The sequence below is a fragment of the Brachycentrus maculatus genome, unplaced genomic scaffold (genome assembly GCF_059751285.1).
Source record: "Brachycentrus maculatus isolate JH-2025_06_01 unplaced genomic scaffold, ASM5975128v1 h1tg000472l, whole genome shotgun sequence".
NCBI lineage: Eukaryota > Metazoa > Arthropoda > Insecta > Trichoptera > Brachycentridae > Brachycentrus > Brachycentrus maculatus.
Genome location: NW_028281219.1, coordinates 1 through 72,089, shown reverse-complemented (window position 1 = coordinate 72,089; position 72,089 = coordinate 1). Strand labels below are relative to the sequence as shown.

General features: G+C 29.5%; 2 protein-coding genes across 5 annotated transcripts in view; both read right to left on the bottom strand.

Moving 5' to 3' along the window:
* The window catches only part of LOC148302209 (angiotensin-converting enzyme-like), a 197,396-nt gene extending 177,490 nt beyond the window's left edge, over nt 1–19,906 (bottom strand). The window contains exons 1-2 of one of the 2 annotated variants that reach the window (XM_088271947.1): nt 19,781–19,906; nt 17,928–18,757 (exon numbers count right to left, since the gene is read on the bottom strand). In XM_088271947.1, the coding sequence (XP_088128073.1) occupies nt 17,928–18,632 (705 nt within the window). In that variant the 5' untranslated portion in view covers nt 18,633–18,757; nt 19,781–19,906. The remainder of the gene's footprint in view (nt 1–17,927; nt 18,758–19,780) is intronic. The other variant, XM_088271948.1, reaches the window with a different exon arrangement.
* Nucleotides 19,907–35,004: 15,098 nt separating this feature from the next.
* LOC148302208 (angiotensin-converting enzyme-like) lies at nt 35,005–71,287 on the bottom strand. 3 transcript variants are annotated; one of them, XM_088271951.1, is made up of 13 exons: nt 70,978–71,287; nt 48,355–48,576; nt 47,446–47,701; nt 47,213–47,356; nt 46,929–47,120; nt 46,685–46,782; nt 45,996–46,168; nt 45,143–45,267; nt 43,592–43,719; nt 42,614–42,828; nt 40,970–41,110; nt 39,420–39,595; nt 35,005–35,196 (listed from the first exon to the last, which is right to left on the bottom strand). In XM_088271951.1, the coding sequence occupies exons 1-13, from the start codon at nt 70,990–70,992 to the stop codon at nt 35,123–35,125; spliced, it is 1,959 nt and encodes a 652-aa protein (XP_088128077.1). In that variant the 5' UTR covers nt 70,993–71,287; the 3' UTR covers nt 35,005–35,122. The 3 variants fall into 3 exon arrangements, with proteins under 3 accessions (XP_088128077.1, XP_088128078.1, XP_088128079.1); XM_088271952.1 differs by lacking the exon at nt 45,143–45,267 and adding an exon at nt 44,969–45,093; XM_088271953.1 differs by lacking the exons at nt 45,143–45,267; nt 70,978–71,287 and adding exons at nt 44,969–45,093; nt 52,473–52,494.
* Between the last annotated feature and the right edge of the window lie 802 nt (nt 71,288–72,089).

Genomic DNA, 72,089 nt, shown 5'->3' with positions numbered 1-72,089 from the left:
TTGCCACTCAGAATTTTTACCATTGTCTGGTGAAATATACATATTTATGGATATTGCAATCAAACTATTGTAAGTATTATGCAAAGAAGAAATTCTTCAGGTAATTATTTTGTAGGTTACGTCCAACAACTTGGAAAAAGGTTTTTCATTTTGGTAATTTCGTAAAAGTGCGTTTCTAAACCTACGCCTCGCAACTCATGTATTTATATATAGATATATATATATATATATATATATATATATATATATATATATATATATATATATATATATATATATATATATATATATATATATATATATATATATATATATATATATATATATATATATATATATATATATATATATATATATATATATATATATATATATATATATATATATATATATATATATATATATATATATATATATATATATATATATATATATATATATATATATATATATATATATATATATATATATATATATATATATATATATATATATATATATATATATATATATATATATATAGGTACAATATACAAACTCTTTTTGCCCTTATTCCTCTTAATTTCTTCTTTAACTAGACCTTCAAAATGATGACCTAAAAATCAGTACCAATATTTTTTTTCTTCTTCATCGTCCATGTTTGCTTCCTAGGTGGAGCATACGGCTACTATAAGTCACCTTCTAGCCACCCCGTTATTAACTATAATATTTCATTAAATTAATTAGAATGAGCTTCACATACGGTGTTTGAAAATGATGTGGAATGCATCGAAAGATGTGACACGATAGATTTTAAAAAGAGTGGTATTTGTTAAGTAAAACAAAAATTAAAAATTAATTATTTCCTTTGCTTTATTCCAGGTTAGTTCGTTATATGAAGGTAATGTGATTAGTCTTACGCTTCAGGTACCAGTCTGAGTAGTATGAAATAAATATTTTAGTAAAAAACACTTATTTTGACACTTATTTTAACCCCCATGAGATTCGAACCCAGTACCTATAGCATGGTAGCCAAAAAAAGTAATCAACACATTTTGGAGGCAGAAAATTTGATTTGATAATATTGAGTTCACTTAACATAAAATAAAAGATTTCGTAAAATCCTCATCAGATCTATGTAAGTCAAATTTTAAGAAAAATTAGTACACGATATGTATAAGGAAATCCGAATTTATACCATTCGTTATTGAAATCTCGGAATAGCAACTATAAATTTCTATCTTGTACTTTTCTTCAGGGGTCATGCATTGTTATCAATCGTAACTAATAAATACACTCTCATGTATGACAAGTTAATGTTATAACAGGGCGTATAATTCACTTTCCATCAAATACACTTTCCTATCTTCTTTATCTTCATATTCGCACACGTTCGGTCGGAATGAAAAATTTGCTTTTAAATATATGAATTTGTGATTTTCCATCTTGGTAAATGAGTATGTACGTCATGAACAGCGTACACTTATATAACGTAAGTTGGTAGGTGGTGTTTGCGCGTGAGAAATGTACAATTTTATCTCCCACAACTATTATCAAGGTAGCCCATGACAATAGTAAAGTAAATACCATGATTAATACAGCACCATTATATTTTTCTGATGTAGATTTTTTTGATGAATTTAAAAGAGGCTTCTTTTGATTTGTCACCAGTTTAAAAATCATTACTAACACGTTCACTACATTCAACATATCGCAAACAATCGATGCTGACGGAATACTAATTCTCAAAACACTAAAACAATTTTTAAAATATGAAATCCTATGAAAATTTGTTTCATAGATACTTGTACATACTGTTCTTTTTGTGTATAGTATTCGCTCGGCTCATGTTTATACTCTCTTTGAGATAAACTAGTATAAGCATGAGTCGTCAAGGGGACTAAAGCTGAGTTTACACTAGTAAATTATACATTCATCCATGAAGTTTAAAATATTTTTTTATATGATTTTTATTTCAATTACGGGATGATACAATTTGACTCATTGCTATCTACCTAACGCGCCTAGCGCGTATTCTGCATCGAAATGTTAGATGTACTCACCTGTCTGGAATAATGCAGAATGCATCGAAACACGTGTCATGATAGATTATAAGAAATAGTGGTAATTACCGCATTTTTTTAATATTACCGTAAAAATGTGATAAATAAATATAAGAGGGCCGGTACTGATAGTTTACCTACAAATCATAATTGCATTTTAGCATTTGAATGCATTAGGGAAAGAGGTTTTTGCCGAAACTAGTTGTTTGTCAATAAAAATGTAAGTGGATCAAAAAACAATTTTTTTTCTCAAAATATTATATCAATATGATCCACAAAGTTTTTGCTTTCAACATTCAAAATATAATCTGTGTTTGATTTAAAAATTAATACAAAAATTAAAATTAAAAATGCCAAATCAATAAATAATAATGCTTTTTTTATATGGATAGAAGATTATATCTCCTACTCATGTTGAAAAACATATAAAAATAAGTTTAATCTTGTTGTTGAATTACATTTGTATGATTAGTACGTATTGGCGTTATTTAAAAAATAAATAAAACAACCATCACAATACACATATTCCAATCACAAATAAATTATTAATACGTCTATCTAAAGTTCTCCGAAGGTGCATACGTCCATATCACCTTGACACAAGTTTTTATAAGTTGCTAGAATATTCCATTACATGAATAAGAATGCTACAACATTCAGAGGGGACAAAACAATTGAAAACATTTCATAAACTGTGAGAATAATAATCATGCAAACTGTGGTATTGTTAAAGACGCATTAGCCAGTCCAACTAAACGAATTTTAAAAATTCAATTTACAGTATCGAACAGATTAATTAAACAAAAACTATTTTTTTAAGATTTTCGTAAAATGTTTAGTAAAATCTTTTGTTTATTAGTTATATCATAAATTAATATTGAATATGATCTCATTTCGGCTCAATCAAGAATTTTACTCTTCTTGGCATCTATTATATAAGGTTTTGGCACGTGGATGCCATTTTTTCGTCTCGAAACTATATTTGAATTATGGACAAAATGAGATTTTTCCACCGTAGTGCAATCAAATTTGGAGAGCCCATTTTTACAGATTGCCGATAGATTTTCAATTAACTTTATGTCTGGTAAAATTCTTGACCAGTTCAACACAATTCATTGTTTTTGTGTGAAAAATTCCTTATTTTTTTGGATTTGTGGCAGGGGGTTAAATCCTGCTGAAATATTCCATTGCCACTTCGTTTTGGTAGCTCTGGAAGTATCTTTTCCAGCAAAATTGGGTGATACTTCTCGCTATTCATCATCTCAGGCACTGAAAGAAGCAGCTCTGGTCCATAATACGAGAACACCCCTAAAATTTTTTTTCAGTGTAGAAAATACAAAAAAAAAGTTTTGTTTCAAATAATCTATTTGATACTGTATATAACTAGTGATGCCCCCCTTACTTAATTTATAAAACTCTCTGGGTACTCAAAATTGCGTATTTTAGTATTTAAAAAATCAATTATTTTACATGATTTTAAATAAATAAAAATTATTGAATTAGAGTTTATTTAGTACAACTACAATTCAGATATTTGTCCGCTTCCGTAATGTAATTGTTAGCATGTTTGGCTACCGCACTGGAGGTTCCGGGTTCGATTCCCAGGTGGGGTGAAAATATATATTAGTGATTTTATACCCTAATATTTATTTAATATTATCCTGGAATGGTCCCTGAAGCGCAGGAGTGATCGTCTAGCCTTCATAAAGGTAACTATCAAGATAAAACTGCGTCAATAAGATGCAGTGCCCTACTCACCATTGGGTGCGTATAAGGGTTAGAACGTTACTTAATAGTTGTGTCGGGTTGTGGTCCCGTGGTTAGTATCGCGGACTCTTGAGTCAGAGTTTCACGGTTTGAACCCACTCTACCACAAATTGATATCTATTTCTAATAATGAGCCGCTTAGGCTCACAGAAATAGTATCAAATTGAAGTATTTTTGAAAACAATAAAAACACAAATACATACTTCTTTTTTTCTATAAAAAAAGTAGAATAAACTATTTCTATCACCTTCTATTATGTGAGATATGTATCCTCTACAGTATTTGGTAATGACGAAGTTTGTTCAAAACGAGCTTCGAAAGCACTAAAATACATTAATAAACTTGAATTAGCATGTGAAAGGAATTCACCAGCATTGCAAATACAAAAGTTTTTTTTTTAAATGCATCATGGATGTTCAATAATGGGTAGGGTATTCTTTTTTGACATCTCATAAAGGACGAAGAAGAATATGAAAGGCTGACGACCATCATAGGCTGGTTTGAGTTTCCACTCAATAAAAAGCTTATTTTCATCTCACCAATAGATGACTCTAGTGAATTTCTATTGATACAGGAACAATATTTCAAAATTGTTTCATAAATCGCTCACTCCTTTCAAGAACTTCAAAAATCCTCAATTTTCAGTTTTGCATGTTTTCGGAATGCCCAGAAAATGTACTTTATCTTTATATTTACCCGCTATAGGGCAGAAAGTGTTGTTTTCGCATTTTGAAGAAAAGGTATTGTTTAAATTTTTTTTAAATACTAAATATTTTTCAAATGGAGAAAAAACCTTCAGGTTTTACCTAAAATATTTATTGCAGAGTAAAAAGTCCAATAAGTGGCTTGATAATTATTTTTAATACATTTTATTATATGTTTAAACTTTAAAAACGTTCCATGGAAAAAAAAGTTTTTTGATTTATGACGTTCTTGAAAGCAGTGAGCGATATGTATATATATGTATGAAAAAGAATTTGAGTAGTGTAGTTGTCAATAATGGGTAGAATTGGTGAATGTAACACGTGTGTAAAGTGATCACTTTAACCAGCATATGACGGTCGTCAGCCCCGTAAATGCCCGGACTTCCATATTTAAAAAAAAAATATGAAAAAAACTCCTATAATTGGAGATAATCCAGATTTGCGAACAATGAAAAAAAAAGAATTTTTGAATAGTGAAGTATTTGGACACATTCAAAATGTTGTAATGAGTAGAATGGTGAACCTTACAAAAGTGTTTAAAGTGATCACTTAAGCTAGCCAAATACCAGGTCATAACTCCTGGGATGCGCAGACTTTCATCTTCCTTTATAAAAACCATAGATGTTTCATCTCAAGTTAAGTGACTTTAATATTGATAAAAAAAAATATTAAATACTTGAATATACCACTTAATGAGTTTTATTTATATATACGACTAGTTTTGAAAACTTACAGATGTTTTCATCTTCTGATTAAAATTAAAACAATTATATTAATATTGATATGTCATCCGTAGGATAAATAATCCAGTCTCCGATAAAATAAAAAATAAAAAATTGATAATAATCTTGATACAACTTTGTTTTTAATTTAAAACAATTTACAGCAATATTGAGTATTAAAAAATACGTATTATTTACGTATTGTTTGAAGGATTAATATGCGTCATATTTTTGGCTGTCAACAAGTCATAAATGGCTTTTTTTCCTTGTGACCTTTCGAAGATCAAACGTGACAATTTTTAAGTATGGACCTTTGCACTAAATATGGTCATAAAGCCATTCTTACCACGTGACCTTCATTGCATACTCATTATTTTAGTATTGTATATCTTTGCACGCTTTTGGAAAAATAACACTGTAATTTAATTTGGTCTAAGCTAAAAAGGTAAAAAACTAATTCGACCTTACTTTGTACACTTAAGGAATATAAACATGAAAATTTTAGATTTTTCAGGTACAAAACACGAAAAAATGGAAGTAATTAGTTTTATTATGAGTTATATTTATGAGTAATATTCAATAAGGATTTTTATAGTGGCCTTACGCTAATCTTAACATCAATTCTTTTAACCCTTATCCGCACCAATGGTGCATAGGGCATTGCATCGATGCAGTGTTACAATGATCGTCAATTAATCAGGCAAGATAATTAGTCCTGGGCAATAAATTAATTTAAAAGTAAAAATCACTTAAATTCATATTGACGCCCCTTGGAATCGAACCCGGGATAAAAAGTGGTCTTTTACAAGAATTTTATTTATTTATTTAATGCAATTGACAATCTCAGATCTGAAGCGCAAAGCACGATATATATTTAAAAAGGTAAATAAAAAATAAACATTTTAAGCCTCGAGATAAAGACCACAAGACTCTGTGGTTTAAACGTTATTAAAAATCCAATAAAAAAATTTAAACGTATAAATTTTAAAAGATTTAAAGCAATACAAGTATACAGAAAATAAAATGAAGCGATATTAAAAAATATATAACTAAATAAATAAACATACGTATACACATGTTTAGACATATACTAACTAAATTAACTAACCATCATGCCGTTTCCCCGTAGGGGTAGCCAGAGAGAATAGAACCAATCTGTCTTAGCGAACAATTTTAGCCACTTTTAAATTCAAGCAACTCTTCATACAAACCCCTTGATTATTCCGACTCCTAACCTAACTTTCAAGTTATAAAAATATTTTTTTATGCCAAGTTTTTCTCGGCTTTTCTCTGCTTTTTTTCGTTACTATATTCACCTCTAAATTTGTTTAATTGTTCTTTCTTCACTCTCAACACACATTTCATAATTTTATCGATAATGCGGATCTCAGCCTTGCATTCTATCCTTGTATCACCATTCGAACATCCATACATCGTTTTGCTGGACATTCTTCTGAGAGATCGCATTTCGACTGCATTCAGTCTACTTTCATCCATCTTTTGACAACTCTATGCTTCACTTGAATACAAACACATAAACATCTACACTAAAAATACGAGTAGTTAAATAAAATGGGTTAAGGAAAATGCAGACTATGAGAAGTCATAAGCCCTGTAAATAAATACCCAGACTTCCATATTCTTCTCCACTTGTGTAGAGATACATATATGTATTTTTTTACAACATTTTGAGTGTGTCCAAATACTTGTTCACAAAATCTGGATTATCTCCAATTACAGGAGTTATTTTCATATTATTTTTTGACATCTCATCAAAGATGAAGAAGAATATGGAAGTCTGGGCATTCATAATATAAGAGTTTCTGCTTAATAAAAAGCTTCTTTACATCTCACCAATAGATGTCTCTAGTGAAGTTCTAGTGATTCATGAACAAGGTTTCTAAATTGGTTCATATATATAGAACTTCCAAGAATTTGAGTAGTGTGGTTGTCAATAATGGGTAGAATTGGTGAATGTTACACGTGTGTAAAGTGATCACTTAAACCAACCTATGACGGTCGTAAGCCCCGTAAATGCCCAGACTTCCATATTCTTCTTCATCTTTGATGAGATGTCAAAAAATAATATGTATTTTTTTTAATCCGAAAAGGGGAAAACCCACATTTGTGAACAAGTATTTGGATCACTGGATTGCTTTTGAAGAGGGAAAAGGTATTAAATATTTCCATTATTAAGGTTTTTGTCTTGTCAAGTAAATTTACACCTGAGTTTACGGGTATAATAATTCTACAGTGCTCTCATTATGTTAGACGTGAAACGATTTTCTTGTTTTCATCCAGTTCAATTGTGTAGGTCAAACGTGTTTGTATTAGTAATAAAAAATAGAAATTCTAACTCTAATGCGTTCAAACATGTCACAATACGTCATTTACATAAAAGATTCTAAAAAAACTTCAAACAAAATGACAAAATGACCTAGGAAATGTTTTTAGTTTGCTTTGTTGATATTTTCATGTGCGATGTAAAAAATATACTTGTACGTTGTTTTGAACTCGGTGCTCATTAAGAGTGAATTATATGTTTTTTTGACGTATTCATTAAAAGTAGCCATTTCAAATTATTCGTCATTTACAAATTTTGTAAAACACGAAAGGTTTTAAACATATATAATAATACAATTCAAAAGGTAATAATAATCCGGAAATATATTCATTTCTTCTCTTTTTATTTACCTAAATGAAAAATAATAATATAATAATAATAAAACCCTTATCCGCACCCCAATGGTGCATAGGGCACTGTGTCATATTAACGCAGTGTTATCTTGATCGTTTACACATGAAGGAAAGGTGATCAGCCCTCCGCTTCAGGTACCAGTCCATGGAAATATTGAATAAATATTACAGTGAAAAAATCACTTATATATATTTTACCCCCCTTGGGAATCGAACCCGGGACCTCCAGAACGGTAGTGATTATTATTTGATTTGTAAAAACGGAAAAATATTTTTTTTATAAACTTTTTAAAAAACAAGAATATTGACATCGTAATTTTTACATATCCAACGTTATACCATTTTTTTCACATTTATATTTTACATTATGATATTTATCATAATGGTATTTCCGTTTCAATTTTTCAAATTATGTTTCATCTTTATTTGAACCCAGGTGCCTCTTTTATTATTTCAGTTACTCTAATTAAGACAAATAATTTGTGCGTTACAAAAGCTTTAACTACGTAGCGTAAGTAATTATAATGTTACTTTGAGATATATAAATCTTTACGATACTGGCTTTTTAAAACTGGACGACAAACTGTATTATCAGAAAGTAGTTACTTTTTTTTTTTTACCAAATATTAATATTATCTTCTTTTAATATTTAAAACATAATTTTTTTCCCTAAATTAATGAAAGAAGAAACCTAGGTTAAAAGTTCAAAATTCATTTAACTGAATCGACGAATATATGTATGATTCAGCTAACTGGTGAATCAGTCAGTATTAGTGAACAAGTTTCACTAAAATTCGGAAGCTGGTCACTAAATCAATGTAAATAAATGAGTCACTAAGCTAACGTTTGTTCACGAAAGACTCATCTACATTTATTAAAACATCCATGCATAGTAAAAAAAATATTTTCCTAGTGAGAAATAATTTAAACAATTTTTAAAAATTTAAAAAAATTCACTACCTGTAAAAAGACATATATTTGTAATTAAATATAATACCTATTTTTTCATGTTTTTTTTACAGTGAAAAATTATATCTAACGTAACACATTATACTAATTTATTACAATTATCATTCGCTTGCAGAAAATTCTTGAATTTCATTTTTTATTGAAACTATAAATAATATTTCAATAAATTTAAATAAAGATTAAGGATTTTGTCCCGTGGTTTGTGGCGCGGACTCTAAGACAGAGTTTTTGGGTTCAAACCCATTCTACTAATAATTTAAAAAATCTGTAATTTTTTATAACAGGCCCCTTACTCGTATGAAAATAGTGCGAATTTTTTATTGCATCATTTGTGTTTACGATAAAAACACAAATATGTACGTATTTATTGAAATTCTGCAATTAGCAGTAGCTAAGCTTTTTAAATGTAATATTTGTATTAATCAAACATTTAAAAAAATAAAATAAAGTTTCTTCATATGTTACCAAGTCAGAGGTAAGAGTCGTGTAAAAATAGTTTCTATTGTTTTCAAATATTGTAGTCTTGTGCTAATGTTTCAAGGATGTCCGATTTTCATCCCATAAGCACCTTGACACCTCAGACACTTATAATATGCTAAATTCATACACACTCTGTGACATATTTAATACGTAATTCATACAGATATATACTAAATTAGTGATATATTTTAACTGAAAATCTATCTTAGTAAAATAACGTGAATGAATTGAATTTAGATTTTAAAATTAAATTATTGATTTCTCGGAATTTGATAAATCAAAGGCAATCTTTAAAGTCTCTTTATATGTATGTACAGTTTATAAAATCTGAAGTTTATATTGAGGGATTATACTTAATTACACACTTGTCTTGTAAATCCAGAATTTTTATCCACGAATGTATCGTTATAAAACATTTGAAAAACATAATTTGCTTAAGCTAAAATTTATTTCATAAACAATCGAGAAGTTTCGTTTTCCTTAAAGTCCTAAGTATCATTATTGAGTTAACTAATAGCCTGAAATAATTATGAAATATGACAAGTAGTTGATATTTGTTTTTTCTAGCAGGTGAACGATATTGAATATTTCACCGATTGTTGAATATACGAAAAGTTCATTTTACAAACTTGTATGTTAAAATGTAACAATAGACTATTCGTGATATTATCACAGTTTGTCAATGGCGAATTCATAAAACAAAGAAGTGTCAATGTGATAAAATAAGCTGCACTTTTTATGGTTTGGTAAATAAACTAATAAATCACCAGGCACAAAAATGATATAAATAATTGGCACTCAGGGTATTATTAATTTCATTGTGAAACATAACAGCCCATCTTTTATTTTATGAGATTCTTTTGTTGATATTACTAAGGTAAGTTTAAGGCAATTTAAAAAAAAAAAAAATAATAAAAAATAAACATTACAATTCTCTGAATACACTTCAATTGTATCTAAAAACTATTTAATAAAGCCGTAAAAACTTAACATCACAAAATCAGCGCTAAAATTGTTGAATGAAAAAGAAGACAAAAGCGAATGTACAGATAACTATGTAGAAGTATAAACCGTCATAGTTTTTCTAAATTTCATGAAAATATTTTACGAAAATAAACATTCAACTTGTAGGTAACATAATTGAGGATATGACCTAACATATGTATGCATGGGTCATTATCTTTGGTAAGTAGGCACCTATAAAAACGCGAGTATATTCATGTGTTTAATTTTCATTATAAAATGCATTCATTATGATGAAACTATTTTAGTAAAAATGCATATTTAATATCGGACAGATATAAAATTAAAACTAAAATATCTTTCATTACAGATTTTCAGTAAACATACTTATTTTTAAATGATTCAATAAATTATAAATATGATTTTTAGATAAATTACTTTAAATTTTAGTATCAACAATATTTTTGGTGCCAATAAATTTATAAAATAATACACATATATGTATTTTTAACTAGTTTTTTTGAACCATACATCGACATTGTCATATTTAATACTTTATCAATCATTCATATTTAATACTTTAAAAATATTCATAATAATTTTATGTAAGAAGATTTAGATATCAATATTAAATAAAATTGTCATCAAATAAAAAAATAAAAACTTATAAACTTAAAACTAAAAAACATTTTCGCTGGCATAAGGAGAGAAGAAAGAACCCCATACTACTCTGTCTTTGCAAACATTCTTCACCCCTTCCATATTCATGCATCTTCTTTTATGTTCCCCACGATTATTCCGACTAAAAAATATTTAGTTGCAAAAATTGTTTAATGATAAAAAAATATATATAATTGATTCAATTCTGCATACTTATCTATTTCCTTATTAATTAAAAAAAATAGCTCTTTTTCACCTTAGGGACTGGAGTATAATCGGAGTACAAATATGGTTCAATTATTAAGAAATTCTGAAAAACACTATACTTTTGTGTTTAACATGTAAAATAAACAATATCTAGACTTAAAATTACTAATATATTGTTTATTTTTATATATTTGAAACATCGCAATAAACCGCACAAAAGCTGTAAACGTTATTGAAAACAGCAATACAATAATACATATACAATCATACGAGTGCATACATATAAACATTGACGGTAACCTACGGTACAAAGAATACTTAGAAAAACGTCAGTAATAGTCGGTTAGAGCAAGGTAGGATTAATTGGAGATTCTATCGTAATCAAAATGACTGCAAACTGACTGTTTGACATAAGTCATAATATAAAATAATATGAAATATACCAAAAGTGCCCGTCATTATTTCTAGGAACACAAAAAAAATGATACTGTATATTATACCTGATGCTCTTGTTGCATACCAATTAAATTAAAAACACCGTTCTCATTAAGAAGTTGTATGGTCATTGTTATTGTATAATCAATAAAGAGTATTATCTGCTTGACTTATTGAGCCCTTGAGAGTTGACCTTTATAGTCTGTGACTCCTAATTAAACGCTGAAACTAACTGAAATTAATTCATCTCGATCATTGTTCTGCACATTTGATTGTCCGGAAAAGATGCCGACTTTGATAATAAATTTGCTTGCTGACCCATTACATTGAATTGCTATTGCGTATAGACAGATTTTTATTTCCTTAAAATTGAGTTATATCATATACTTCATATATATCAGACTTCATATATCATCGTATTTTAACGTTGTTTATTTTATTAAAATTAAACACTTGAATAATCCACTTTATCGAGTTTCATTTTTATTTACGACTAGTTTCGAAAACGACAATTGTTTTCATCTTCTGGTACAAATCTGTTTTAATTTGTACCAGAAGATGAAAACAAGTGTCGTTTTTGAAACTAGTCGTAAATAAAAATAAAACTCGATAAAGTGGATTATTCAAGTGTTTAATTTAAAAAAAAATAATCATGTCATTCCACAAAGTTAATGCCGAATCAATAAAAAATATAACGTAGTTTATGTTAAAATACGATATATTTTAACGTAAACATAAAAAACAAACAAAGAGTGTATGTATTGTAAATAACAGCAATGTTTACAATATCTATCTGTGCTCCACAATCAGTTTTATGATGAACTTAGAGCTCTTTATCAGCATCTCCTGGAAGTCTGCCACTCTATCTTACTAGCCCATCCCAGTGTGGTATATGTTTATAAATAAAAATATTGTTGTACCGAATCAAACTTTAACTAATCCTTGATAACTAAACGTTATTTATAGATACATATCCGACGATTATTACGACTCCTAACCTGACCACATTCAAGTATTTGACATATCTGATCGTGCCAAGTTTTTCTCAGTCTTCCTCTTCTCCTTTTTCCAATTACATTCGCCTCATAAATTTGTTTAACCGTTCTTTCCTCACTCATTCGTTCTACATGTCCAAACCACACCTTTCTTATTTTTATCGATAATGCTTATCTCAGCTTTGCATTTCTTCCTTATTTCACTATTCGAACATATATCATACATCGTTCTGTCGCACATTCTTCTGAGATATCGCATTTTGACTGCATTCAGTCTACTTTCATCCTTCTTTTGCCAACTCCATGTTTCACTTCCTTCCAACTTGTTACTTTTTGTATTTTAAATACAGAGGCAGTGAAATAATTATTGGAAAATCGCGTTTAAAATTATGTAAGGATTCGTATAAATGCCGTGTTTAGAAGCTTGACTGACGCATAGATGACGAACGCTTAGTTATATTATCTTCAATGAAATAATGACACTGAAAACTGACTCAACTGAAGTAAAACAATGGTGTCCATTGCGTATTTGTGTTAAAGTGCTAACGCTAGTGAATCATTTACCACAAATCTTTTTAAAAAATACACAAGTTATTCTTCAGTATTTAATTATTCTTCAAGGGAAAAATTCCTAGCTCCTTCATGTCACATAAGCTTGAATGAGTAGAGATATGTAGCTGGTATTCTCATTTTACTATCAACTAATGTATTATTGTAAATATTGTACGTCTGTTTTTTTTAAAACGTACTTCATAAAGTCCATCTGCGATGTAAAATTAGTTTACTATGTACCTTCGGTAAAATTAGTTTACTATGTACCTTCAAACGGATAAATGGTTAACAGTTTCTTCTTCTTCAAACCCTCGTCAGCACCCGATGATGCATAGGGCACTGCATCATATATAAACGCAGTGTTATCTTGATCATTAACATATGAAGGAAAGGTGATGAGCCCTCCGCTTCAATTACCATTCTAGAGTTATATTGAATAAATATTACAGTGAAAAAATCACTTATATTTATTTGACCCCCCCTGGGAATCAAACCCAGGACCTCCAGTACGGTAGCCGAGCGTGCTGACCATTACACTAAGGATGCAAACTGTTTACCTTTTGTTAAAAATTGGCAAACGAGTAAGTGGTTAACTATGTACCTATTTTTTTTTAATTTCAAACGTATAAATGGTTAAGTATGTATGAACAACGAAAAATATTTTCCTTAAAATTTGGCAAAGAGACATGTGCCTAACTTTATACTAACAATTAAAAATGGTTAACTATGTACCTATTGCAATAAATAGGCAAATGGATAAGTGGTTAACTATGTACTTATTACAATAAATAGGCAAATAGACAATTGGTTAACTATGTATTTATTGCAATAAATAGGCAAATGGACAATTGGTGAACTATGTACCTATTACAATAAATAGGTAAATAGACAATTACCTTTTGCAAAAAAATGGCTATCGTATAAACGGTTAACTATGAAAAATGCTTTACAATGTATGAACTACAAAAAATGGTGAACTACAAAATTGGCAAACGGTTAAGTTACTCATCATAGAAAGTAAATGAAAATTAAACTCTTTACATAAAGGCCATGAACATTCGAATCTGGATAAAAACATCAATTACGTAGAATCATCTCAATATAGAGTAACATGTGTGTATGAATATGTGTAGGGTTGCCAATTTAAAGTATTGTAAAAAAATATTTCTAAAAACACAAAAAAAGTTCATGCCTCTTTATATTTATTTTTAAACAATGATTTTCATGTTAAAATTTGCCATCCAAAAAAAATATAATTTGAGACAAATATGATGGAACCAACGTCAATATGGCCCTCAGAGTTAATAATATCAGAGGAAAAAATATATTGGAGTACCGTTTAGATAGAAAACGAAATTCCATTTTTTATATGAATGATGTCGTAATCCCACTTTGAATGAAAACACATATCCTTGATTAAATAAACCTCAAATGTTATAAACACAATTGTTTGGATGAATTTATGAAACAGAATAAATTGTGTCTGTATTTTTTTTATACTTTGTTTATAACTAAATACATTTGTAAAGAATATAAGTAAATGACTTGTTATAGGTGGATCATATTTTCCGTTGTTTGTTTATTTTTAGCAAAGGTTTTTTTCCTTCATTTGATTCAAAATATGGAATACCACACCAAACATAATTAAACAACATTATTTCGTATTTTTACCCGAATCATAACATATCGCTCACTGCTTTAAACAACGTCATACATATTTTCAGTTGTGCATGTTTTTGGAATGCCCAGAAAATGTACTATATCCCAGCAAAAGCGGCATATTTTTAACTTAATATTTACACGCTACAGGGCAGAAAGTGTTTTTTTTTGCATTTTGAAGAAAAGGTATTGTTTAATTATCTTTTTAAAATAAGCTTCATATTTTTCAAAGGGAGAAAAAACATTCAGGTTGTACCTAAAAAGATCTGTTGCGCAGTAAAATGTTCAAAAAGTGGCTTGATATTTATTTTCAATATAAGTACAGATTGTATTTCATTGTGTTTTTAAACTTTTAAAACAATCTGAAAAATCGAGTTTTTTTTTATATATGACGTTGTTGAAAGGAGTGAACGATATGTAGTTCTTGAAACTGGTTGTGTCTATATTAATAATCACAAAAGTGGTCTTAACCAAACGTTGTATTTTAATATATATGCTTTATTATTTTTTTGTAAAAATTTCTAAAACGCATGTATTCAGTAATTTTCCTTACGAATATTTTATTCAATAAAAGATTCTTATTACTTATATGCCACACCTACTTGCATATATATTTTTTTTAAATACGTGCGTATTATACACAGTAATTATATCACATGTTTTTATTTAAATATATTTAAAACGAGATAAAATTTCCATAACCCTGATAAATGCAAAGACAGGTAGGAACGATGAACGTGTGATGTGATCGCATCAATAATCGCGTGGTTTATGCACGACTGCTTTTGAGGTCTTTGCGTATCAATCTGTTTTTGTGCTTCATTGCGCAATACTCCGACTGTGCAGAGACTGAGAGGACAAAGGGACTGGTGCCATTCACACATTTATTATCATTCGAAAATAGAACGCGATTAATTTAATGCCTGACAAATCGAATCGATCAAGTAGGTAGGTACTCATTGATGCATACGTGTATGCAGGCTTTTACCATTTAATACGTTACGACCAAAAATAAAACTATTTCACATCGTATTTAAAATTTCACGATTTGTCAAAATTGTAACGTTGGAATCACCGGTATATCGCCAATATATTATTTTGACACTGTCAACATTATTATAAAATTATTTAAGCATAATATGTTTATTTATTTGAAGTATTTTATTTATTAAAGTATATATTTATTTTAGTAAAAATGATCAACAACCCAAAGCTGAACAAAAATATTACAACCATTCCATATTAGTTCATTTGAAACCATTTTAATACGGGATAAACGATAGCCCGCAGCTTAGTTTTCTAAACTCCGGTAACAAGGTAAGGAGTTAAAATAAAGTGATATTTTTTTCCCTAATATAACCGGTCGAGTACTTATTGTATATTTGACAGTACACCCTAAAGGGGGTATTCGCAAACACAGAATTCAATCACCAACCGAACACCGGAGAGGTGACAGGTCTCTTCACGCCTGATTTAAGTACATCAGATATTTCTTTGTTTTTTAGAATATACAAATATGGAAAAAAAAGGTTTTTTAACTCTTTCCCTTCCAATGCCTGCTTTCTTTTCACACCATACAATTATTTCGAAGAAAAACTATTTTTTTCAATGCAAAATTGGTGTTTTAAGAATAAAAATTACGTAAAACGTTACCTGGATTTAGAGAAATTTAAGTTGTGAAACAATAATTCTGTGATTATACTATATTCTACATGTTTCTCACTATTCAATTTAGATTGCTACTAATTTTTTGACTGAATTCGATCAATTTGTTCGTATTTATATTTCTTACAATAGCGAGTCAGAACTAATTATGAATTGCAATGATCGGTCACAAGCGACTGAACTTTATATTATTATAGCACATGGCGAACTTGACCTGCATTTTACGTTTTGGCTGACAGGTTTCATTGTTAAAAATACGTTATTATATTATATTATATAATGTCTTATAAACAGAGTTTATTGAACACTTTATTGCGCTTTAAAATATTTAAAAAAATAGGAGGCGAGAAATATCAAAGTGGTATTTCTAATTGCTTTAGAAATATACGAAATATAAAAACCGTAATTATAACTCAAAATACACAGAAACATGGTATTATAAAATAGCATTTACTCAGTTCTCTGTATATTAAGTTTCACCATTTTTTAGTATTATTTGTCCTCGTATTATTCCTCTGTATGTACAAAAATATAAATGTTCATTTCTTCAATATCTCAAATGTCCTCACGTTATTCACAGGATGCTTTGAAATTTGAACATATGTAATTTTGCATTCGAATAAGGGCGTTTTTTTTTATTTACCCGTGACAGGTGTTTTTAAGCACCTTACGATTGTTTTTCAATGCTGCGCCATTTGTTGAACGTAACAGCAGCACACGTGAAATTAAACCTTCGTTGTGATGGAAAGCGTGCTTCTTGACAGATGTCATTTAGAATTTTCAATGTTTTCCGTTGTATTGTTGCCTAATTGCTTCACGACCATTGTGAAATTAAATATGTTTGAAATGTGTGATTTCTTTTTCCTTTTTTCCATTTGATAGATTGAGCCACAGCAATGCAATGTGATTACCTACACTAATCTTAAAATAAAGCCACATATCACAAATGCTGTTACAATAGTTTGTTTATCCTTCCGATAGACATGGTAATTTTATGTTTTGAATATTGAAAGCATTAACTTTGTGGATCATATTGATATAATTTTTCGAGAAATAAAAATACTTTGTGTTTTGATCCACTCGCATTTTTATTAACCAAATAGTTTCGGCAACAACCTGTTGCCTTCTTCAGGGTTTAATTTATGACTCATAAATTCATAAATTAAACCCTGCTAATTAAAAAGTCATAAATTAAACCCTGAAGAGGGCAACAGGTTGTTGCCGAAACTAGTTGGTTAATAAAAATGTGAGTGGATCAAAACACAAAGTATTTTTATTTCTCGAAATAATATAGTAATTTTATATTTAAATGTACGATTCGACCTGATGATTATCGATTTCTTAATTCTTTTAAATTATTTTTTTATATTTTTTTAATCTGCCAATAAAAGTTATTTTAGAAATGCTTACCGCAGCCAGTTGTGTTACTTCATTTACATCAGTTTCAAAGTTCCACTGGGCTGCAACATTATTGGTACATTCTTCAGAAGCTTGGGCATCAATCTCCGCCAGGAATCGTCTCACCGCTGCAGATTCTCTTCTAGTATGTGGATCCTGCCTTCTTCCGGGATAATTTCTAAATCCATTACTCACATCGTCTTGGTTTCTTCCGTCGAATTCATCATTTCTCAACGTTCCCGAGTTGAAATTCCTGTCATCATAGTCCCTGTTCCTATCATCTCTGATCCGATCGTCTCTATTAATTGGATCTCTATTCCCAAATCGGTCTTGGTTAAAACCATTGTTGGTTATATCAGGGTTGATTCCTCCTTGGTTGTAATACCTGTCTCTGGAGTCAGATGCGTACCCTGGTCTTTGTTGGAGATCCGGGTTGAACCGTGGAGTCGTCGAAGAAAATAAGTCAGGTCTGACAGAAGATGTCGAGAATTGACCGTTGAATTGACTCACGGGGTTGATGAAAGGACGAGCTGTTGAAACTCCGTACTGATTGTAATACGGATCCCCTGGTCTTGGGGAGGATGAGACTTGTAAGGGTGGTAAATCCAACTGAGCAGAAACAAGCGTTAATCCAAACAAACTATTCATGAAAAGCATTGAAGAGAACATAACATTTGTCCAAGTAACTGGAAGTTTTCTTTCGTTTATGCACGCCATCTTATTTTTTTTTAACAATGTATATTTTTTATCCACTTTTCTTCATGTAAAATGTCAATCACTTAGAGTTATCAATAACAACGAAACAAAGGGTTGTAGCCTACCCGATCGTTGAGTTTTTTTTTCTATAAATGAATGGAAACTTTAGTATTGCGTAAACGTAGATTTAAAAATACAAACATACATATATTTTTCGTAAGGCTAAAACTATTGTAAAATATTGCTACTTGATTATGATACCTGCTTAATTATATAATAGTTGTTTGCGAGTAAAACCTTACATAAATTAACAATAATTTGGCAATGAAATATAAATTTTCTTCGGTCAGACATCCTGTACAAATGTTTCAATGAAAACCATGAATGCTGAATGTTGATTTAACAGAACGACAAAATATTTCCATTTTTCTATAGAAAATGTATTTACTTACGTACAATACAAACATATATAATGTTTATTGTTATAGTTTATTCTCGAACTAATAGAATTTAAACATTAAGATCAACTTTTTTAAACATACGTGTGAAATTAAAGGAGCTTAGATTATGTAAATATTGAAATTTCTATAATTGACTAAATGCTGATATTTTGAACTGAATACAAAAAAGATTTCGTTTCGAGATCTAGGGTTTAATACCATACATTGTCACCATATTTGGGTGGAATTAAATATTATAAAACATAAAAATATATGTATTTTTTTAATAAATTTTAAACATCAGATTTTGAATTCACTTTATTAAATGAACTAAAAAAAAATATAAAAAATTAATAATTAATCAAATAAAAAAACGAAAAATTAAGAATGAACAATATCAAAATGTTTAAATAATCTAGACATGGAAGCTGTAATATTTTATTTAATTTAAGCTCACGATAATACTGTGTTTTTCCAATTTCTTACATTTATTATTTGTAGCTAACTAAAAAAACCTAAAGCTGAAAAAATATTTTTTTAATTATAAAAACAAATAATCGAAGATTTAATGTTGTACGTTATATGATAAAGTTTAGTTTCTTTGCCAAAAAATATAGGATATTTTTTAAGCAATATTTTAAACGGATAGTAAATATATAGCACATCGCAAACAAAATGTAATTCTACGCTTATACGCAATTTTTAACATCTTTATCACAAACGTGTTACTTGTATTCTACTATTAGCCCCTTATCTCGTTACTTAGTAGACCAATGGGGTGATAATGACGTCAGAGCACGGATACGAGGTTCGAGTTCCGGTGTGTTATCACCGTTCAAGAGCCGCGACAAGACTGACTACAGTACCGCGAGCAGTCGGAAGGTAGACCGGAGCAACTACCAAACGGATGTCAATTGTCTTGTGTTATTTGGTACTTGCTACAATAATACTGAAGAACTTAATGGTTAAGCAAATATGCACGGTATTTCCTTATGCCGAAGAGAAAAACACGCGCAAAAAGTAATAAAAATCATGAACCATTTCGTAAATCTTTTACTTTATTACTTATATCAATATATGTTTTTGCCAGTTCTCTTACAAAAAATTATTTTATAATTTCATTAATTGACTTGTTTTTTTATTTGATTTGATTTCACTTTGTGGTAATATATATCCATTTGGATGAAAGTAGACTGAATGCAGTTGAAATGCGATCTCTCAGAAGAATGTGCGACAAAACGATGTATGATAGATGTACGAATAGTGAAATAAGGAAGGAATGCAAAGCTGAGATAAGTATTATCGATAAAATTAATAAAGGTGTGTTGAGATGGTTTGGACATGTAGAACGAATGAGTGAGAAAGAACGGTAAAACAAATTTATGAGGCGAATGTTAGCGGGAAAAGAAGCAGAGGAAGACCGAGAAAAACATGGAACGATCAGGTATGCCAAATACTTGAAAGTGATCAGGTTAGGAGTCGTAACAATCGGCGGGTATGTATGAGGAGATGCATGAACGTGGAAGAGGCGAAGAATGTTTGCAAGGACAGAGTGGTGTGGCGCTCTATTCTCTCTGCCTACCCCTGCGGGGAAGCGGCGTGATGGTTAGTTAGTTAGTTAGTTTTTCTATCCATTTTTAATTAAATTGTTCAATAGTAAATACCATTTACTGTGTATAAACCGAGTAAAACATGTATTTAAAAATATTAAACAAATATTAATATCTATTATTTTCGTGATCATTGGTCAATATTTTTCTTCTGTAAATATAACGTTTTAAATATTTTTATAATGAATTCATTCACATAAATTTATTTTAAAAAATCTATTACATTGTAATTTATCATATCCAATAATTCTTCTTCTTAATGGCGCAGTGTTGTCTTGATCGATAATTGCATGAAGGTAAAGTTATTAGTCTTGCACATCTTGTACCTGTCCAGGGTTATATTGAATTAATATAACAGTAAAAATCTTATCAATTTATTATGGCCCCCCGGGAATTGAAATCAGAACCTCCAGAACGGAAGCCTAACGCGCTTACTTCTACGCTACGGAGGCGGCAGAGGTAGGGAGAGAGAATTGAATGATAAACACGACCATGTTTTTAAAAACATTCTTCGCCCCTTCCACATTCATGCATCTCCTCATATATACCTACCGATAATGACGACTCCTGTCTTTTTTGTTTCCTAAGTATTTGACATACTTGACCATGTCGAGATTTCCTCGGTCTTCTCCTACACCTATTTCCAGCTACATTAGCCTCAATTCAACAAACAATTTTGTTTAACTGTTCTTTCCTCCTTTCCTTTAAGTATATTTTTGATTTGTAATAATATATTTTTATAAAGTTTATAACACCTAGTACATTGACATTAGTGTATTATGGTTTTGATTTATAAACTACATATTTTGAAATTTAATAAAAAGAACACAAACATAATATTTATAATAATTTATTTTTATAAACTATATAACACCTAGTACATTGATATTAGTGTATTATGGTTTTGATTTATAAACTACATATTTTGAAATTTAATAAAAAGAACACAAACATAATATTTATAATAATTTATTTTTATAAACTATATAACACCTAGTACATTGACATTAGTGTATTATGGTTTTGATTTATAAACTACATATTTTGAAATTTAATATAAAGAACAAAAACATTTTTTTTCCGTATAATTTTTCAAAACTTATACATGAAAAAAAAAAGTGCGATTGTCTGTCGTATATCGTATATTTGAATTATCTATTACAAAAAGTTGATAACTATCTACTACAGAGTTACTATGAATAATTTGACCATAGTGTGTATTATTTAAAAATTGGTAAAAAAATACTTAGACTTTCAAATTCTTATATTACAATACATGACTGGATTAGTTGACTGAACTCTTACGTGTTTTTTCACTTAAAATTGGACGTTCTACATAAATTAGACGTTTTATTGTATTTTATAATAATGTGAGAATTTAAAAATAAATAAAAATATTTCTACGTAAACAGTCAGTCCAAATACCTGCCCACATCCTTTATTCTTAAGACTACCAAGTGCGTCAGTCGTCAAGTTGGCAAACCTGTACGGCGCGCTGTCACAGCCTGTGCGCGCGATGTTTTCTGAAGTTTTCAGACAAGATTTTCAACACTTCGTTGAATCATGAGTACAACGCTGAATATATTTTTAAAAACTCTATTTTTTTATGAAATAAAGTATAACGTCCAATTTTTTTTGTAAGGCGTCTAATTTGGTTTGTAAAACGTGCAATTGGAAGTGAAAACCCTGTAGTAACAATTTTATCAAAGTTTAATTAACAATTGAAATACTTAAATCTAAAAAAAAGTTACTCTCCGAGATACCGACATGACTTTACAATACCAAAATGCAATACCAAACAATTTTAACAGAACAAATATTTGGGAACCAAATACTTCAATAACAAAATACATATATATATTTATATTTGTTATTTTAAGAAACGAAAAAATCATTATAATAAAAATAAATTATCTTACCAACAAATATAAAAAATAAATGATAAGTGTAGTCCCTCTTCAAGCACAAGATCTGTGTCTCTTTATTGGAGAGAACTGCGTTTTTAATTTTAAGATTATCAAAGTAGAAATGTCTAGATTTTTTTAAAACTTTTGTAACCATATTAAAAAAATAAATAATAAATAAAATAAGTGGTTAAGGAACACCTTGTTGAATTGTATAGTTTTATGTGAAGCCGTGAGAAAAACAGGCGTGTTGTGGTATCCCCGAGGTTCTGGCGCTGGTTAAGCGAATATTTATTTATAAAAAAAGCTTCATTGTCTATTTTCTATTTTCACGTCCAAAGGTGAATTATAATTCTACAATGACAAAGTCACGTCAGAAGTGAGCTTATATTTGGTACAGGGTTATGTCGAGAATAGCCATAATATTTCGTTACGTTCATTGGTTCGACCTACGAACAAGACTAGGCGTTTATTGTACGTGCGTGATATTATCATACATTTGCTAAGCGTGCAATGACACAATCTTTAAGTAAATCCTTCGAAATTTACATAGGAATGCTTTATAAAATTATGACATAAGTAGATCTGACATAAAATTATGACATAAGTAGATAAATAAAAACAAAATATGTCAACTGTACTAACAATTATAAGAACGTGTCGTTGAATCAAAGATAGCAATTTCGATACCTGTGATTCGGTAAAACGTGCCCATTTAACAGAAATGCATACAACCAAAGTAAAAAAAAAATATACACACAAAATTACAAAAAAAAACACCCATAAAAATATTTTTTTTCATCAACATAGTTCTTTCGTGACTTTTCATGACAATAATAATAATAATAATAATATGTTTTCTTGTTTGACTAAGCAGTAGGTGTAGTAAGTCAGATATACTTTTTTTTCCAAAAATTACTTACCCTTATCCGCAACACAAAGGCGTATAAGGCAGTGCGTTAAAATAGTGCAATGATAATTTGATCGTCAATTATATGAAGGCAAGGTGATCAACCCTACGTTTCAGGTACCAGTCCATTCATATTAAATGATTATTGGAGTGAAAAACACTATTATTTATTTTAACCCCCTAAGGAATCATACCATAGTTCGCCTCAAAATTTAAATGGTTAGCACATTTAGCTACCATCCTGGAGGTCCAGAGTTTTACATAAACATAGTAATTTAAATGGTTACGATAAAATATAAAAAAGATACAACCGACTTGAAAACAACACCTCAAGAAACAAAAGATACATTTAAAAGATTTAAAAATGAAATGAATAAAAATATAGATAAGATATTTGGCATAGTTTTCGCAGAGTATATTTATTTGGATTATTATTATTTGATAAAACATCTTCAGAGCAAGTTTATATGAAATCTGCTAGGCGCATATATTCAACATGGTATTTAGATATTTTTTTACCAAAACCAAATCGACTTCAACATTTGACGGTTACTTAACACATTGAATATTTAACTTATAATAAAAGCGAACGTTCGCGGTCGTACTTCAATTGACAATAATAAAACATTGAATTCTCAGTTAATTTTCAGTAATTTCCACACAAACTGGTATTTGACTGGGATACAGAACAATGATATTCAGTTACTACCTAATTATTTTTCCATAATTTTGTTGAATACTGTGCAGTTTATTTTAGTAATTAAATTAACATAATGTATACACGGCCTTCACAGTGGGTAGATTCCCTTTAAGTAAATGAGGTACTGAAAATATACGTGTACCTTTGTCAAACTGTTTTATTATCACCTTATATATAAAATGCCCATTGTAATATTCTTCTTCATCTATGTTAGGATGTAAAGAAAGATGAACTTAATATTTTTTAACTATATTTTTCGAAACAAATATTTCTTAAATTCTTCTGTGGTCTAAATCCTCTGGATTGGTCTGCAGCAACATGTTCACACGTCCTTCGCCATACGTTTAAAAGCCCGTGTCTTCGTATAAGTTGCAAAGATATTCGCGGAGTGGGCGTCCTGTGGCGTTTGCACCCTCGATCGTTCCCTCTATTATCAGGTGCAGGAAACCCTCCTGTCTCAAGACTTGACCGATCCATTTGGCGCGTCTCTTTGAGATACTCGCGAGTCTTCTTTCTTCGATTATTTGTAGCAACTCATCGTTCGAGATGTGATCTCTCCGGGGTATCCCTAGCATTCTTCTATATTTCCACATCGAGAACGCATTCAGCCTATCTTAATTTCTTTCAGTCAAGCACCATGTCTCGCAGCCATCTAGTAACACACTTCATACATACATTTTGACAAGAAATTTGGGTGATTTCAGATCTATGTATGTAATACATAGATCTGAAATCACTTCTTTTGGTTATTTGTTAAACGCAAGTCCTGCCTGGTGTATGCGACTGTCGTTAATCTTACCTTTTGATTTGCCATCCTAAGAGATCCTGCTTTCGAGGTTTATATACTCTTTTACAAATTCTTTTACAGATGTTAATAATATTAAACATACAAGATATGATTATTAATCTTAGTTAATTCTTCCATAATAATCGAACCTACATACATACAATAACATCCTTAAAATCTACCTGTTCATTATCCTTGAAAAATGAAGTGAAATACATTTTTTGCGCATTTTATATAAATACTAGTATAATCGCATAAACAAAATTGTTTTAGATAAACAGTGTGTTATTAATAAATCTCCCAACAATACTCAATATCAAAAGTAAAGATGGATATTTCACACGAATAATTAACACAAATTTGATTTCCTTGAAAGCATTTGCTGGCAATTATAACGTATTACGTACGTAAATGGGAGATGCAACCTGCAAACACTCGGTATCCTGTTCACACGGAGAGTTACTAACATTTCCAACTCATTTAATTTTTTAAACTTTAACAAAGGAAAATGATAAATTCACAAATAATCATCTCTGACCTTGGTCGAAGAGAACCATTATATTCCGCGGCGACAAAATCGGAGGAATGGATAACGCAATCCTAAGGCTCCCTAATTATTTTACGTACAGGTTTATGGACTATAATTTGAGTGGGGAGATTAGTAGCTCGGCAAAAAAATAAAACCCATATGGACATAATAACAGGCTGGGAAACTAAGAAAAAACTATCAAAAACTTGTGATTAAAGCAGCAATGCGACATCACATCACGTAGATAAAAACATATGCCCTTTTTATCTATTTAAATTAAATTTTAAAAATTAAATTTAAGTTTTACTTGGTAAATGCCATTATTTCTTAAAATTTATTGTGACACGTATTTCAATGCATTCCGTTTAAAATTTCAAGTACCGCATGTGAAGCCTAAATCTTAGATTAGTGTCCTTGGGACGTTGAAGGATGAAGAGAGGGTAGGAGATCTTTCTCATTTTTTTATCATTGCGAATAAAGACAATGGGGGAGAGTTATCATATTGTTATTTATGGGTTTAATTTCATTTTATTTTATGAATTTCTGTTGAGAAAAAATGTTAGCTCATTTAAAATCTCAAATCCCGTAAATTTATCCATTGATTGCTTTGAGATTTTGACACAACTTTGCATTTGAATACACACATGTTCTTATCTTTATAATATTATACTTTATATGTATATATATATATATATATATATATATATATATATATATATATATTTTTTTTTTTATTATTATTTTTTTTATTTTATTTATTGTTTCGGCATTAACTTTGTGGTAAGACATGTTACAATGATTAAAGAAAACACTTATATACACATATTTATATATACATATATATATATATATATATATATATATATATATATATATATATATATATATATATATATATATATCTTTTTATCGTTTATAAATAAAACTGTAATTATTCGTTTGTTAAAAATCTTAAATTTCTGAAAGTTATTCACAGTTCAACTGCGACAGGAAGGAACTTGATATTTTTTAAAACGGTGTTTTTTAAGTAGTAATGTAACAAACATATTATATGTATGTATGTTTATACCAAAAAATATGTGTGATGCTCTTGTACGTTAGAAGTAAAAAAATTTAGGTTCTATGTATAAACAGTTGATTTTATACATTGCTTTCTTTGCAATTGTTGACGTTTTTGTCATTTCAGGATCAAAAAATGATAACGCGGAAAATCTCTCTGATATAAATGAAATATTTATTTCAATAAATAATTTCCCTGAATTCAAACTCCAAGAAAAAATCAAATGCTTTACGGTAGCAGGAGTTTAATAAAAATAATTTAGACTCAAAATTTCTAAATGACGGAGAATGCTAAGTCGATGGTGGTACCTATTCTTTTTTAGATTGATCATCATTACGCTCTCTCCTTTCAACAACGTCATATATCAAAAATCGTCAATTTTCAGTTGTGCATGTTTTCGGAATGCCCAGAATATTTACTGTATCCCAGCAAAAGCGGCATATTTAAAACATAATAATTACCCGCTACAGGGCAGAAAGTGTTGTTTTTGCATTTTGTAGAAAATGTATGGTTGAATTTTTTTTTAAATGTACTAAATATTTTTCAAATGGAGAAAAAACATTCAGGTTTTACCTAAAAAAATCTGTTGCACAGTAAAAACTTCAATAAGTGGCTTGATATTTATTTTTAATACATTTCATTATACTTTTAAACTTTAAAAACGATCTCCTGAAAAATCAAGTTTTTATATAAGAAGTTGTTGAAAGGAGTGAGTGATAAGTGTTCAATTTTGGCTTCATCAAAGCTGAAGTCCGACTTGAAGTTTTATTCATCGCAATATATTTTATTATTCAATATGAGTATTTTTAACTGTAGATAAAAGAAGTTTCATATTTATAATATATTACTGTAATGAAACCATTTATGTACAAAGATTATACGCAATCTTATGGAAAACTGAAACAACACATATTTGCTTCACGACTTGCTATGAACGTAAACTTAATGTTCTACCTTAGTACTAATAGTAGTAATAATATAATGCTTGTACATACGTACAATGAAGTGCTTTATGTGAGTACATTGGAAGTAATATTATATTCATAGCAGGAGGTTTCAACCGATATTTTGCGTTTGAACTTAAACTGCTTTAAATAAAATAAAAACGTCACCCGTAAGTATGCATTATTATTTTTCAATTTGTACCTCTCTTGTTAACTAGCATTACCTGGCCCCACGTATTGCTGCGGCTCAGTCTGGTTAAATTAAAATAAATAGAAAAATAGAAAAAACATATTCTTAATATGTTTCAATTCACATTGTATGTGTTATATATATATATATATATATATATATATATATATATATATATATATATATATATATATATATATATATATACATATATATATATATATATATATATATATATATATATATACTTTCACATACTTAATAACAAAGTATCCTATTCAAATCCTGACCTGTATAAAAATCTCACGGCGTGAGCTTGATATAAGCGACAGAAAAAATAACACGATAATATATATATATATATATATATATATATATATATATATATATATATATATATATATATATATATATATATATATATATATATATATATAACGTGGTAATATTTTCCTTTTGAAAATTAAGTGTAAATAATATGTAAAGTGGGTGTATAATAATAAAATAAACAATGTGTTGCTTTGTAATTAAAGTTTATTCTTAATTTATCTTTATAATAATTTTTATATCTATCTATCTATCTATCTATCTGATTCTGACAGTTAATAATATTATCGGAAGTCTTTTGTTTAATTCTGTGCGACGCATGCGGCATCTGGTGGTAGAACTGTTTTATGTAGGTACTTTTTGTAAGTACTTAATAAAATGTATAGGTAGGTACCTAGGTATTTTATTACATCTCCCCCCTTGGGGATGAAAATTCATAGTAAAATTTTCACTCGTCCTCCGTAACATCTTCTTGTAGTGAAGGGACTGGTATAAGCTTAGTGATATGATAAAGTTTTTTTTTTTTTTTTTCTTTCTTTCTTTTTTCCTTCTTTTTTTTTCTTTTTTTTCTTTCTTGTTTTTTTTTCCGTTCTTTTTTTTCCTTTCTTTTTTTTTGTATTTTTTTTTCTTCTTGACCCTTTTAAAGTAGACACAGTTTTTTTTCAATCCATTTGTTTTTATCTTTTGAATTCCTTCATTTTTATTCTGACCTCTTAAAGTATCTTCTAATTTAACCAAATTTACAACTTTTAATTGTTCATCTGCATTTTCATTCGAGTTTAATACTGGATTCCTGCTTAGACAATCTACTTCTAAATTCTTCTTTCCTGGAGAATATTTTATTTTATCTTTCGTAGAAGTTTTTTCTACTTTATTTTTATTTTCATTTTTCAAGCACTGTTTCTGTGTTATTTGTATGTCTTTATTTTTATTCTGATCTTTTAAATTATCTTCTAATTTAACCAAATTTACAACTTTTAATTGTTCATCTGCATTTTCATTCGATTTTAATACTGGATTCCTGCTTAGACAATCTACTTCTAAATTCTTCTTTCCTGGAGTATATTTTATTTTATCTTTCGTAGAAGTTTTTTCTACTTTATTTTTATTTTCATTTTTCAAGCACTGTTTCTGTGTTATTTGTATGTCTTCATTTTTATTCTGATCTTTTAAAATATCTTCTAATTTAACCAAATTTACAACTTTTAATTGTTCATTTGCATTTTCCTTCGATTCTAATACTGGATTCCTGCTCATACAATCTGCTTCGAAATTCTTCTTTTCTGGAGTATGTTTTATTTTATATTTTGTAGAAATTTTTTCCACATTATTTTTATTTTCATTCTTCAAGCACTGTTTCTGTGTAATTTGTAAATCTTCATTTTTATTATTAATCTTATCATCCTCCTTTGTTTTAAACCAGCACGTTGCTTCAGAGTGATATCGAGTTCCCTTATTTAAATTTTCACAAATCTTACATGGACTTTTATCTTTAATTTTATCACTAGTTCTTAGATTTCCACGTCTTCTTTGATTATCTTCTAATCGTTTTCTTTGATCATCTTCTAATTTTTCTCTCTCACTCCGAACATATTGTAGTAATTGTTTTAATACATTTAATGTTTCATAATCCATTTCCATTTAACAAAATTGTCGTTTTATAACGTGGTAATATTTTCCTTTTGAAAATTAAGTGTAAATAATATGTAAAGTGGGTGTATAATAATAAAATAAACAATGTGTTGCTTTGTAATTAAAGTTTATTCTTAATTTATCTTTATAATAATTTTTATATCTATCTATCTATCTATCTATCTGATTCTGACAGTTAATAATATTATCGGAAGTCTTTTGTTTAATTCTGTGCGACGCATGCGGCATCTGGTGGTAGAACTGTTTTATGTAGGTACTTTTTGTAAGTACTTAATAAAATGTATAGGTAGGTACCTAGGTATTTTATTACATATATATATATATATATATATATATATATATATATATATATATATATATATATATATATATATATATATATATATATTATATATATATATATATATATATATATATAATATATATATATATATATATATATATATTATATATAATTGTTAAATATCTAAATTATTAAAGAAAACACTTGTTTTTTTTAACTCTTATTTTGGGAGCTACGCATCCATCTTCAGGTCTAAATATAAACATAAACCTGAAGATGGAAGCTTAGCTTCTGAAACTAGTCGTCAAATAAACTCAAGTGGTAAAAAAACGAGTGTTTTCATTAATAATTTCAACATGTCTTGCCACAAAGTAAATGTCGAAACAATACACAAAATATTAAATATCTATGAACGAAAAATGCAATAGAAAACATTTTTTTTAAAGAATAGAAAAATATTTGTGTTTATATTATTAACACAAATATTTCAATTTTATAATATTTCTGTGAGCCCAAGCGACTCATTATTAGAAATAGGTATCAAATTGTGGTAGAGTGGGTTCAAACCGAGAAACTCTGACTTAAGAGTCCGCGACACTAACCACGGGACCACAACCCGACACATTAAAAATACTAAGTGATAACAGATGTCAAGAAGCACGCTGTGCGTCATAATCAATACGTAGTTATGCGTATGTTGCTGTTACGTTCAACTGATGGCGCTGTCATTGCGTTGTTTTAAGCATATTTTTCCTGTCACATATAAAGACATTACACCAGGTATAGAAAAAAAATACCAGTGTCCGTTTACTTGAATACCAGTTACTTGAGTACCCCTAAAGTGCTACAATATCACATTTGGAAACTTTTGGACCAGTAGAGACAAAAGTGAAACTCAATGTCAGTCGTAGTGTCATATTATTTGAATAGGCATCACCTATTTAGGTTAAACGTAACGATGTTTTGAGGTACTAAAAAACTGACGGCACGTACGTGTGGGGTCTCAAGGTGGAAAAATAGGATTTTGTTAAATTCTTACTTTGTTAAAAATAAATCTATCCCGAGCAAGCTTTATATTGTAAATATTTTATGAAGTTTTACAATATTTTGAGTGTGTTCAAATACTTGTTAAAAATCTGGATTATCTCCAATTCTAAGAGTTATTTTTAATATATATTTTTTGACATCTCAACATAGATGAAGAAGAATAAGGACGTCTGGGTATTTACGGGACTTTAAATAATAATAAAAAAAACAAAAATTTGTATATTTGTGAAGAAAAAAATAATATTTGTGAACAGGTATTTAGAGACACTCAAATTGCCCATATTCTTCTTCATATATGTTGAGATGTCAAAAAAAAATTGAATGGATTGGTGTTATGTTTGGTGAGTACTTCTGTACGGGGTTGAATCGTAGACCCTCAAAATCAGCACTGTGAACCGATTATAGCCATTAGAAATGTGGTTACATCGTAGAATGTTACGCATTTTATGGACTGATATGGTCAGCAAGGTGAATGTGAGCCAAAGAACAAGAGTAGAAAGACAGATGCTGACTGATATCCCGGGCAGCATTAAATATAAAATATGTTGGCCCGTCCATTAAAACAAGTTATGCGCAAAAAAACCTTTTCATTCCTTGCGCCAAAGATGTTTAATTTGCTGCCCGTAACCATTAAGAATTCCAGTAGTGATCATGTATTTAAGAACAGTGTCCGTCGACGGTTGCTTCTCGTTGGAAGGGACAAGGTAGAAAGTGAATGAATTAAAGTCCAGGTGTAATTATTTTATTGTAAAACCTTTATACTGTAAATTGTTATTGAATCTTCTGTATGTAATGTAAATAATCTAATAATTAAATATAAACAATTCATATTAAATTTAAAAAAATGTATGTTAATACATTTTTTTAAATTTAATATTTTTAATGTGAGTATTTCGGCTCAACACAGGCCATGCCTAAAGAGCCGTAATACATATCGTAAAAAAATAAAAATGTATGTACTTATCTATCAAATAAATAAATACATTTTTTTTAAAAAGCCCGGTTGGTGTCTTACCTGGGGCATATGCTGAGAGAAGGTAAGTACGAGTTATTGCACCTAATTATCAAAGGTAAAATAATGGAGGGTGATGAAGTGTAGGTAGAAGACATATCTCCTGGCTCAGGAATATAGGAGAGTGGACGGGGAACAGAACCGTCGAGGCGCTGCGCTGTTTAGAGCTGTCCAAGACAAGGACAATTATTCTCAACTGATAAACGTCAAGTAATGAACGTCAGGGGGACCTGTGAATTTGCACTTATTAACTTACTTAACATCACACCGCTTCACCACAGGGGTAGGCAAAGAAAATAGAGCGCCACACTTCTGTGTCTGCAATTATTATTTGCTTCTTCTTTATTTACACATACCCACCGATTATTCCGACTCCAGACATGATCACGTTTAAGTATTTGAAATGCTTGATCTTTTCAAATTTTCTTCGGTCATCTGCTCCATTTTCTTACTAAATTTGCCTTGTAAATTTGTTTAACTATTAATCCCTTAGCTGGAAAAAAATTACTATAATTCATCTCATAACAAAATATTACTTTTACTACTTAGTTTCAAATGAAAATAATGTAACTTCTTTATAAAATAAAACAACATTGTTTTAACCACTTTTTATTGGTACACTTTTTTCAACCGGTTTCGACAAGAACCTTTCCCGAGGTTTTTCAATGAGTTTTTCCCTTTTTTTAAATCACATTTTGATATGGTATACGGAGCGCGTGGAAGTTTTTGGCATCGTAAGGGAAGGGTAATTAACTAACTAATTTATTACTTAACTATGAGTAGTTCAATGTTTTAGAATTAGTACATAAACCCTGATGATGACAAGGTTCTTGTCGAAACCGGTTGGAAAAAGTGTACCAATAAAAATTGGTTAAAACAAAGTTTTATTTTATAAAGTTTATGAAATGTGCCACAAAGTATCTGCGAAAAACATTCAAGAAATAATTTTCTTCATTTATTTTTAAACTTCAATGAAATAGGTAAATACTCGGTCCTTGAGCACTGAATCAATAGGATGTGAATTCAGGGGATGCTGAATCAATTAGCCACTTTAGTAAATATGTCTCCAATACTTGATTTACTTGTATTTTTCAATTCACGCTTTATCTACTCGTACCAGACCAGTGAATTTCAGAGTAATTTGCGTATGACAACTAATTATCTAACTCATCAACTACACTTCCTTGATTTTTGTTATTCTGTAAACTATTGTTCAAACAAAATTTTAAATAGTTACAAAGGCAACTGTAAAGAACATATGGAACTTGCGTAATTTTATCATCACGAACCATCGTTTATATATATGTATATATATATATATATATATATATATATATATATATATATATATATATATATATGTATATAAATATATATATATATATATATATATATATATATATATATATATATATATATATATATATATATATATATATATATATATATTTATACATAAATATATAATTTTTTTTCAATTTAATTCAAACCCTTGGATGCATGGGGCGCTGCATTATATAAACATATTGATATCTTGATCGCTAACACGAAGGAAAGGCGATCAGCCTTCCGTTTCAGGTACTAGTCCAGGGTAATATTAAATAAATACTACAGTGAACAAAATCACTTATATTTATTTGACCCCCCTGGGAATCGACCTAGGGACCTCCAAAACGGTAGCCGAGCGTGCTGACCATTAATTACACTACGGTGGTGGACATATATAAATATAAATATATATTATATTATAAATATAAACTCCCTAACATTATTGTTATCTAACGGGGCGATCTATGTGGCCATATGTTACATATGATACGATAGCCGAGTTTCGAAAGGACACGTCCATGAAAGTTGTCGCCAAATGGTTATGATACAATAAATGTATTTCAACTCCCTTTCTCAGAGGATATTTCTCTATAACAGACTTACGTGTCCGCACCATAAAAAAATAATACTAGAATGAGAAACGTCAAGAAATACGAAAATCGTTCTTTGTTTTGATCGTTCATGAAGTTCACCACTATGGGTGGTTCATAAAACATTGAAAGCTGCTCCATCGCATTCCTTGATCTGATACAGAAGCATCTTCTCTTTCTGACAGACCTTGGTTCATTCAAGAATGAGGAGATGCATGTACGTGGAAGGCGAAGAATGTTCGCAGACAGAGTCGTGTGGCGTTCTATATTCTCTGCATACCTCTGCGGAAAGTGGGGTGATGGTAAGTTTAGTTGGTTATATTCTACTACCAGCAGACCGTTTCGCTGCAGGGGTAGGCAGCGAGGAGGGAACGCCACACTCTTCTGACCTGACATACACTTCTAGCTTCCGTCACATCCGTACATGTACATCTATACATGTCGTACATGCCTTCCGATTACGCAGACTTTTGACACCACCAGATTTTTGTTATATATATATATATATATATATATATATATATATATATATATATATATATATATATATATATATATATATATATATATATATATATATATATCGTGTTATTTTTTCTATCACTTATATCAAGCCCACGCCGTGAGATTTTTATACAGGTTAGGATATGGATAGGCTACTTTGTTATTAAGTATGAAAGTAAAACAGTATTATTTTTCACATAAAAATAAAAATAAAAACAGCTTACGCTAAAGCATTTCCAGCTTTACAGCTATACATGTCGTACATGCCTTTCGATTACGCAGACTTTTGACACCACCAGATTTTTGTTATATATATATATATATATATATATATATATATATATATATATATATATATATATATATATATATATATATATATATATATATATATATATATATATATATATATATATATATATATATATATATATATATATATATATATATATATATATATATTTATATATAAATTTAAATATACTCATTCCACCCGCCACCGTAGTGTAATAGTTAGGGAATGTGAATTTGGTCTCTTAAACACCATTTTCAGGAAAAAATGAAAAACAACAAATTTCAATTAAAAATTAATTTTATCTCACTTTTAAATAATGTACATAAAAAATGCATGAAATGATTGCTAGATTTTGGAAGGAATTATTAAGAAATCATTGTATTTCATTATATCACACTTATTTGTTCAGAGAATCAGCATTCTTCCTCTGGTTAGACTTGATCTCTGCCTTTTGCGAATCAGTACAGTACTCTGCAAAAAAATAACAATAAAATTACAATTAAATCATTCTCATGATCTGCATACTCATTAAGACATATAATATTATCAAATATCGCATCCTACATATGGCATGTTTGAAAAGCGAACTTATTCACGACCTCAAAACAGTATTTGTTTTATCATGAATTTGTGATAATAATAATTTTGTATTATTTATATAGCGCCATTTTCGTAAAATGATACCTTAAGGGATTTTTGCACCAAATGTTGATGAGTGTGATCAGCATTGTATTTATCTTGCAATCATAGGTCTACTCACTTTAATTCAATGTTTGGGAATTAAACAAAATAAATTCATATCAGGCTTTTCCCAGTGTGTAAAATTAATCCGGGGTTCGGATCTTGCATACATCCAAATAAATAGAACTCTGCTTAATAAATGTTTTCTCAGTCCAACATAACAAAGATGGCTGTTGTGAACTCATTGTAATATCGACAGCGATATTACGCATTAAATTAAAAGAGTCATCATTTATTCACGTGATCAATTCGACCGTTAAACTTCTACTTCCTTTGACCTACTTAAATAACGGTTTTCTAACCGTCGATTCATCATGCGACCCGGACCACGCGACATTCCAGGACTATCGGCCTAGGCGAGTGGACGTCCTCGTAGTGCGGACTGTCGTTTTGTGACGGAGCTACGTCTATTTTCCGTTGAAAAGTTAATTTATTTATTGGAATTGAACTTTACTATTCCTAGTTCGAGTGTGCAAGTTTGTGATCCGAACTGACGTGGACCAAGTGGAAATGCAGTCGACATAGTCTCACAAGAACGTGCACGCGTGTATCGTCTGGTTTAAATTCCCGCCAAACAGTCTAACAAAAAGGGAACGCCGATGTTGTGTCCTGTATTTCTGCCAAGTTATTTCCATCGTGTTCTATAATAACTTCCGATCATTTCTCCAGCTTCAAAGCCTACAATACTCGACTCCAGAGATCTTCCTGCAGCCTCATGTCGACAAAGATGACGTCATCGAGTTTGCTCCGTCTCCCGCCATAGCGTGGTAGTGGGTGACGTCACATCGAGTTTGCTCCGTCTGCCGCCAGAGCGTTTGACAGAAGACAGCTGTCAATTGCCGCCATCTTGACATCGAGTTCGCTCCGTCTCCCGCCAAAGCGTTTGACACGACAGCTGTCACACGCACATTTTAATCACACATTCCTAGGTAAATTCGTTCCAGGATAGTTTAATAGACATTCAAACAACACATAAACTTTAATCAATAGTCTGGTACAGTGTATCTAGTATTAAAATTAGTTTTAAGTAATATTTATAAGTGTTCGTGCTACATAACCTCTAATAAACCCGTTGTGAAAATGCCCTAGTCTTTCATTTGGTCTAAGAGATACCCCAAGTAAGTTTTCAGATAATTCAATTGATGACCCATGCATTTACACCCTGAGAGTCAAGAGCAATTGTTCAACACCACTGAGCAAGTCAGAGTAAACCATATAAATAAGTAAATGTATCATTACATCATATGTACTGTGTCATGAGATGGATCACATATGTAGGAGTTCCAAAAAGTTAAGTAGCGTAAATGTCAATCATTGGTAGATTGGTTACTGTTGCACGTGTGAAAAGTGACCACTTTAACAGTCTATGACAGCCATAAGCCCTGTAAATACCCAGAGTTCTTTATTCTTCTTCATCTTTATTAAGATGTGATTTAAAAAAATTAAGTTTGTGAAATAACTAGACGATTTAAATATATCGCTCACTCCTTTCAAGAACGTCATAAATCAAAAAACTTGATTTTTCAGGAGAACGTTTTTAAAGTTTAAAAATATAATACAATGTATTAAAAATAAATATCAAGCCACTTATTGATCTTTTAACAGTGCAACAGATATTTTAAGGTAAAACCTGAAGGTTTTTTCTCCATTTGAAAAATATTTAGTTTATTCAAAAAAATAACTTAAAAATAACAATACGTTTTCTTAAAAATGCAAAAACAAAACTTTCTGCCCTGTAGCGGGTAAGTATTAAGTAAAAAATATGCCTCTTTTGCTGGAATATAGTAGATTTTCTGGGCATTTCGAAAACATGCTCAACTGAAAATTGTCGATTTTTGGCTTATAACATTCTTGAAAGGAGTGAGCGATATGTAAGAATAAAACAGATGTATAACACCACTTTTCAGACTAATAATGTAAACACGACTAGTTTCTAAAACTACAGAAGTTCTCATCAACAGAAAAAATACAATGTGCTTATATTTTTTACCTTTTACTACACCGAATACTACAAAAACAGATAAATGAAGGGCTTTAAATAATGGTATTTGTTAAGATTTTTTGAGCAACTGATAATGAAACGGCTTTGTTTATTTTACATAATTACGAAGGTACATTTTTAGAAAATCCACTAATGATCAGATTGACTAAGAATTTTTGAAGAAGTGAAAGGTTTGTAGTTATCTATTCAACCTAACCATCAATCATATTTTGACACACCAAATAACTTATAACTGCGACAGAAATATTTTTACTTTTAACTTTATGTCCGCCTCCGTAGTGTAATGGTCAGCACGCTCGGCTACCGTTCTAGAGGTCCCGGGTTCGATTCCCAAAGGGGGTTAAATAAATATAAGTGATTTTTTCATAGTAATATTTATTCAATATTACCCTGGACTGATACCTGAAAAGGAGGGCTGATCACCTTTCCTTCATGTGTGAAACGATCAATATATCACTGCGTTTATATGACGCAGTGCCCTATGCACCATTGGGGTGCGGATAAGGGTTTTTATTATAACTTTATTTAAGAACCATTTGTTGTTGTTTTTTAAGAAAGGTGCGTTGAGATGGTTTGGACATGTAGAATGAATGAGTGACGAAAGAACGGTAAAACAAATTTATGAGGCGAATGTAATTGGAAAAAGAAGCAAAAGGAAGATCGAGAAAAACATGGCACGATCAGGTATGCCCAATACTTGAAAGTGGTCAGGTTAGGAGTCGTAACAATCGGCGGGTATGTATGAGGAGATGCATGAACGTGGAAGAGGCGAAGAATGTTTGCAAAGACAGAGTGGTGTGGCATTCTATTCTCTCTGCCTACCCCTGTGGAAAGCGGCGTGATGGTGATGGTTTAATTTAATTGTTTAGGTCAGAGGTTCCCAAACTCTTTTATCTCGTAGACCCCTTGCCTTACCTGATATTGATTTTTATCAAATTCATTAACTTCAAATGTATTTTTGACAGCCGGTATATGTAGTGTTACTCATTTTGAACCACACATGTTAGGCTTTATACATTTATATTTTAAATTCAAATTAAAACATAGACCCCTTGCAAGTTGTCATAGACCCCTGGGGGTCGATATAGACCACTTTGGGAATCACTGGTTTAGGTATTGAAAAAATTTGGCCTGTAATACAGTATTATAGTGTAATTTTTTATGTTTCGACATCTCAACATAAATAAATAAGAATATGGAAGTCTGGATATTTACAAGGCTTATGACCTGTGCATGGGTTCTGATCTTGCATACAAATAAAAGGGTCTCAGCTTTCTCAATCCAACATAGATGGCTGTTGTGAAACCATATGTACTGTGTCATGAGATTAATCAATATATCTGGATCCGAAAAATCCAAAAATCGAGTAGTATGGTTGTATATTATAAGGAAACTAATTCTAGAATTGCGGTCATAATTTCAAAAATGATAAAGCTAAACGCAAGTGTCATTATTATTTTGTTTGTAAATAAAAAATAAGACTTGACGCTGGCAGAAATATCCTCTCACTGGGTGACTGCCAAATAAATCAATAAAAAAAGTGAATATTGCACTGTGTAAAGTGATTACTTAAACCAGCCTATGGCAGGTAATAAGCCTTGTAAATACCCAGACATCCATATCCTTCTTCATCTATGTTGAGGTGTCAAAATGTAAAAATAACCAAAAATAAGCAAAATGTGAACAAGTATTTGGACCCACCAAAAATGTTGTGAACTGATTATTTTCTCTATCATAGAATTAATAGTATGTAATATTTTTTAAGAAATGCCTTAAACATACAATTTTCGCATTGATCACACACAAAAACATTTATTTTCACAATAATTGTGTGTAACATAAAGTGGAAAAAATCCAGATTTTTTAACAAGTATTTGGACACTCAAAATTTTGTGAATCTTTTTACATTGACATCGTAAAATCAAAAAAAAGACAATGGAAAAATACTTACGGACTTTGCTTGGTTCCCAACCAATATACTCTCCAGTTCTCTGGTTCTCTTGTTCCAACCAGTCTTGCAAAGGCTTGAAGTACTCCAGGATACCTCCGGCGTCCATGTTTCTCTGTCCAGTGATGACTTCCATGGCGTCTTGCCAAGGGCGGGAAGATCCCATCTGGAGCATCTTACTGAAATAACAAACAAAATACCATAAATATAACCAATTAAGTAAACTTATCCAAGGTATCGCAATCTTGTCAAAGGCAGTTAGTTTAACCAATTAACTAACTATCACGCCACTCATGTTCTATTTCTAGCAAATAGAGAGCAGTAGACAGGGTGGTATGGCATTCTATTATCTATAGAGAATAGAATGCCATACCACCCTGTCTTTGCAAACATTCTTCGCATCATCCTCATTCATGCATCTCCTCATACATACCCGACGATTATTTTGACTCCTGACCCGGCCGCTTTCAAGTATTTGACATACCTGATTATGCCATGTTGTCCAACTACATTTGCCTCATCAATTTGTTTAACCGCTCTTTCCTCTCTCATACGTTCCACTTGTCCAAACCATCTCAACACACCTTTCTTAATTTTGTCGATAATGCTTATCTCAGCCTTGCATTCTTTCCTTATTTCTATAAATATGCATTTTTAATCTGTTGTATGAACCACCCATAGTAATGAACTTCATGAACGATCAAAACGGAGAGTGCTTTTTGCATTTCTTGACATTTCTCTTTCCAGTACGATTTTTTGAAGTGCGGACACGTACAGTTTGTTATGGAGAAATAAATACTTATACTCCGAGAAAGGGAGCAGAAATGCTTTTATTGTATCATTACCATTTAGCAGCTACTTCCATGGACGTGTCCTTTCGAAACTTGGCTATCGTATCATATATATATATATATATATATATATATATATATATATATATATATATATATATATATATATATATATATATATATATATATATATATATATATATATATATATATATATATATATATATATATATATATATATATATATATATATATATATATATATATATATATATATATATATATTTATATATATATATATATGTATATATAAATATATATAATATATATATATATATATATATATATATATATATATATTTATATATATATATATATATATATAAATATATATATATAAATTTATATATATATATATATATATATATATATATATATATATATATATATATATATATATATTATATATATATATATATGTATATATATATATATATATATATATATATATATATATATATATATATAAATATATATATATATATATATATATATATATAAATATATATATATATATATATAATATATATATATATATATATATATATATATATATATCGTGTTATTTTTTCTATCACTTATATCAAGCCCACGCCGTGAGATTTTTATACAGGTTAGGATATGGATAGGCTACTTTGTTATTAAGTATGAAAGTAAAACAGTATTATTTTTCACATAAAAATATAAATAAAAACAGCTTACGCTAAAGCATTTCCAGCTTCCTTGCTCTGGTAGATGTCACAGTTAGTCAATTTTTTAGTTTCATCACCGGGGACGTATTCTCCAGCCTTCTCACAGAGAGCTCGATGGAATTGGAACTGAATCACGAAACTGACGTAATATCTGAAAAAACGAAATTTGAAAATGTATTTCAAAACATAATCCAGTGATTCGAGTGGATTTTAAAAAAAGCGGCAGCTAAAAGATTTTATAACAACACTTACAAAAATCATTATAAAATAAGTTTAAAAATCATATTAATAATCTGCTTCATTTTAAAAATTTGTTCGAGATTTTAAAATAAGTATGCTGAAAAAATTCGAAGAAATCAATAAAACACACACAAAATAAAAAATACAAAATGAACAATGAGTGTAAGTCCCTCTCTAAGTACAAGAGCTTAGTCTCTTTATGTGAGAGAACACAGCGTTGCTAATTTTAAGATTGTTAAAGTAGAAATGTCAAATGAATTAAATTATAAAAAAAATCTTGTAACTTTACTAAATAAATAAATAAATAAAAAACTAAACTAAGCAACGGCGTAATTTAAATTTAAAAATAAATTTAAAATAATTGACGATATTGTCTCATGGGAAGTCAGAAATATAAATAAATTTCTTGAGGTAATTCAATTTAACATAAATTGGTGATTTTATATTATGAACTCACTTTGTTTACTCCTGGTTTAATATTTATTTGTGTTTATCATATTTATATTAAAAAATACACTTTTTAACTATTTTTCACTTGTTTCTTGTTTAAAATTACTACAATTTTTCTCTCTTACCAAAATATAACATATATTATATTGTATTATATACCCGTCCACAAACTTTGCCGATGTGAGATTTTCATTTAGATTATTTTTTTAAAAAAAATTAAATATGTAAACGCAAAATTATCAATAATAAACTATTTTCTTGTGTTGACTGCATTAAAATAATATTCACGCCATCTTTTGACGGAAACAAACTATACTTTTCAAGTCATTGAATAAATACAAAGTAAAATAATTTCTGCTTTTAACTAATCAGACAATTTTTATTTAAACTTTTTTATTTACACTATTTTATTACGAGTTAAATGAAAACCGTGATTGTAATTGAATTACCTTTTTTTAATCATCGTCTTATTCAACAAGTTTTTTTTATAAGCTCTACCGGACTAATGGTTTAATGAAAAAAAATAGATTTCATTAATTTTAATTTGTGTAATATCACAATATTTGTGAAGCAATAAGCATGTTGAAAATCTATGAAACGAAAATGCAATCGAAACATTCAAAATGCTAAGTGACGGCATTTATCAAGGAGTACGCCATGAGCAATGTTTAGTACTGTGTGTGCATTGCTGTAACAACAGATGGCGCTGCTATTGTGGTCAAAAGGGCTGTAATTTTTTAAATCAAGTGTTTACTTGTCTCATGAATAAATACCAGTCACACGTATATAAAAAAAAACAGGCGAGTATTCGAATACAGTTTTGTGTCCAAAATTCCAAAGCTAGCAAAATTTTAATAAAAATCAGTTTTTTAAATATCCCGAATGACAAAAGGTGATTTAAAATTTTGAACAAATGAACATTGCATTTTTTTATTTATATAGATTGCAGTCTAAAAATCGTTACCTGGCATATTCTACATCAGCAGAGACATGGTATTTGGCTGCGGCATCGAAGTCGTCCTCCGTTCTGGTCACCGGAGGTTCGAGTCCCTGCAAGTCCTCACGAAGCTTCCAGAAGTGGCAGTTGTAATTATCGGGAGTGGTTTCTCCCCTGAAGATGGCGTACCTGTATACATCCAGCAGGTAGGCAAATGGCAGGAATACAATTTTTTCAATGCCCTAAAAAAATACAGCATATAAGTATAATCTTAAGGTAAACCAATTCGTATCACAAAATTAAGTGTACAATATACTAGTAATCATCTCAATTTATGTCAAATTTATGTTTGGCACTGATATTTATTAGTGGAACTGCATTTTACGTAATAAAACAATCATACAGTTGTTCCCACTTTTATTTTATTTTACCAGTTAACAGGTTTCGCCATTTACAAGATCATCAGACTGGTGGAAGGCTAGACAAAACTTTTATGTCGTATACACAAGGTAGGAATTAAAAACCATGGTTTTATGTAATTTTTCTGACAAAATGAATTAAATACAAACATAAAATATAAGGTAAGGATTTTGAGCCGGATTTTATATAAATTTTATTATTTATTTAAATATAGCAGCGAAAATCTTTTTCGATAATAAAAATATATTAAATCTAGCTTACGACATTGAATATGATTATTTTTTAAACTTTAATACATCACTTTAAATAAATTTATTTAAATTTATTTTGTAAGAAAAATATCAAAAACTTATTTGTTTTGTATATAGAATTTTGTCTAGCTAGAAACCCGCTCAATGTTCAAATGAAATTAAAATGGTATTTTTTTTACCTACAGTACAATTAATGTTTATATTTCCCTACGTGGTTAAGAGAAAAGCAGAAAATATTAAAATATATCATTGAAAAACAAAAAAAATTATAAACGCTCGTTATTATCAAAATTACGTCACATATGTGAATATATGTGAATTATATTGCATGTACCTTGCTATAGAGATGGTTAATTTCACTCTGTGCGTCATCTGCCTCATCTGGAAGAAGTCCGATCTTCCTCAAGTGCTTGGGAGTGGAGACCGAAAGAGACATCACATCACCAACAGCCTCATGAAATCCTAAAATAGATTACATTATATTATTTTATTATTAAATTTGCAACATATTTTGTACACAAACCGCTTATTATCCAAGTTAAAAACCACCATTGATAAAATACCAGAAATAACAAAATGATAAAAAAATGTTATTTAATACAAAAGAGTGAACAGTAAAATTATAATAATTTAATATTTTGGTAGTGTAATGACAAAAGGGTATATCTGTAAAATGTTTCATTTTCTATGTTTGTTCCACAAAATGTTCAAAATAGTGTATTCCATAATCTGGCAAAAGGATAAAGCTGAAGTTTCAATGCTTATTAAGTTTTATTAAGATTAGTACATATAAAATGCATAAAATAAATGATTTATTTAATTTCACAAGTTTGTTTTTGCTCTCCTGTAAAATTTGGTCTGAGATAGATGTACCCCTTTGCCTTTGCATTACTGATATACAAATCATTACACATTATTTGAAATAAAATATATTAAACAGAGCCCATCTATTAAAGGTACATCTTTTTTTTTTAAATATGTAAACTTTAATTTCTAAAACCGAGAAATCCGAAAAAAAAGACCGAAACCAACTTTAAAAAATTACTTAACTACAAACAAATGGTGCTGAGAAATTAATGATCTCACTGAGAGAGTGAACTCAAATGTGAATAAAGGTTTCAATTAAAGTATACTCGTATATATACTAATTCCAAAATTAGAGTATTGCGTTTTTTTTCTTAATCAATTTCAACGTAGATGAGATCAACGGCGATGAAATTAATGCTAATAAACGTTATTCACAAAGAAAACAAAACCGAGAAATTTCAACTGTCAGTTACGTGATGTATATTGTTATATTGTGTCGGTTTGTGGTCCGCGGTTAGTGTCGCAGACTCTCGAGTCAGAGTTTTTTGGTTCGAGCCCACTGTATGGTACTACAATTTGATACCTATTTTCTAATAATGAGCCGCTTATACTCACTGAAATAGTATTAAATTTAAGTATTTTTGTTAATAGTAAAATCACAAATATTAATTTTTTTAAGTAAAAAAAATATTTTACATATTCATGAAGAATCCTTGATCAAATGAATAAATTGTAAAATGGCAAACGCGTATCAATCAGGGGTTTTGATAAACAAAACTAGACGTGAAACAAATAAATAAAACAGAAAGAATAAATAATGAAAAAACACGACTGAAGTACAAAGCATTATCACAGTTCACCAAATCGATGCCCATAATCCCATCACATTATGGTAAAATCAAACCTGGATTGGCTCCTTCTTTAAATATTGCCGGCTGGTCTTTGTATTGTAAGAAATATTGGATATGTCCCATCTCGTGGTGAACCGTTTCGAAATCGATCGCGTTTACCACTGTGCACTGTTTAATCCTTGAAAATCAGAAAACAAAATCAATCGTAAGTAGAGAGAGATCATTACCTGGGTTTGCACCTCTCCTGTGTACCACAGGCAGATTTTTGTACTGCAGATAATACTGAACGTGGCCCATTTCGTGGTGGACTGTCTCAAAGTGAATACTATTGATGGAGGTACACATCTTTATCCTTAAATTAACAAAAATGATACTCATGAGCTCGAAATTTCGGTTTTGTGATATTTATTAAGATTAACACACATTAAAATTCTTTAACGTATAATATTTATTTTGTAGGTCAGAAACACGACAAACCAAACGTAAATATTAATTAAATTTTAATTTATACAAATGAAATTGTTTTTAATGTATTTATTTAACAGTAATTAAATTTATAAAAATATGCTTTTGTGATGTTTGCGGGTAATAAAAATTAATGATGGGTGGACATTTTTTTATATTACCTAGCGTTCAAGTGACTCTTAAATCTAGCTTAGGATTATCCAACACCGCTTATCATATTCTTACTTAAACTCCCACTTAATGTAGTTATATTCTCCAATTTTATAACATTTCCCCACTTGTGAGTGGGTCAACTCTTCATGTTTAAAGTTACTCCAATTTCATGTGATTTCTGAGTGAAAATTCTAAGCGAAAACACTGGACATGGGTTGATATTTTAGTTTTGAAATTTGTTTACATGTTCTACCTCACTAAGAGTAGTTTTGATAAGTCGCCAATAGTACAGTTCGAGTGTATTGGAATATGGAACAATCCTTTGTTATGCTGTTTCAAGCAATCATTATATGTGTCAGTTTTCATTGATTAATTTTATTAATACAATACATACTAACATTTCCATAAAATATTGTAAGATATTCTTGCCCATTTGGACATATAACATTAGTATAAATCTACCTGAAATCTTCTCCGTCGTAGAAGTCCCACGCAGAAGCATGGCAAACCAAATCACGACCATCAGTTGGCTTTTCAATAATAGAGTTTTGCCAAAACTTGGGAGGCATGGCAGTCAGGTTCAAAGATTGGAAGAATTCGTCAGCCATTTCGAACATCTTCAAAGCAGTGTAGTTCTGCAATAGTACGCAAAGAACCATAGAGAAAGAAGGTAAAAAAATAGACGATGGGTCGGATCTCGTGGTTAAACTAACTAAATGATCGTTCATTTAGTTGCGGTCAAAATAAAACGAAAGGATGTATCAGGGAAAAATTGACTGATGAAAATCACATTGTTTTTGACAAATTGTAATTAAACATTTTGCGGCAACGCTGTGAGATACGAAATGTAGATCCACCATTCGGAATGGTAGATTCACCACTATCGTGGACTTTCAACAACAACAAAAAAGATGAAGAGTTACTTGGAGATGACTAGTTAGTGTCCGAAGTCAGAATTTTCATTGTTGAGCTTAATGTACTGCTACTTGAATCCTCTTTTTAATAATGGGTTATTTCGGTCTTCATTAAGAGTTTTTATTAATTTAATAGTATGAATTTGAGATACCATATAAACCGTATGTACTTCATAAGTAGAAAAGTAATAATCCAAAAATGTGATTGAAATAAACAAATTAAATCAAATGGGGTACCTGTTCAATCATGTTCCCGGTGACATCGACATCAGGTTTGTCAGGATAAGGCCTGCTGAATGGCTCAACGTTACTCCATTGTTGGGCCCAAACATTACCTACGATAATTCATTTCCATTATTTTCATTTTATCCTTCAATCTTAATCAAACCTTTATGTATTTTATAAAATTCTCAAATTCGCTAATTTGAATTAATATAGGTAGATGTATTTTATAATTTTATTCTTAGATTTTGAATCTCACCCAGCATATGTGCAGGAATAGGACCCTTGCGTGATATAACATTGTCTCCATATTTATCCCAGAGACGTTTCCTTACATACGCGTGAATTTGGAGATACAACGGTTTCAGCTGATTCCAGATCGTCTTCATTTCATCTTCAAAGTCATCTTGTTCGTATTCACTAAGCCAACTATTAGCATTGTCAGTAAAATCTAAAACGGAAATAGTTCTTGTAAATGAAATGTTACTAAGATGAATTCCTGAGTGATTTCATTTATTAAGAATTATAAAAAAAGTTTCTTACTGTTCATAACGGCAGCTTCATTGCTTAATTTAACATATTCAGTGAATGCTCCTTTGACTTTGGCTCCAGCTTCCTTATGCCACTGAACCCATGTGTGCTTCAGCTGTTCGGGATTTTCACTGCTTGCAAAGATCTCAGTTATTTCTAGACAACAAAAGAAAATTAAATTTGTTATGTTTTATAAAAGTATCAACATCATTACTTCAAACAAACTATTTATCTTGGATGTTAACCTGGTTCTAGAGAAAGATCACAGTTGGTCGAATTGAAGAAATCACAAATCTTAGCTCTAGCGTAATTGCTCTCCATTTCCGAAATCGATCTCTTGAGCAGTTCAAATTTGTCATCGGGCAAAGCTGCACTTCCCAGGATTGAGTATTTTTTGAACTTCCTCTTCAGTTCATAGTCCTGGAAATCAGCCCAGTTGTAGCTGACTGTCTCCTTCCAGGCTTCTTTCTCTTCTCTAGCAAGTTCCAAGGACACTTCAATCTAGAATAAGGTAAGCATGTGAGTTAACAATTGATTGATTGAAAGCGAAAGGGAACAGTTTTGATTAATAGTTTGTGAAGCTATTTAAAAGGTGAAGGAAAAATCCATGGTCTTCACACAGCATCTGAGAAGTAGAGTATATTTTGGCAGTACCAATAGGTTTTCCAGAACAATTATCCTTAATAGCTATGATAATAAGTCAAGCCACCGTATAAGAACATCCTAAAAGTTTTATCCCTGCGGTTTCTTATCGATTTTGTTAGGGGCTATTTTTTTATTTTTGCCCGCGAAATAATAAAATGCGCATTGATAGTGAAAACTTCAAGGACGAGCCAATTTCGTACGACCTTTGCAAATTATTGTGAATAAAAAAATCTTTTTTGTTTTTCTTCTTAAATTGCATTCATTATTAAATAAATGTATGTTTATTACAAACTACTATTTTTTTGAGTAATTTGATATATTTTCCACCAATATTAAAAAGAAATAAATCGGTCAATATTTGATAAAAATATTGGTGATTTTGTACACACCTCATTTTTGCAAATGAAAGTCTTTATCTATTTTAGCATACATTTAAGAAAAATCTCAGCATTGATACGTTGAAAGAGGTAAATACAGCTAATCATGGTATAATTTTATCATGTTTTTACCCTGTTCTGATCATTGGCATCGGTGACATTGGATCCATATTGCCATTCTGCTAGAGTTCCATTGTTCTTCCTTATAGAATCAGCTTTGTCCAACTTCTCCATGTACTGAGCTGCTGTCAATTCTGCATCCTCCAGTGCTGTGTCCTTTCCTAACGTCAAAGGAAGGGCTATCGCCAGGATAACTGCTATGGCTACCGTGATGCCGACCCCCATTATAACTTGCTAAAATAAATAAGAAATACCAAATAAGTCAACTGAATTATTAATGAGGAAACACATTCTACACTTCACTCTTTAAAGGACGTTGAATGGTTTCGAGATTCAACGATGACTTAATTCACCTCTCTCCAAAATCAGGTTTTACTGTTTGTCTGTAACTGTACAAATACCAGACAGGAATTTAACTATTTGATAGAAAAAACCTTTCTACATCAATATTTAAACATGTTTGAAGTAGGTACCTACATAATAAGAACCCAAAGTGAATAAGTGTTTGAAAATTAAAGTATTGAATTCTACAAGTATAATAAATCCTTTAGTTTTAATCATTACTTTTTTGTTGAGTAGGTACACTGAAATGCGATAATAAGTCTAATTTATTATCAATTTTTATATATTTGTTTAATTTAATTGATGATATTTCGATTACCAAGCCAGGCATACATGAATACAGGCATGTCAAGAATAAAACCAATTTATCACAGTATGTTGATGTCCAAATAAAAACGAAAAATATAATCAAAATTCAATATTTTAAGCACAACCTTGTGATTTTCAACTTTATAACTTACATAGTAAAATTGTTATAAAATCACTTAACATTTTATTTTAACATAATTTCAACCGGATTCTGGATTCTTCCTGGAGACTAATTAATATTAATTTATGGTTTATTTAAGAGTCCGTTGATTTGTCCACTTATTGAACATCCCTGATTCATTCTGTAACTGTCTATCAACGAAAAATTCGTATCAAAGCCCTGCAGCCAAATATCAGTTTTTTGTTGAGCAGATAGTTTTTTGTATTAATTAGTCCTGAGGAAGAAGCTGTTACTGTGAAAAAATATTGAACTAGTAGACATTATAATCAGGTAGTGAATTAATTTTACAACCATATTTTATTATAAGTTAGAGACGAAGAAGTGATTAAGATAGAGAATGGGCATTTGCATGGCTTACTAGCTTGTTAAAGGGATCACCTTATTTACTGTTCAACATTCAACCATAACATTTTTTTAAAATAAGAGTACAAAGATTTGAACAGGTTTAAAATATTATTTGTGAGTATCAGATCCAACTCTGTGAAATATTGTAAATAAATATCCATGTATATTTGCACATTCACAAAAATCACTTGCACTTTTTTAGCTGAAAAAACACAAGTTTACAGAAAGCGCTACTTGCTTAAATAAATATATGAAAGTGTAAATACACAACTTTTTTGCTTGCAATAAAATATGGTTATGTGTTATACACGAAATGGTTTTCAAATTTCATTCTCTGAAAAAAAAACTAAAATAATATAACATGCTCATTTTCTTTATTTGTATTTTTTTCCAAGATTTTAATTAATAGACTTCCTTACCGATGTTGACATATTAATAAAAATATTTCTTTTAAGATAAGTATTCATTTAATCATTTATTTTTATAATGTAAATAATAAAAATACGATGTATAATGTTTTGATAGATATAATACACTATGATATTATTTCATTAAATTAATTAATTTACTTCATGCATTTTTAATTTAAATTTTATAAAATAAGTACGACTGTTTCTTTAAAATCTGCGTCACAATAAATTTTAAGAAATAAACTAACTAACTAACTAACCATCACGCCGCTTCCCCGCAGGGGTAGGCAGAGAGAATAGAGCGCCACACCACTCTGTCCTTGCAAACATTCTTCGCCTCTTCCACGTTCATGCATCTCCTTATACATACCCGCCGATTGTTACGACTCCTAACCTGACCACTTTTAAGTATTTGGCATACCTGATCGTGCCATGTTTTTCTCGGTCTTCCTCTGCTTCTTTTCCCACTAACATTCGCCTCATAAATTTGTTTTACCGTTCTTTCGTCACTCATTCGTTCCACATGTCCAAAGTAGCATTTGTTTATTAAATATAATACCATATAATAAAAAATGGAAATTGACTGTTATAATTTTTATTTTATTATTGTACGAATATCACAATATTGCTATTAGTGGACTTGTTGTCATTGTGTTCTAAGCCTGAGCACGTAATGTACCATCGTTAATTATATTGTGCCTTTGAACTTGATTCTATATACATGACGTCACTTTAATTTTTCGTGGTAACGTATATTTCCGGTTACACGACTTAATTTTAACTGGTTTGACAGCAGTCAGATTCCAGTTATGATTTTTGAAGACCAATTTGGTGAAAATTCATGAAAATGACTCAAATAGGCGTATATTTCAAGTATAAATTAATATTAATAATAATTCAAATTTATGCACGCAGTTAAGAATAAACATATTACAATATTACATAATTGATATATCCTCAAAATTATAAGATAGTATTAATGATTTGCCAGCAGTAAGATTACGGTTATCAATTATGGAGACCGATTTTGTAAAAATTTAATGCAATTAAATAAGTTCATATTTCAATAAAAAAAAAAATAATAAAAAAATAATTATAATTCATGCACACACTCAAGAAAAAAGTGTGTCATAAAAGCATATCATAACAAATACTTAACTTATTACATAATTTATGTGTTAAGAAAACAATTACGAATAATTATACTTATAACATATTATTCAAACATATATGTATATATATGTGTGTATACACGATATTAATATATTGACGAACGACTCGATATAACATATACAATATAACATATACATTTAACAGTTTTTTTTTTAATATGCTCAAATTTGTATATTTCCTTACATAAAAGTAACTAATTGCTTGACTTATTAATTTTTGTGGTATTATGAGTTTTAAATAAAAAACAGCATTGCGTTGAAACGAAATAATTATAAAACAATAATTATTCCGGTAAAATCGTTATCATAGTTTAAGATAACATACTTGGCAATCATCTATTAAAAAAAAACATAAGTCATTTGTAATTTAAGATATATACTCAAATAATTTAGATATTTATATAAATATTACGTTTGGACATACATATATAATATATTCAAACAGTTAATAGACCAAATGTGTAAACTAAATTAGTCCCGGAGCAAAATAAAATATTTCTACTATACAAAAGTGAAATTATTGTTCAAATGTTTAATGTTACAATAAAATATCTGAATTGATATTCCGCCAATCCATAAATCTAACATATTTTCAATTAAAACATTAATCTTATCAGTCCAGAATTGATAGTTAAATGTTATTTTGTTTATTTTTAAGTAAATATGTTTTTAATCTATGTATTCATTGTTAAATCCAACAGATTTTTTCCATCTACTAAATTTTATTTTTATTTTGTTGTCTCCCGTAAATTATTATTGCACATGTAAAACTATTACTAGAGTACCTAGAATTGTAACCGTCAGTCCATTTAATCTTCACATTCGTTTGAAAATGCCTTAAATAGGCGAAACAATTGTCACAATATTAATTTTTATATGTTTTTTTAACAATAAAATACAACTTAGTAAACTCAAAAAATCTGTGCTTGATTTAACAATTAATAAAAAATTGGTTGTCTCTCTAATTAAAGTTATGTAAAGTTATGTTACTCGAACGGATTGAATACCTGTTAACACACTTAAAGCAAGTAAATAAACGAACTTCAAAACTACCTAATTAATGATTTTGCATTATAATTCACGCGTTACTGAAATCACGATGGTAAATATTTACTTTATTAATATCACTGAATAATTTATTAATCACATCAAATTTGATTTCGTGTGCGTAATATTTAGAAATAAATCCAGTGTTGAAGTTTTCCACTGGAGTAAATGAATTAAACACCGTTTATCTTGGTTCTTTGGACACACTTTTCACTTCATTCAGCTCGAGACGTTACGCTGGGAGGTTATTGAACGCCAAATAATATTCTCAAGACAAGATTTACTTTTAAAAATAAACGAAATGTAAAGCTAATACATACGTACCAATAAGGCGAGTTCGCGACTCAGACTGAAGTCATCACAACGATTTTCAGGTATTTAATATATTCAAGTGTGATCGCATGATTGCTCGGACTTTATTTGTGTTGCCAGCTTAGAATCGGATTTAGATTAATTAATCGATAAATTGTTGAAGCGGTACTCCAACACGTCGGCGCTGGTTTTACCGTTTTTATATGGTAACTTTAATTTATTTTCAAATGAAAATGTGAATTACTAAAATAGTTATATGAACAAAGGCAAAATAAAGGAATGGGTAAGTGATCAAGAGTAAATTCTACGAAAATTGTAAAATAATTTATATTCTCAATTTTTTTCTCTTTTTTTGTGTATACTAGGTTTACAATGTAGACCGGGTAGAGATAATAAGCTGTAAATGTAAGGAACAGTTAAAATAATGCACAAGCAATGAAAATTTAGATAAATCTAAGGTACCTAGTTCAAAGATAAAATGATAAAAATTCATGTATTTGAAAGAACAGTTACTTAGAAGAGTAAAATCTTAAATCACTCGTAGGTGTAGACTAAATATAATAAAATAAAACATAAAAAAATTAAAAGAAGAGTTAAGAGTTATTAAGTGAAATATTTATTTAAAGATTATTTATATTTCCAGAGGTTTAAGTTAAAAATATGAATATTTGTTGTGTATTCGTTACCTATTAAGTCGATGTTTACGCGATATCGGAGAATAACATGATACTTGTTGACAGAACGGTGATAATAAAATAGTGTATTTTATCTTATTCTGTATGTTGGTATATTAATGCTAACGAAATTCAGGAGTTTTTATTGAGTTTAATGTAATTTAAATCCTGACCAGTTTCCTCATATCGCTCGCTCCTTTCAAGAACGTCATAAATCAAAATACTTGATTTTTCAGGAGAACGTTTTTAAAGTTTAAAAATATAATAGAATGTATTAAAAATAAATATCAAGCCACTTATTAAACTTTTTACTGTGCAACATATTATTTTAGGTAAAACCTGAAGGTTTTTTCTCCATTTCAAAATTATTTAATATATTTAAAAAAATAATTAAACAATACCTCTTCTTCAAAATGCAAAAACAACACTTTTTGCCCTGTAGTGGGTAAATATTAAGTTAAAAATATGCCTCTTTTGGTGGGATGTAGTACATTTTCCGGGCATTCCGAAAACATGCACAACAGAAAATTGACGATTTTTGATTTATGACGTTCTTGAAAGGAGTGAGCGATATATTAATATTATTTATATGTTAAACATAAGTTATATGTTAGCTGAACAACCATATTATTGGATTCACAATATTTTGAGTGTGTCCAAATACTTGTACACAAATCTGGGTTTCTCAACTTTATTTGAGATATTTGACATTTTTTTAATCTCAACATAGATGAAGAAGAATATGAAAACCTAAGTATTTACAGTGCTTATGTATGACCTATAATAGGTTGGCAACCAGCAATGATAGGTCATAAGCCCTGTAAATACCCAGACTTTCATACTCTTCTACATCTATGTTGAGATGTCAAAAATATCATTGAATAATGTTGCTACGACTATTTGCATTGTAAAGGATTTTTTTTAGATCATCGTAGGGGTAGGCAGAGAGGATAGATCGTCACACTCCCCTATCTTTACACACATACTTCTTTTCTTCCATATCCATTCATCTAATCAGTCTACTTCCAAGGATTTGAAGTACTTGGCCATATCTTGTCTTTGGCTTTCCTCTCCTTCTAAATTTATTTCACCGTTCTTACATCATTCATTCACTCTAAATTCTTAAATCCAGTTAATACTCCTCTCTTTGCCTTGAAAAAAATATGTTTATTCCAATTGACAATGATGTTTCGTGTTTCACATACAAATTTTCAGTGGTGAAATCTATTGAAATTTAAATATAGTAATTAGAGTAAAAACTAGTATTTATGTTTGAGAGATTGTTTCAAATCACTTCGCGAACTTAGAAAAAAATCCTTGTTAATTCCTTATTTCTTGACTTGTTTTTAATTGACTGTGTTTATCGTTGTACAAGGCTTGCGATCTGCTATTAACTGGTTGTAAGTGATCACGTATACATTGTGTATATAGATCATTAAAAAATCTGTTGAGATGTCAATAAAAGTTTCGAGAACAATCTCTTGTTGCGCGTTCTTCACACCCAAAATGATAATTAAAATGCACTTTGAATAGGACAATAATTTACATTTTCGACTTGAAACAAACCTCTTAATCAACCTCATGACGTGAAATAATTCAAAATACAATTAAATGAAGGTTGTACTGATTTAAATACGAAAGAAAACATTTGAACCTTGAATTTTTTGTCAGCGCTCCGAATAGCAATCGACCTGCGAATCTTTTTTACTCAACATTATTTCAATCAACCTCGTTCTAATAAGAATAAATAATATTTATGTTTATTTATTTTGGAAACGAAATTCATCCTTCAACTGTATAATCCTCCTTATCATTCCTTGTTTACTTTGTGTAATATGAAATGCCAAGCGGTTTCAGACGTGAGTGTGTTTTTTTTTTTAATTTTGCTGCCAATTTTATTTTAATTTTAAAGGAATAACCCGCAAAGCGTCTATTTTAGATTCTTGTCTGCAGGTAGGATAGTAAGGATAGGGAAGGTAAATGTGAAAAATACATCACCCAGACCAATTGAAAATAATCTTCAATTCCTTTTACAATTGGCGGGAATCGAACCCGCGACGCCAGTTTCGCAGTCGAACGTCTACCCAACTACGCTACGGCGCCTTCGCTAAAATAAATAAATTGATAATTTGTAAATTATGTGATTAAATATGAAACTTTTATTAAAAATTTTCCTTACTATTCGTAAGCAAAGATGATAAATGAACTATTGTGTATTATTTTATAAATTTATCATTAAATTAAATCTTAATTTGAATTTAAATCTTTATCCATTTATCTTCATTAAGTAAAATGACTTTACAATTTCATTGATAAAGCCAACGTCGTTCAGTTATTGGTTTTTCCTATTTTTCGCATAACACAACATTGAATATTTTTATTAATCTAGTTTTTTACAAAATATATGTAATCATTAAGTATCTTAAATAATTATCGCTGATTTAATTGTTATTATTTTTCTGAATCAATATGACGTTGTAAGTCAACAGCTGCTATTTAGGAAACAGGGGTGTAGCAAAATATGTTGTATTATATCATCAAAAAAAAATTAACACATCTCCCTACATGTTTGCGTTTAAAAGGGTCCAGGCACAACGGTATACATAAAACCCGAAAATGAAATAATTATGAGAATAATTTGCAATTACGAAAAGGATAAAGTAAATAGTATGTATGGAAGTGAAACATGGAGTTGGCAAAAGAAGGATGAAAGTAGACTGAATGCAGTCGAAATGCGATCTCTCAGAAGAATGTGCGACAAAACGATATATGATAGATGTACGAATAGTGAAATAAGGAAGGAATGCAAAGCTGAGATAAGGATTATCGATAAAATTAAGAAAGGTGTGTTGAGATGGTTTGGACATGTAGAACGAACGAGTGAGGAAAGAACGGTAAAACAAATTTATGAGGCGAATGTTAGCGGGAAAAGAAGCAGAGGAAGACCGAGAAAAACATGGCACGATCAGGTATGCCAAATACTTGAAAGTGGTCAGGTTAGGAGTCGTAACAATCGGCGGGTATGTATGAGGAGATTCATGAACGTGGAAGAGGCGAAGAATGTTTGCAAGGACAGAGTGGTGTGGCGCTCTATTCTCTCTGCCTACCCCTGCGGGGAAGCGGCGTGATGGTTAGTTAGTTAGTTTATAAAGTAAATAGCTTTTTTGTGTTTTACATTCTTCTAAATCCTTCCACGCTCTTCTTTATCTATGTTGAGATATCAACAAATGGACTAGTTATAATGGAGAAGGTTTATACCGTTACATTTTTACATTAAACTTAACTCATCTCTATGAGAGACCTAGAAATAAATGGGCCGATAGTGCTTATATTGCACAGAAGTAAAAATGCAAAAAAAGGGATTATGAATGACCAAATTGACGTGCCTACGTAAAGTGCTCTAACTACATTTTTGTCAATTTTGAGATATTTGGTGTATGTTATCAATTGACCGTTATACATAAATATAAAATAAAAAAAATATATATACAAAACAAATTACGCCTAGTTTTCAGGCGTATAAGACGCTATCTACATCGAATTTTCGAAATGAACTGAACTCCTAAAACGCTAAATACATAATTTTGACAAGGCATTAAGTTTTAAAACGAATAAATACATTCTTTTATATGTTTTTGAATATATAACTCTAGTTTAGAATTTCAGATAAAACCGTTAATTAATTTTAAAAATACGTTGAAAATATCTTCTAAGCTCTCTCCTGTAAAGTGACAGATTTGCAGATAGAGTACTTTACGTAAGGGCCGTCGAAATTATTAAAACATTGTTTATAATTATGAAACTGTCAATTGATGACAACAAGGATGGCAATGGGGATAGGATAAGAATAGGATAATAGGACCAGGTAGAGGGTTAGCGAGAAAGGTATAGGGACCAAATAATGGATTATATGGTGGACAATTACGGTTTCTAGGATGTATACTAATGTTTCAGACGTTTCTTGAAGATCACCTGAGATGCTGAATTTTTTTTAAGGTGAAGAGGCAGTTCATTTCATAATCTGGCCGCTTGAACAATGAAGGAATTAGGTACTGAAGATTGGTGTGCTATGTCGAGAAATGGAAAGTGTTCCCTCGTGAGAAGAAAAAAGCGATAAACCATTGTCGCAAAGGTACATTTAGTTTTCAACGAGATGTTTTATATCATTTTGGACACATTATAGTATGTGAAGAATGTAATGTTTTGTAATCATGAATATCTCCCAAGCGATGCTTGAACCTTAAGGCATCTTTGTGTACTTTCAAGTGTTTAGTTCATTGCGTGGTAATAATTTCTGAAGTTTATAATTCCACCGGGATATTTATAGTTTATTCTTCAAGGGGCCTTCTTCTTGCTAGAAACAGTATGCTTTCAACATATAGTATGGAATCGCTATAATTAATAGGTCTACAAGCAAATACATTTCCACGCTCTACCACGAAACAACTAGTCACAAGTCACAATGAATGGATATGTACTTTTTTTTAATCCAAAATAAAGTTGAATTCAATTTGTGGGTGTCGCCAAGTATAACCAAAACGCAATAAAGGCAAAATAATAACTTCAAACTCACTCAAGGACATACTGCACAAAAAACTGTTAATACTTTTTACATGGTAATATTTCCCTGTTATTTTGAGTTTTTTTTTTTTTTTAAAGGTGAATATGAAACCTATTAATATATTTTAAAATTGTCAAATAACATAACCTACAAAATACACGAGAGATATTTTTTATCACTCCTGTAACATAAAAAGAATAGTTATTAGACTTTTTTATCGTTTTATATATTCCGTCAAATCTATTTATAGAAATCCCCACGTTTAAGGTTAAAGTTGAAGTAACACATAGATAATTTGGAAGATATTATTTCTCGGGAATAAGCTCCGATATATTTATATATAATTTATGTTTATAAAAGGATTATGGGAGTTTTTGTATTTTGCCTCATCGAGTCTATTTGCATAGAATTAATTAAAATATTATTGATTAGAAAGTTAATAATATTTTATCATTTAGATGAAGATTGCAGGTACTTGGAATTGATAAAAACATAGCACTAACACAAATACATCCCTTGATGTATATGGATAAGCAATAACAAACTAAGCTTGTTTGAATACATATACAACATCTGAGTAGGTTAAGTCAACTCTGATAGAAACACCGGTGCCTACACATTTTTTTTTCAGTAAGCCTGTGTCATATCTTTTGAAACTAGTTACTCACTGAATATATATTTTTTATAAATAAAATAATGCATACAAAATATTGGATATGCTAGCACAAAAACATTGGATGTCGTAAAATGTGATTAATAACAAATTATTGGTGCTATTTTGATCATGTTGTGCTTGTTACATGTTGGCACTGCCTTTTGTAGCTTACACTTGCTTGTACGAGTACCAGAATGAAACTCCAAGGGCCCTAACCATTGATTTTATTTTCATATTCATCTTTACAATTAAAAGTGCCAACTGTTCCTGCACCGTTTCTTTTTCCATGGGAATCGTTTTGAAAAGTCATCAGTAAAACTTTGAATGTATTCTACTTTTAGATCTAAAGAACTGGAGAGTAAAACTGATCAATTTGTCGGGTTGAGGTCCCGTGGTTAGTGTAGCGGACTCTTCAGTCCTTGAGCTCAGACGTTAGGCGACATAACATCGAGATGGAAGATCTAGACAAAGATAAGTTTCAGTACCATGGATTGAATGGGATTTCAGCTTGAATGTTGGCGAAAAATGCTCCTCGATGCTGACTCTTCCCAATGATTTTTCCAGATTAATCAACGTATACATTTTAATGAGGAGATCGATTCGGCCATTATAGAGCGGGTATGTTTATTAGAACCACTTAAATACCACCACAGCAATAAATAAATGCACGAATACGTACATACCCTACACGAGATAGCGATTATCTTGGCTACCAAATCATTTTAAGGAACAATCACTGCACTTGTCACTGATCACATATAACCAGGTCACCGAGTATCAGATTTACAGCTATTGTACATACATTTACAATGAACCGAAGTTACCGAGTAGTCGTGGGATACTTACATATTATATCCGTGATGATTTTGTGTTGCATGTGGCTACAGAGAATACAGGACTGAATCAGGACACGTTTATACATTATATTATGTCAATACTTTTATGTAATCGCGATTTTGGAATAACATGGTCAAAAACTCTCAAAAGACAGCCTCAGCAATTGAGAACAGAATTTTTGACTGCACCAATTAAACTCGAAATTTGGGATTGAAATATTACGCAGTAATGATAGCGTAGTCGTTCTAAATGTGCGTAAACTGGATCGTCTTTTCTCTTATAAAGATAGAGAATAATTTTAGCTAACTTTGATTTGAATTAAAGAGTTTTTTTTTTAAATAAATTAAGATAATACAAGCAATGATGTTTTTTTTGATATCCTGAATTTATTTTGATTCAAGGAAAGCAATCAATCATATTTTTTATAATTGTTTCTGTATATTTTTTGCACGATGTTAATGATCATTTTATACGACATTTAGGATTAAAATTATATGTTTTCAAAAATATAAGGCCAGGTAACAAACAAGGGTAAATAAAAAAATGTCTTGAATTGAGCGCATTTATCTACCGAGCTAGAGGTCCCAGGTTCGATTCCCAAGGGGTCTAAAAATATAAAAGTAATTTTTGACAGTAATATTTCTTTGAAAGAAGACAATTCAAACAATTCATTGCAAAATATTTTACTCCAATTTACATAAGGAAATATTTTTTTTTTATCCTGTGTATTCTGTATTCCAAATCGCCTCGTTCTACCATACTACATTATAATAAGAAACTTATATTTTATAAAATTAGATAATATATTTTGTAGATAATTGAAATACTTATATCAGTTATTGTTTTTTTACTAAACAATAAACTAACTATTCTATTACATCCTGATACATACGAGTTTGTAATACAATATTTTTTTTAAATACAAAAATAAAAAGAATAAACGTTATATGTCTTCATATTATGTATAGTCAAGCTTCCATACTATCTAACTATCGGTCTTAGTTTGTACGATACGTTAATAAGATAAAAATAATTATTATTCATTGTTATAATAATTATGCATTCATTGTTGGTATCAAGGACGTCAGTCTTATGCATGTTTTATTTGTATACAAATTCAACATAAACATATACGATAGTATTCCTTAGCAATGGAAAAAATACTGAATCAGACAGCGGTTGATAATAAAGTGATACGAGTATTTTCAGAAAACAGAAAACAAAATGGCGGTCCTACCCTGGCCAGCACCAATGATATCAGAACATACAATATTTCTTAGAGCATTTTCTTTTACATTCTATCATAATTGTAACATTCTACTATAATGGGAATGTCGTTTTCCTTACTACCGAGCGTACCTATTGCTTATTCCCGATTCTACATTTCAATATTAGTTTTGTGAGAAGTTCTGTGACTTGAATCATCCATCTCTCATTAGACTTCGACCTGTTATCCCCCGATCTTGTATATTCCCAGCGGTCATAAATTTCTACAGGATGTCTGTACGAAAGAGTGAGATATGTTCGCAAATCAGGAATTATATTTTAAATGTATTAAAAATTCATAAAACCATTTTTACGATAAAACATTATTGACTGTTACTGTATAAATGAAATCATACACATTTGTCTTTTTGAAAATGAGAAATCAAAAATAAAATTGTATTATTCGTTTTGATTCCTATCGTTTTTTTGTTCTTATTTTCTTGCGTATGTATTATGTTAGGTAATATAAAAACAAGAATATTAGTTTTTGTTAAAACAACTCCACTGATAAGACACAGGTGGCTTATTGTGTCTTATCAATAACGAAAAATGTTTACGTATATTATTAATGAATGTATGAATATGAACGTATGTATTTTTTCAATCACAATCACTTTGTGGCAATATATATAAAACATTATAATATAATTATTACTTGGTGAATACCACTATTTCTTCAAATCTATTGTGACACGTTTTTCGATGCATTCCGCATAATTTTCAAACACCGTATTTGAAAATTATGCAGAATCGGAACACCGTACGGTGATTGCAAATGATACACACAGAATCCATCGAAACACTTGTCATTATAGATTTTAAGAATTAGTAGTATTTACCAAGTATAATAAAAATATTAAGTTAATTTATTTTAAAAAAATTAAAATGATATCTGTTTTCTTTGTTCTGGTCACAATGAGCCTACGTTCAGAATATTACCTTAATATAACCCGTCGACTTGTAGCTGGATACACAACAAGCCCTATAGACTCTACCTTCGGGGTCAAGAAGAAGACCGGTTTTTGAACCGAGGGGTCACTGTATGCTTTAATCTTTCTCAAATACAGGTGCAAAAATATTATATTCAAACTTTCTGCTAGTAATACTCGTATACAATAATCGACACAAAAACAAAAGGGAAGTAAATTTACGTATTATTTTAGTTCACTTTGTGTAATACCACTTTAAAAAAACACTACTTCGTGACTGCCGGTTTCGGTATGATCATTCCATCATCAGGTCATGTGTAGACTAAAGTTAAAAATATACAAAATACTTTAAGTAGTATTTTATAACCGATCAAATAAAATAAAAGAGGAAAAAATATAGAGTTTTATTATATTGATGGTACTCGTTTGTAATAAAAAAGAAATATTCGTTCAACTATTTTTTTAATTAACAGTACGTTTGGAGTATGCGATTACGACATAATAGAAGTTGTTATTGCTATTTGATTATAGTTCTGTTTCCGTTCGATTGATCGTAATAACAGATAGACAATGGTGATTGATTCATATAAAAAAAATATGATTTCCAGCTAAAAACATTTTTGACGTTTATTATGTATGAATAAACTGACCATTTATTTTGTCCTAAAAACGGAACATCTAACAATTTTTACGTAAAAGTATGTATATTAAAACAAAAGTATTTTTTGGTACTTTTTATGCATTAATAAAAAGAAAAGGATTGTTGATAATGAAAATAAGAGGAGTAAATATGAAAAAATTATGTTGTTTTATATTTTTCCATACATAATTATGTTGTTGTTTTAAATATTATAAGTGGGTTTACTTTTAAATAAGAATGGAATTATAGGCAGAATTTTTAAAAATTTATCTTAACTAACAACATCGCTGTAAGTACTCCGACTTGTAGTTGTGTTTTTTCTGTCGTCCACAACTGATTCATTTGTGAAAAGGCTAAATCAAGCTACGATTTGTTGAGCAAATTTATATGAAACGGCTGTACTACAAACTGCCGTCGATTTTAAACACTTTTTTTTTATTGTTACCGTGTGTTGCTCTATTTTGAAAAAGGAACATTTCGACGTCCCGAAACATAACTTGGGGACAACGGGACAGGCTATCTAAAAACGGGACGGTCCCGTTCAAAACGGGACGTATGGTCACTTTATGTATGAAGCAAACAAATATAGCCAAGTAAAATGAACTAACATGAAGAAGAAGGATTAATTGAAGCATAAACATAATATCCTAAATGTAACTTGCGTGGTTTTTAATAAATTTGAATTGAATTAAACCACATTTTGAGTGCGTTCAAATACTTGTTCACAAATCTGGATAATCTCCGCTCTAAAGTTGTTTAATACATTTTTGACATCTCCACATAGATGAAGAAGAATATGGATGTCTGAACATTTACAAATTTACCAAAAATTAAGTAGTGTGGTTGTCAATCATGGGTAGAATTGGTAAATGTTACACGTGTGTAAAGAGATGACATATCCGCGACTATGACGGTCGTAAGCCCCGTAAATGCCCAGACTTTCATTTTCTTCTTCATCTGTGTTGAGATATCAAAAATGTACGAATTAAACCAGCCTATGACGAGTCGCTAGCTCTGTACCTCCATATTTTTCTTCATCTATGTTGAGATATAAATAAAAATATTGATAGTGTAAAATGGACTTCAATTGGAGAAAGAGAATGAATTCAAATAGCAATGAATATTCACACAAAAAAAAAAACAAATATCAAAAGTAACTACCGCATATCGAGAACCAGAATAATGCCATCTATCGGCAGTTTGAAATATTTTATTTTAAATTACATAAAATAATAGAATAAAACGATGATGAGGTGAATAGATTAGATAACATAAAAAAATGCTTTTAAGTTTTATCGATAGATGTCAGTTAGTATTACTATTAAATAATACAGAATAACAAAACTCGTTTTAATGTGGATTCATAAAACACAATTTCGATACACATATTTTATTGATATCTCAAGACAGATGAAGAAGTCTGTTAAGATGGTAATATAGAAGTCTACAAAACACTAACAGGGCTTATGACCTGTCATTGGCTGGTTAAAATTGCTCGAATTTTGGAACGTTTAATTTATGCCTTAGTTGAAAAGATCAATCACCATGTCACTTCATCGACGACATGCACGGTTGAAATAAGTGAGTTTTTTTTATTATAATCACAAACTTTCATTACATGTATGTAAGATTCTTTCCCGAATAATTTTACATACTAGAAGACGACTGAAAATATCTTTTTAAATTTTTAATACTTATATTATTTTAATACTATACTATCAATCCAATATTAAATGTAATTTAATTTCAAACCCTTATTGTTTGATGGTGCATAGAGACTGCATCATATAAACGTAGTGTTATCTTGATCGCTAACACATGAAGGAAAGGTGATAGCCCTCCGCTTCAGTTACCAGTCCAGGGTAATATTGATTACATATTAGAGTGAAAACATCACTTTTATTTATTTGACCTCCCATGGGAATCAAACCTGGGACCTCCATAACGTAGTCAAGCGTGCTGACCATTACACTACGGAGGCGGACAAATATGTAATTGAGTTAATAAATAATTGAATAATGAAAGCAACAATAAGAATTGAAATAAGTATTTTTTTCATTGAGCTAACAACTTTTCTTGGGGCATTATCGACATAGAACTTATTGATCTATAGTAATTACTATAAAATCTATATGGGTGGTCGTATACCATAAGCACATCTACAATTTTTATAGTCATATTAGTCATAAAACCATATAATTTTCAATTATGTTCGAAGCATAGATTAATGAAGTACTCTAGGTGAACAACTAAATGTATGAAGAAAAAAAAGAATTTTGTGAAACTCATTTCACAAGACCCGGGTCGTTCGTAAACGACTTAATCTTAATAATCCGTTCATTTACATTGATTAAGTAATCGGATCCTAAATATGAGGAAATCTCCTTTTTTTATTCTGAATCTTTTTCTAAACTCAAATCCTATGCAATCTCACAAGTTTAATCATAGAACAAAAGTCATATACTTAAGTAACTTTATTGCTAACTAAGAATCATTGAACCGTTTAAATTCATGCCTTTAGAGCATGGGTGGCCAACCTTTTCAGCAGCCGGGCCAGATTTTAGAAATGACATCTTACACCGGGCCGTAAAATAAAATTTCTTCTATTATTCAAAGCAAACATATACATATATATATATATATATATATATATATATATATATATATATATATATATATATATATATATATATATATATATATAAATATATATATATATATATATATATATATATATATATATATATATATATATATATATATATATATATATATATATATATATATATATATATATATATATATATACATATATATATATATATATATATATATATATATATATATATATATATATATATATATATATATATATATATATATATATATATAATATATATATATATATATATATATATATATATATATATATATATTAATATATATATATATATATATATATATATATATATATATATATATATATATATATATATATATATATATATATATATATATATATATATATATATATATATATATATATATAGCATTATCGATAAAATTAAGAAAGGTGTGTTGAGATGGTTTGGACATGTGGAGCGTATGAGTGAAGAAAGAACGGTTAAACAAATTTATGGAGCGAATGTAGTTGGAAAAAGAAGCAGAGGATGACCGAGGAAAACTTGGCACAATCAGGTATGTCAAATACTTGAAAGCGGCCGGGTCAGGAGTCGTAAAAATCGTCGGGTATGTATGAGGAGATGCATGAATGTAGAAGAGGCAAAGAATGTTTGCAAAGACAGAGTGGTGTGGCGTTCGATTCTCTCTGCCTACCCCTGCGGGGAAGCTAGTTAGTTAGTTAGTTAGTTTTATATATATATTTATATATATATATTTTTTTTTTATAATTTATATGGGTCTTGAAAATGTAATGATGACGAACTACGCACGATGGAATGTTATTTTGGTGGTTTTATGTAAACTTAAAGGAAAAATATGTGAATTGCTCCGCGGGTCGCGGGTTGGCCATTTTGCTTAAAATTTTCACTCATGAATTACATGATTTTTTTAAAACATTGGTTTTTTAAATGAGGATCCGCACTAAGGAAAGGTGATCTGCCCTTCGCTTATTGAACAAATATTAGATTGAAAAATCACTTATATTTATTTAACCCCCCGGGAATCGAACCCGGGACCTCCAATACGGTAGCCGAGCATGCTGATCACTACACTACGGAGGTGAGCAAAGTAAGATTAAAACGACACAATTAATAATATAATTAAAATGAATTTACACTTTTTATTCATAAAAATTAATTACACTTCGGAGAAAGATAAAAATCATAGTTACTTTAAACATGAGGAGTAAATCCACTCACGAGTAGGTACAGGCTATAAAACGTATAAAGTTAAAGTCTAAAAGTAGGGCCATGATAAGTGGTGTTGCATAAGCCGTATCTAGGTTTAAGAGTCACTTGGGTGTTAGGTAATTCAAAAACAAACTTTACTCGTTCACTAGCTCTCGATTGACAGATTCACTGAACTTGTTTTTTTTTTTTAAGTTTTACGATACAAACTCCTTTGGTGGTTATCGTCGATAAGCATTCCAACAAAAATTCTACCTCCACGTCTGCAACAAAAACTCCTAAAAAAAATGGAAAATTAAAAAAAAAATCTCTTGCAGTGCTCCCGCGATAGTCTGTTCTTAATGAACACCTGAATGAACGGATACTTTCAACTTTTGAGCGCTCTCGTACGAATACATATATATTTTTTTTAAATTTTATTTAATATGGTTTCAATGTTTTTTAATATAATTTTATCATTTTCTATACATTTCTTCTTACAATTTTAAAATTAAAAAATGCAGTCCTCCATACTGTGTTTTAGATTTACATGCATAGTGAAAAAATAGCTTATGGTATCTTGATATTGCTTTTGCAATACTAAGCTGAATTTTCTCGATCGTATTGTTAAAGGCGAGAAAGCTTATCAATCGATTCTTGCAATAAAAACGTTTGTGCCGAACAATAATAAAAATGTGGAAAAACTACGTTGTTATTATTTTATTATATTGAATTGATTCATTTACGACACTATAAAAAGTCTACAACGTATAAAACATAATCTTTAACAAGATACATCTTTGCCGATGATAAATGCTAAACAATAAGTATTTTTCATATTATTTATTGACATTTCATCAAAGATGAAGAAGATTATGGAAATCTGGGAATTTACGGGGCTGACGACCGTCATAGGCTAGTTTAAATAATAACTTTACACACGGGTAACATTCACCAATTCTACCCATTATTGACAACCACACTACTCAAATTCTTGGAGTTCTATATATATATATATATATATATATATATATATATATATATATATATATATATATATATATATATATATATATATATATATATATATATATATATATATATATATATATATATATATATATATATATATATATATATATATATATATATATATATATATATATATATATATATATATATATATATATATATATATATATATATATATATATATATATATATATATATATATATATATATATATATATATATATATATATATATATATATATATATATATATATATATATATATATATATATATATATATATATATATATATATATATATATATATATATATATATATATATATATATATATATATATATATATATATATATATATATATATATATATATATATATATATATATATATATATATATATATATATATATATATATATATATATATATATATATATATATATATATATATATATATATATATATATATATATATATATATATATATATATATATATATATATATATATATATATAAATATATATATATACATATATATATATATATATATATATATATATATATATATATATATATATATATATATATATATATATATATATATATATATAAATATATATATATATATATATATATATATATATATATATATATATATATATATATATATATATATATATATATATATATATATATATATATATATATATATATATATATATATATATATATATATATATATATATATATATAAACCAATATAGAAACCTTGTTCTTGAATCACTAGAACTTCACTAGAGACACCTATTGGTGAGAAGAATAGAAGCTTTTTATTGGGCAGAAACTCTTATAACTAGTATGTGAAACTAGTATGTGAGGAAACCTGGATTACAATCACATACATGAGAAACGCCAGAAAACATGAATTTCAATTTTATTATTTTAACTTAGAGAGTGAGCATGAATACTCTTGTTAAAGATATAGAGGAATGCCCCCCCAGACACATGGAACAGATCAATATCCGCATAGCGGTAGCCTTCCCACAGGCATAACCATCGGTGGGTTGGTCCTGTATATAGGAATGTGAAACAATCTATGTCGACACTATCTTAGGTAACTATCGGAAACATACAGACCAATGCTACGGATAATTTCAGGATTATCGATCATACCGCGCAACAATCGATAAAAATGCGTACCTACTCAGATACAGATTCTTTCTAGTCTCTATACTATTATGGCCAAGCATACCCTGGAAAAACTTGGTCGGGTAGAGCCAAGGATAATAGCCGGACTCTCTCATGTAGAGAAACCTCAGAAACTTCTTTAGTACGCCAACAGAATAAAATTATTTTAACTGATGCAATTATTTTATTCCTTTGGCAAGACACCCATACATAAGTAGGATAATAGTAATCTACAAAAGGAACAAGGACTGTGTCAAGGATGGCATTTGAATAAATGTGTTGTAATCTGCCGAAATGGTGAAATTCTTTCAATTTTACGATGGACGTTATATTTTTTTACGATTGTATGCAGTCTGTAAAAATAATAAGTAATCGGGTATTTTTATCACCGAATATATTAATAAGATACATTTCTGTAAAATATGGATTTAAAATAAAAAGGTATTTAAAATAAAATCTATGAAACGACAAACCAATAAAAAACATCGGAATGTTATGTAACAGCAGCTATACGCTGTGTGTAAGTATGATATCCACCATGTATTGCGTGTGTTGCTTTTACGTTCAACAGATGGCACTGCCATTACATTAAAAAAAATTAAGCGAAACATTTTTTGTTTTGACTGTGTGAAGTCCCGGCTCACAAGTGAATGTCGTGAAAACGGGACTTGCCCTTTCTCTGTAATACGATATGTGAAATGTCGCTCGTTAAGGGAGCAACTTTTATTTTTTTTTGCTGAATTACTCTTTGTGAGAGGTTGATTATTGATTTTGATTATTATTGCACAATTTTTATAGAAATGTCGTGAAAATTTGCCCTTTCTCTGTAACTCGTTACGCGAAATGTCGCTCGTTAAGGGAGCTACTTTTCAGCTTGTTATGCGAATTACTCGTTATGAGAGGTTCCACTGTATTTGAATGATTATGGCACAATTTTTATCACAACGCTTTTGTACATGTACTTAATGCTATGTTTATTTTATCCCTGTATCATTTGTGTATATCGTTCACTCCTTTCAACAACGTCATATTTCAAAAATCGTCAATTTTCAGTTATGCACGTTTTCGGAATGCTCAGAAAATGTACTATATCCCAGCAAAAGCGGCAAATTTCTAACATAATATTTACCCGCTACAGGCCAGAAAGTGTTGTTTTTAGCATTTTGAAGAAAAGGTATTGTATGTAAGTATATATATTTTTTTTAAATATACTAAATATTTTTCAAATGGAGAAAAAACCGTCAGGTTTTACTTAAAAAGATCTGTTGTAAAGTAAAAAGTTCAATAAGTGGCTTGATATTCATTTTTAATACATTTCATTATATTCACTTTAACATTAAAAACGATCTCCTGAAAATTCAAGTTTTTTTTAATATATGACGTTGTTGAAAGGAGTGAGCGATATGATCATTGTCGAGATGTGTAAGTACCCATCTACTCATAACATTTTGAATTTACATGCTCATTGTGAAACAAGTATTGCAAATATATGTAGTTCCGATTATCTTATTATTTAATGAATTAAAAAAAAAAAAACAAGTTCTAATACTAATTGATTTAGAGCTACATAGATTTAATAATGTTCTGTGCTGTATTGAATAATGTGCTATGTTAAAAATACTATATTTATTAATGTGCAGTGTCATTGAAATCCTAAGTTACCTCCTTTAGCTTCTGAAGCTTACGATAGATCACCTTAGCTGCCTATTTTACTGGATATTTTTTTTTCTATTTTAAAAGAGACCGCTTATTAATTATTAGATTAAAATTATTAGATAATTAATAAAAAATAATTTAACAATGTTATATTTAAGAATTGTAGAAGTTTTCCGAAATACTTATAAGTAAATTAAATACATATTTTAAAAAAATATATATTATATTAAAGCAATGTTGACTTTGTAGTGTGGTAATATAATATTCTCCTTATCATTCATCTTTTACATTGTGTATAACCACTAAAGTAGCATTACACAAAGTGGACGATGAATGATGAGGAGTGTTAATAAAAAAATATGTTTAAATTTTTAATGTAAGCATTTATCATACCATTTTTGTCAAATTTGGTTTATTATTAAAAAAAACTTTTTTTCAAATCCTTTTTTGGCTTGAATTTTTTGTCGTTGAAAATTTGAGTGTAAGGAGACGCTAATATTAAATTTTCCACTTTTTTTAATGTTCAATTATTTGTTGTATTAATTTTTGACATAACTCATGCTTTATAAACATTAATTACATAAAGCAAATGTAAGCAATGTACGAGTAAATAATATTTAGCTTCAGAATACAAACATTTGTATTTATTTTTGAATTAGGCCTAGTGGCGGTTTTCTTCAAGTGTGATCTCAATAAATAGTTAAGAAAAAAAATTAAGTAAAAATACGTAAATACGCGAAATTCATGATTGATTTTCGGCAATGGGACGATACCCCGTAGTCAAGTAATAAAAAAAATGAATAAGTATATTTTACTGGATGTTATGAAAGAGCTTATATAATATATAAAAAAGTAAAAAAAAAAAAACGAGTTTGTAATTTGAGTAGATATATATAAACACATATACAATTAATTCATTAAATAAAAACGTGCGTTTATTTATGGATATACGACAGAAATATAAACAAACTGTTTAATTAGAAAATAAAAACATGATATCCTGTTATAATGACAAAATATAACATTTCAAAGATTTTGCAACAAATCCCTCAATACATATTTGTATACGAATAATGTTTTTGTGATTGATCTGTAATACATGTTTAAAAATTCAAATTATTTCACTGATTAGATACTAACTAGCTTTTTTTTCATAAATTTTAAATAAAATTTGTAGAGAATGAAAAGTTATGCATTTTAATCTTATATATTTAGATGTAGGTAGGTACTTACTTTTTTCGTCACCATTCTGTAGCACTCAATATGAAAGTCTTAAATATTGTAAATTGTCACTTAAATCACGTTTGATAACCGATTAAAACCTAATTTGCACTACTTCTCGAAGAAATTTCGGTTCATAGTATTTCCCAATGTGTTGGACCGATTACTATCAGGAATGTAATGCTGGTCACCAAACGTTCACGATAACATTGCCAAACCTACTGATCAAACACCGGCATGACAGAAAACCAAATTAACGTAATATTGGTTGTACAAAAATGACTAGAGTTGCTCCATTGGCACCGGAGGCGCGTTCCTTTCTGCTAGTTCATTCTTCTCACTACAAACACGGTGTATGAAACATGATACAAAAGTTTGTATAAACAGTTGCAGGGTGACTAAAAACTATTTAATCATACAAGAACATACAACAATACGCTGTGTCATATACCTGACTATTTGTTTTGAAAGAGTGCAAATAATTACTGTTAGTAATGTGTATGGAAATCATCTGAAATTTATGTCCGGTATAATGCTGAACAGTGTCTACTAAAATATAGTTGTTTTTCGTAAAATTAGCAATGACATTTTTTGCAAATCGAATGAATGAAGAAAGAACAGCAAAACAAATTTCAGAGGGTAATGTGGTTGGTAATAAACGAAGAGGAAGATCGAGGAAACCTTGTCACGATCAAGTATTTCAAATGATTGAAAGTGATCAGGTCAGGAGTCAGGAGTGATCAGAATAAGACAGATTGGTGTGCCGATCTGTTCTCTCTGCCCAGTTAGATAGTTAGTTTTGCTTTTTTTGCACATTTCTAATAGAAATTTTGACTATAGATTTTTTTACGTCCTTTGCAATTTAAAAAAGATGACAACAATTGGTTGTTGGAGAGGTTCGTAGAGATGGGAGATGTAAGATGACAGATTAACTATATCAAGGTTGCCACAAATTCCAATATAGGAGAGATATTAAAATCATCCTTGGTGATGGAATGAAGACATGAGTTTACGATTAGAGTAAACGGAAAAAATGGAGAATATGAATACTTAAAGAGTGAAATACAAGGACAGCTTGGAGTTGATGCAATCGCGATCATTCTGCAGAATGACCGTGACAGCTC

Bases quoted from the DNA above. Each gene is read 5' to 3' on its own strand.
- LOC148302208 (XM_088271951.1), bottom strand. The intron at 47,702-48,354 runs GTAAAAACATGA...ACCTTATTCTAG, and splicing joins ATGCCAATGATCAGAACAGG to ATTGAAGTGTCCTTGGAACT. The intron at 42,829-43,591 runs GTACATGCAATA...GTATTTTTTTAG, and splicing joins TTAACCATCTCTATAGCAAG to GGCATTGAAAAAATTGTATT.